This window comes from Castanea sativa, chromosome 12 (assembly GCF_040712315.1).
Source record: "Castanea sativa cultivar Marrone di Chiusa Pesio chromosome 12, ASM4071231v1".
NCBI lineage: Eukaryota > Viridiplantae > Streptophyta > Magnoliopsida > Fagales > Fagaceae > Castanea > Castanea sativa.
In genome coordinates this window covers 48,773,021-48,845,109 of record NC_134024.1, presented here as the reverse complement: position 1 = coordinate 48,845,109, position 72,089 = coordinate 48,773,021, and the positions used below count along the sequence as shown (strand labels likewise).

General features: G+C 33.9%; 1 protein-coding gene, 2 long non-coding RNA genes and 4 pseudogenes across 4 annotated transcripts; all 7 read left to right on the top strand.

Moving 5' to 3' along the window:
* Positions 1 to 2,961: 2,961 nt before the first annotated feature.
* LOC142620831 (putative pentatricopeptide repeat-containing protein At3g25060, mitochondrial) lies at positions 2,962 to 5,755 on the top strand (annotated as a pseudogene).
* An 8,621-nt stretch (positions 5,756 to 14,376) lies between these two features.
* Positions 14,377 to 18,866, top strand: LOC142619069 (TMV resistance protein N-like; annotated as a pseudogene).
* A 182-nt stretch (positions 18,867 to 19,048) lies between these two features.
* On the top strand, positions 19,049 to 21,688 carry LOC142619078 (uncharacterized). 2 transcript variants are annotated; one of them, XR_012841423.1, is made up of 3 exons: positions 19,049 to 19,426; positions 19,557 to 19,955; positions 21,575 to 21,688. It is a non-coding gene; the product is annotated as an uncharacterized LOC142619078 (long non-coding RNA). The 2 variants fall into 2 exon arrangements; XR_012841422.1 differs by having other exon boundaries at positions 19,516 to 19,955.
* A 16,068-nt stretch (positions 21,689 to 37,756) lies between these two features.
* Positions 37,757 to 38,762, top strand: LOC142620830 (pentatricopeptide repeat-containing protein At2g27610-like). Its single transcript, XM_075794131.1, has 4 exons — positions 37,757 to 37,831; positions 37,895 to 38,110; positions 38,227 to 38,298; positions 38,415 to 38,762. Exons 1-4 carry the CDS (start codon positions 37,757 to 37,759, stop codon positions 38,760 to 38,762), a joined length of 711 nt encoding a protein of 236 aa, XP_075650246.1.
* A 3,867-nt stretch (positions 38,763 to 42,629) lies between these two features.
* Positions 42,630 to 46,050, top strand: LOC142619081 (uncharacterized). Its single transcript, XR_012841436.1, has 2 exons — positions 42,630 to 43,494; positions 45,625 to 46,050. It is a non-coding gene; the product is annotated as an uncharacterized LOC142619081 (long non-coding RNA).
* Positions 46,051 to 50,337: 4,287 nt separating this feature from the next.
* LOC142620829 (putative pentatricopeptide repeat-containing protein At3g25060, mitochondrial) lies at positions 50,338 to 54,440 on the top strand (annotated as a pseudogene).
* Positions 54,441 to 60,375: 5,935 nt separating this feature from the next.
* On the top strand, positions 60,376 to 71,650 carry LOC142620828 (TMV resistance protein N-like; annotated as a pseudogene).
* The last annotated feature ends 439 nt before the right edge of the window (positions 71,651 to 72,089 follow it).

Sequence of the window (72,089 nt, the reverse complement as noted above, 5' to 3'; positions counted from 1 at the left end):
TGGTGCCGGACATTTAATGCAATCTTTTAAGTTATCCTGCCACATTCAGATATTTGCAATATGTCCCTTATGTCACCAGTGCCCATGCCACTTCATCTTCGGGTATCCTCGGGTAAATTTCCTTATTCCTTTATTTCCTCTTGCTTACTACGTGTCGGCCTTCCCTTCCTCGGGTCCTCGGGTTCCTGGGTCCTCGGCACCTCACACTATTTATGACGTCATTACAGTCCGCCCTCGGTCGAAACCCGATCAAACCTCAAAAACTTTAAACCTCCTCCTTTTATGGTTCGTTGAACAGTCTGGGTTTCAAAATCATGGCTATGGATAGGCTATAAATACTGACAGTTGTGTTCTTGAATGTGCTTCTCATTGAATAGACAACTAGTTTTAATACAACTTGCATTTGGTTCTTCACAAGGCTGCTAAAATGCTAGATGAATTTAATGTTTTAAAGTTGAAGGTGCCAATTATATTGTAACATTTTTTTAATAAAATTGAATTACAGGTCTCCATTATTCCTTTTCAAGTAATTCATAAATTAAATAGCATACACCCCTTGAACTTTCAATCACTAGCCAAAACACCCCTGAACTTTTTTATTGGCCAATTTACTCCATAAATTATACACATTTGCCAAATCAATACCTCTATTAGTTTGGTGTTAAAAAAAAACATAATAAAATCATGTGAGATGCACGTGTCCTTAAAAACTAACTAAACCACACATGATAGAAAGAAGAGAGATGAGAGACCAGAGGTCTAACAGAGAGAGAGAGAGAGAGAGAGAGAGAGAGAGAGAGAGAGAGAGAGAGAGAGAGAGAGAGAGAGAGAGAGAGAGAGAGAGAGAGAGAGAAACTAGAGCCACCGTAGAGCATCTTTCCGTCATCTCACCACCCTTATACTAGCGTTGCCTTTGTTTCATTTGTAAATTCTATTAACTTTCTATGAAAAAAAACAAGCTCATAGAAACACAACCCTAAAAAATTACCAAACCAAGAAATTCCTATAGAAATTCACACATGGTAAAAAAAAAAAAAACTGAGGATTCTATGTGGATTTATATAACAATGCCAATAAAAGAAGAGAAGAAGAAGAAAAAAACAAACATATCAAGTGGTGGCTGTCAAACGGCGATGAAAGCACAAACTATCGCCGAGACACTGGCAGCGATACGACAGGATTACCAGTCATGGTGGCTCTGGTTCTATCGTCTCTCTCCACTCTCTGGTGCGCAGACTTAGCTTTCGCTTCTTTCCATCGCTTCAAATCACTCAAATTGAGTTTGCTAATTTTTAAATCTCACGTGCATCTCACATGCTTTTATTTTGTTAGTTTTTTAACACCAAACTAACAGAGGTATTGATTTGGCACATATATATAGTTTATGGAGTAAAATGGCTAATAAAAAAGTTCAGGGGGTGTCTTGGCCAGTAGTTGAAAGTCTAGGGGGTATATGGACATTTTTCCCACAACGACACATATAACATTGGAAAGATGACGCCATGTAGCAGACAATTATTGGTACATGTCAATTTTTTTTGCCATGTGTCAATAATAAATTCCACCATTGTAATAAATATCCACCACAAGCTCTATTAAACACTCCAAATTGTCCTTAAATACACATTATAAATTCCACCTTTATAGTAAATTCTTAAATAATATGTAGTTAAATATTCGCTATTAGCTCCTTTAAATACTCCATCAATATTTTTTTCCTTTTTTCTCTTGGAAAAAACTTCACAAAGAATTTTTATTAAAGTGGGTATTACTATTACACATCATTTAGGGGGGAATTTTAGATTTAAGTACGCTACTCTTACACTTTTGTGTTACGCACCTACTCATTGGATTCAGATTTCCTAGGGTACTCTATCAGTAGATTTTCTTAAATCCTAATCACTCTTTAATGATTTAATGGTCAAGATTCTGTCATGTCAGCATTCCACTAATAATATTCTTAAAATAATAAAATAATGTTGCAAACAAAACAATTAAGATTATTGTTAATGGAATGCTGATATGGTAGAATCTAGACTATTAAATCATTAAAGAGTGGTTAGGATTTAAGGAAATCTATTTGGTAGAGTACCTTAGGAAATCTAGAGGATCTGAATCCCATACGATTTCTATTTAAGTTTTAGGAGAAAAAATGAATACAGAATAAAAAAATACAGTGATTTACATCCTTTTGAGAAAAAAAAAAGTTAGTGGGTTATTATATCAACATTTGTAACTCATAACTCTTCGATTTCTTACATCTGTGTAACTTATAGCTACTTATATCCTATATTTTTTAAAATTTCATTAATAAATGATAATTGCACTATATATAACAAACTACATTATAAATTCCACTTGCAACAAAAGTATTCTCACAAAGGTACGACAACTTATATCTTTTGTCAACTTTTCCTCTTTTTTTCTTTCAAGTTATTTAATCTTTTCTCTGTATTCTATCAATCTTCTTTTCATTTTTGAAGTAATTTTTCTATTTTATTTGTCGAAGAAATTAAATAGAAAGTAGATAATCTCAAGGTTGTTGTTGATGATATTCTTTAGATATAGAAAGTCATAGAGAAATTAAACAAATCTTGAAGTCAGGTAATAAAGAGAGACATGAAAACTATGGGATTTCACTTCTCTTGATGCGGATGAAATTCTATTGTTTGTTGATGTTCTCGATAGATAAGCTTTCAAGTACTTTTTTTTGGGGGGGGGGGGGGGGCGGTTAAATAGCAAATTTGATGCAATTGATGTTATTAACTATCAGCATGTACACTTTTTCTTTTTCTTTTTTTGAAGTATATAGCTCAATTGGATTTCTCATTTTATTATTTACAATTTATGCTTTCAAAGGGTGGAAAATAAAGTAATCAAATTTGTCACAAATTATAAGAATACAATGTTCCAGGCTGGGAGGTTACTAAATGTGGGGCTTGTTTGGTATATGAGCAAGACATGGAAGATTTCAAGCAAACTAAGGTCAGGTGTAGCAACTGCATCATCACTCCATATGAGGATGATTTTGATGATTTAGCAAAAGATACCAAAATTAAGCGAAGAAGTCATCGTGATGACTCTGATGGAGATATGGCTAGACCTAGTGGAGAAGGTATACCTCTAGTGAAGTAGATGTACCACACCCAAAGAGGACACGAGTACTCCCTGATATAATTGAGAGATTCATTCTGCTTTTGGGAAATTGGATTGGGAATTCAAGCAAACATGAACAATGTGACTATGATTGCAAGGAAGAGGAAGTGAAATCCTGGTGAATTTGGATTTGGTAGCTTTCATGAATATGCATGGCTGATAAACTTTATTTTCTGATTTTATGCAAGTCCCCTCTTTCTCCCCCTTATGGATCTTGTTTGTTTGTAGCTGCATATTTATTTATTTTTTTCTTTTTTAAATATTCATTTGGCATATGCTTGTATTTTTTTTTTTTAATTTTAATATGTGACAAGGGCCATATATATGGGTTAACAAATTTGTGATTCCAATTTCTACTAGTTGATACCAAGAAGTTATCGGACTCTAGTTGGCGAGGACAAGAAAGTGTCACAACTGATTGTATGGAGGGTAAATTTGGCACTCTCGTTTGTTGATCTCTTTTTATAGAATTTACTACAGCTTCCCATGCAATAGTTGCGTGCCATTCCTTTTGCTTCTTTTACGTGTGAGGTGAAATTGTAGCAAAGGTGATAAAATTGCTTCTTGAATTGATTGTATGGGTCAAAATCTTATTATTGATGTACTCAGTACAGAACTTTTATTTATTTAAATATTTATTTTTTCCTGTTATCTACGCACTTCTTTATTTGAGTCTTCTAGCATACAGCTACCATCCTTGACTCTTTGGAATTTGGAAACCCATGTCATGTTGTTCCATCTAGGTTAACTGATGTGGCTCTCTTATATATTGTGTGGTTAGTGGGTCATTTCCAAATGCTCGTAGCTTGATGTACCGATAATGGAATGGAAGGATACTTGAGGTTCAAGTTGCTGCCCAAAGCCAAGTTCTGTTCCTCGCTATTTCATTACTTCTTGGATGCTTTCTCTTCTTTTTCTTTGAGTTGCGTCTTTTCTTTTCTTTCTAAAAGCCTTTCAACTTCCTCTTTTGAACTTCAGGTTTTGGAGATAATGGTGCATACGGTCAATTATCAACCCAAGAAATAGGGTAAAATCTGCAAATCAAGTTCAGGCTTTCAGAATATACGTGCCGGACCAATCTGAAAGGAAATTAAAGCAGACAATCATGACGCATTACATCACCACAAGAGAAGCATTTCTTGTTAGTTGATGAAGGAAAACAGTCAACTTACATGCTTACCGTAATTTGGTAAATAACAGCAGTGTGCTCCGAAAAGTGTAAATATAGGCAACATTGAAGCTGCCCGGAAAGTGTTTGATGTATTGCCTCAAAGAGGCATAGATGCATGGAATGCCATGATAATAGCCTATTCACGCCATGAGTACCCAGATGAAGTTCTAAATCTATATTGTCAGATGATCTTTGAAGGTGTTAGACCCGATAACGATAACTTGACTTTCACGGTGGCCCTCAAGGAATGTTCGAGGTTGTTTAATTTGAAAACAGTAGAGAAACTTTGGTGTAAAGCAATGGATTGTGGGTTTGAGTTTGATGTGTTTGTTGGGTCTTCAGTTTTGAATTTTTATGCAATTGTGGTATTTGATAGTATGCTGGGAAGGGATCTTGTTTGTTGGACAACTACGATAAGTGGGTTTGCAAAGAGTGGGCTGCCAATAAAAGCGTTTGATATGTATAAGCGCAAAAGGAGGCAATGGACGGAGATGGGATTGTGATGGTGGGGTTCACACAGGTATGTGCAAATCTTGGGGACTTAGAACAGGGCCTTTCTGTTCATGGGTATTTGATTCAGAAAGATCTTCCTATAGATTTTGTAGTTCAAACTAGCTTGTGGATATGTATGCCAAGAATGGACATTTGAAGCTTTTCTTGTCATGTTTTCAAGAAGATGCCTTATAAGAATGCCATATCTTTGGGTGCATTTATTTCTGGCTTTGCTCAAAATGGTTTTGCAAATGGAATAGTGTCTCTTGTGAGTGCACTTCTAGCATGTTCCCAGGTTGGGTTTTGGAAATTGAGTAAATCTATACACAAATATATTGTGAGAAGGCTCAACTTTGATCGAATATTAGGTACTGCAGTGTTTGGCATGTATTCAAAATGTGGCGCCCTTTCTTGGGCATACACTTTCTTTGATCAGACAAATTTCCAAGACTCAATCTCTTCAAATACAATGATTACCAGCTATAAAATTCATGGGTATGGAAAAGAAGCACTGTCTGAAACTGCTATACAAAGGTGAGGGGAAGTGGGAAAGTACCAGTGTAGAGTGTAGTGGAAGTGAAAGGAAAACTTCATGCTTTTCTTATGGAAGATAAGAGCCATTATCAATATGAATATATGATGCAACTTTTGGATAAGTTGGCTCACGAAATGAGAGCTATTGGATATGTCCCAAAGACTGAATTTGTGTTGCATTCCCTTGAAGAGGAAGTCAAAGAAAAAATGTTATGTAATCAGAGTGAGGCTTGCTGTTGCTTTTGGTCTCTTAAACACAGGGCCTAGAACCAGATTACTGATCATAAAGAACCTTAGGGTGTTGTGAGGGATGTGAAGTGATTTCATCACTTCAAGAATGGGATCTACTCAGGTGGTGACCACTGGTGAAGCCAATGTGCATGTATAGCCTTTCTCTTTGCTGGATTTGTCACAAATTTCGAGGTGTTGAAATATCAGGGTAGGATCTGACATAGGAAACCAAGTTGTTAATATTATAATGGGGTAATGGAAGAGACAAGCAAGCTAACATCTCAATTGCATACTACAACCTCCAAGGAGTGTAAAGACGAAGCTTGGTAACCAGTACAGTCCTTTGAGATGGTCCCATCCAACATATCCATATCTAGCTGGGTAGCTGGCAGAATTTGGTTGTTGATATACATCCACCACTTTTTCAATTTCACCTTTGTACTATATACTCCAGCCAAGTTCAAAGAGATTTTGTCAAAAATGATACACTTTCTTTATTGCTCACGGTAGATGCAGCTCGTTGAAAGGATTTATCTCTGATTGCAATGCCAAAGAAAAGGACTGGCGGGATTTTTTTTTTAATCCAAATGTCTTCCAAGGTGCTTAGCTTCTACAAGACTGATTTGCCTCTTAACAGCTCAGGTAATTAATCCCTTTGAACTCTTAATTTTTTTTTTTTTCTCTTGCTTTCTAGTGTTAAAGGGGATACATTTTTTTCATCTCATAATATCATGGCTTTTACTTCTGCCGCATGAAAATTCAAAATTTTTGAGGATATTATTTGGTTTGACTTTTAGAACATGGATTCTCTAACAAAAGCAAAATTGGGAGTATAGCCACAACTTAGGGAATTTCATATGTTTACTATTTCTGGATACAGTTCACATGTTCTAGTATTTAGTTGATAATATAGACCATTACAAAAATGGTCTGAAGTGCAGCCCCTTTCCAATTGTAATTCGTTTTAGTACATCACTTGTGGCTACATACATACAAACACATATATGTATAATATAATTGATTGTAGTGGCTAATTGAGGTTGTGAGCTCTTTAGATTAGATTCTATGTATTTCATTCCCTGTTTTGGGGGATAATGCCAGAGTTTTGAGCTTATGCGAAGGGTACAATTTCCTTTCCTTCTTGTAACCATGGACTAAAGGATGAGTGAGAATGACATATGCTCAAATGGCCTCTAAAAGTGCTCATTGAAATGTTGGGCAACATAAAGAAGTTCATGTGGAACTATTGCTTGATGGCTGATTGTGCATACCTTTTGTCATTTTGGGGATGTTAAGGGTTATTTTCACCTTTCCTCTACTTTAGAAAATGTTTTTGTACTATATCAACAGCCAATAAGGATTCAACATTTGTAAGGGGTCCATCTCCTCCCTTGGGGAGGGGGATTGACCTCCATAAAGAGCACAATTCACCACTCTGAGATACTTCATTGTTCACCCTTTTCCAATATTAGTAATACTAGTGGCTAGAGGTTGAGGATTCCATGCCTCACTTTTGATTTTTCACTCTCATTGCTCCTTCAAAAGGGTTTTCCATGTAAATATTGTGTTATTTTATTTACATTCTCATCATTTAAACCTCTACCACTCAAAAGCCCATTGTTGTTACAATAATGAAAACCAAATGTATGGATAGTAGCTTCCCTATACTTTTTGATCATCTCTGGTGGCATTGAAATTGAAGGCCATAGGTTTACTTTATGCTGGACCCGACTGGTTTTACGGCTAACACAACCAAGTTGGCACTCAGCAACAACAATGGAGAGGGAGGAGGAGGAGGAGGTGAGCTTAGAGAGAGAAGGTGATAACTTTCGGTATTAGAGAGAGAATGTGTTAAATTTTGGAAAAATATATATATATTGTCAGCAAGGAGCTCGTTTAAGGACATGAATAGTAGTTTTTCACCATTAGATTTCATGAAAATATATTTTTTTAAAAGAGTGTAATGTGAACCTATCTTATATACATGTGTGTGTGCGTGTGTGTATAGGTAAAGTAAAGAGTCAATTAATTAAGATTTAAACCTATGCAACTTGGTCTTTTATGTCTAAGGTAATTTGATTGTTATTCTAGCAATGAAATTCACCTTATATGTTGAAAGACTTGGAAAGGATTTTGCTCTCAAATATGTGTTTGGGATTGTAGCCTTTAAACGATTGGTCTTGTAGTACAACATAAAAACCTGGACTTTGAAATTTTCCAAAGTCTGAAACCTGATTAATTATTTTAACGATTATATTGTTGATGATCTCTGAGGTAGTTACAAATTTTGCTGATTTTGTTCTGTTTTCTTGATTAGAAATATGTGAAAATTTTACTTTTAGGTATTTGGAGTTTTTGCTGAGTTTGCCCTGAAATTGGGCCTGTAGTAGTTAAATTAGGCTCCTTCTGATGCAGGCCTTCTTGTTTTTCTGGGTCCCAAAATAAGAGACTGAATTAATACCATTATTTTCTGTTTTCATTGAAAATCTGATTCTAGAAATGAAATGTTGTCAACTCCTGATGTGTCTCTGTATGACAAAGTTAGCTCGTTGAGTTTATTACTTAAAGCAATAATATTGATTTCTTTCTTTGAAATTTGCAGTAGATTGATTCTCTGCTATTAATTGAATATCATTAATTGTGTTAAGGCCGCCTACCATGACCTCTTCCAAACTCTGCAAAAAGTGGAAGCATTGTGCACTAGCTACGACCTTTATCTACGCACTTCTTTTTCAGTCTATGAGCATCCAGCTACCATCCTTGAAAATTTGGAATTGAAATCGTATTAATAGTCATTTGGAAACCAATGTCATGTTGTTCCATCCTGGTGAATTGACATGGTTCTCCTATATAATATGTGGGTCATTTCCAGATTGGTTGAATCAATATAGTTGCATTGAAGCTTCAACTGCTAGTCGTTGCCCAAGCAAGCTTGACGATGTAGAAGCGTCGGCTTTGTCACTACATGGTGTTTTTATCGATAATTGGGGTCTCGTTTGTCAATTGATGTTTGATAATAGAGAAAGAAATAAGCAAGATTGTAATGGTAAAGCAAGACCCAATAGAACTAGTAGCTGTGATGGATATTTCAAACTAAAGAGAATACCATTGATCCCATTCTTAAAGAAAAGGGAAACTGAGTTGTAGAATAACCTTTCCTCTGTTTGCACTGCTACCTTCAATATTTTTGAGCTCTTCATTTCTATGTTACTGGTGTGTCATCCACCCTCTAGTCCTCTGTCAAAGATTTATTTAAAATAGCTCATTTATTTCCTCTTCTTTGTGATTTGACTTTACCATGAGTAACTTCAACTCAAATTAGCACTGCCTCATTTTCTCTCTTTCAAATTTCTGTGGACGAATACTTCAACAGCTAGCAGAAATTTATACCAAATTTACGTATTTCCTCTATTTAAGTTTCTTGTCAATCAAATTTTCCAAAGTTGCATGCCTACATGATATTGTACCCAGTTTTCCTTTTTTGGATGAATGAAAATATATTATGAAGAAAAGACACAGTACAAAGCCACGCACAACATAATTGTATCAACAACAGAATAACTAGACATGATACAGATTATTAAAAGAAGAACAAAACTCTTGTCACAAATCCTAGCTTGTCCTAATTTCATCTTGACTCTTACTAGGACATCAAATACAATCACACCAGCATCCAGCATAGACATAACAGATGTAGCAGGACATGCTAGTGAAGAAGGTAGCTCTAATAACCTACCTTACCCGAATATGATATAGCTTTTTAATAATATTGAAAGATTCATGCCAAGTTTGGGAAATTTGATTGGGAGTTTAAGCACACAAGGTGACTCTGATTATGAGAAATACCAGTGAAAGTGAAAATAGTAGCTTTGGCAAATCCAGAAGGCTAATATACTTTCTTCTTTGAATAAGTCACCATCTTGCCTCCTTTCACAAATCATGGTGCACATGACACACCCACCAATCAAATGGAACAAGACAAACCTTGGGCTAGCATGATAGATTGCCGGAATACAAGCTGATCATATATATATATATATATATATATATATATCATTCATTGGCATATACTTGAATTTCTTTTATGTGTCATTCTCTTTCGTTATTTCTGAGCCTAGTTGTTATGACAAATGAAGTCCAAAAATTGATAGTATTTGTATCTTCAAACCTTAGGACATGTTCTTCTTGATAATAATATATCCTTTTCTTGATGTGGTTTTTTACAAGTTCTGGGAAGGATTTAGGCAGTACATGAGGGAGTTTGGTGAATTGGAAAATGTAATAATGGTGATGGTACCGTGAACAATTCCTGTATTTGATTAAGGATACTGAAATTTTTGGTTTCTATGTTCAATATTCGTCCTCTCGTTCATGCAAAATAATTTTTTTTTGCTATTTAATTCTCTCATTACTTGCTAAAAGACTTAACTATTTATAAAATTTTACCTTCCTAGCCTGCAAAAACATAAATTTGCCTAGTTTTGGTAAAATTCTTCCATAGAAATGAGAATTAAAGGTTGATGATTTCCTAAATTCCTTCCTCCTTCACTAAGCTGTTAGCTGGAAACTAATATTTTACAGGCATTGGTTTGATGAGTGATTATTGTTTGACCTCACTTTTAGTGTTAGTTTCTATCATGCATTAGATGGTATACTTTCGTTGTGTTTCCAGATTTTCTGTTAATTGGATGGTGGGTTTCTGCGGCTTGGTGACTAATTGGTTTCTGCTATGGTAGCAAAATCGCAAAACAAGGTGTCCTAATTGATTTGGCTTTGTCGTATTTAGCTCTTCAAAAGATCCTTAGGTATTGAGCAGCTAGAAAATTAAATTCAATCAGGGTAGGTAGAGCAAATGGACATTCTGTCCAATTAAATTATCTGATATTCATGCTGTCAAAAAAACTGAAATAGCCAACCACCTCAAAATGATGTTAAAAGCTGTAAAGCAAATTAGGCAATCTATAGTTTTACAGCTTTATGTTCCCATTGTCTTGTGATATTAGTACAAATTGACGTTAAATTATCTTATTATCTCACTTGTATACCATATGCAACAAAGCTTACCCAATATCATCTTATCATAGCACAACCTATGACCTTAGTTTTGTATTAAATTATCTTCACATTAACCTAAATCAATGCATTTGTGTTTAAATTTGATTGGTCTGTTATTTTGCTCCCAAGTTTTCTTTTTTCATATGTAACTTATATTTATTAGCTATAGAAAGGGAAAAAAAAATTCTTTAGGCAGCTGGTAGACAAAAGCTATAACTGCTTTGAAATTGAAAATTTTATTGGTTGTACTTCAAATAATTGTAAATCATGTTGCTTGGTTTTTGTTATTGAATTTTAAGAGTTATATCTACATGTATTAAGTAATGCCTAATTGTCTTCACTTCTACTATGCTGATATATTGTGAGAAGCTCGAGTTTCTTTCAAAATATAGAAATTTTGGTAGAACAACCATAATAACCCATGTTAACATATAAAATTATCTCTCCATCCTCTTGATGCTGGCTCATAGGTATCACTCATGACCAATTTGTTACAAAGATCAACAAGTTGCCTCTTACCTGAGAACTTTCTCTATTTATATTTTAATATTGTAACATATAACTCTATGACATAGAGTTTATTCAAAAAGAGTATAAAATATACAAAATTTTAAATATTTACTTATTATCTTGAACTAGTACTAATCATATTCATTATCACATCTATTAATAAATTTTTTTTTGTATAAAATTTTTATTTTTTTTAATTTTTTTAAAAATAAAGATATTTTTGTTCAATTAAGTATCCCCATATTACAAAGTGACATTACTGTTCAATTTTAATAAATTGTGATATTGAGTGAGTGCATTTTGTATTAGATTCCATGTGCAAGTGGCCTCTACCTTCCAGGTGTTTTCCTAGCATTTTCCGTTTTCCTTTTGTTTTGTTTTTTTTTTTTGTTTTTTAGCTTCAAGGTATTTTGCTATGCATATGGAGGTATTTTCTTGTGAAAAAAGCAAAAGTTGGTTTGATAAAGAAGAAAGACTTCATGCGACAATTTATAGTGGGATGCCCACTCTTATAAAAACTAATCCGTGGGTCATATAAAATCAACTTTTGACCCATCTTCCACGCGAGGAAGGGTTCCTCATACAATTTGTCTTTTCAGGAAAAAAAAAAAAAAAAAAAAAAAGAAAAAAAAAGAAGAAGAAGAAGTTAGATTCCGTATGCACTGGGCCCTCCACTTCCCGGTCTTTTCCAATTTACTATAATCCACTTTGTTTTCTTTTCTACGAGGTATTATCTTATTAAGATCACCACACTTATTGGTATAATAGCATTACAATTGAAGAAATTATAGCTACAGAGTGGATGGCCACTTGATTAATAGAGAAGTACATATATTATTTCATCTTTATAGTTTTGTCTTGCTAACTATTTCGTTTTTATTTTAGGACAAAGTTCACCAAAGGCTATAACTCCACTAATTATTTATTTTATTAGATGTGAATTTTGAATAATGCGCTGTTGGATTACATTTTCTTCTTATATGCTTCATGTTTGCAAAATTTTCAAAAGAATAAAGATCACTAGCTATATTATCAATCAAATGTTTAAATTTCAAGTTTTAGTAATCTAAAACTATACATTAAAAATAAATTTATAAATTGAATAGTAAACAATATCTTATTGGCATAAAATTTAATATACATGTTAAGAACATGAATAACGAGGCACTCTAACAAGTTGGATTTCCAAAATATATAAACATGTTATTTTTTTCAGTCGAAGTTGTAGCCATTATATTAGCTACAAACAAACTTTGTCCTTTATTTATTTTTTTTAAAGAGTATTATTTAACTAAAATAACCTAGAGAGGGACTGACATTCACAAGTAATCCATTCAAATAAATATAAGTATAAATTCAATTTTATACTAAATTTAACAATATATTTAAGTGGTCCATAGGGTAGAACCTTGTTCACCATTTTTTACATCAACTTATCACCCTTTTTTTTCCATTTTGATAAATTGTGATATTTTGAGTGAGTGCAATTGTGAAAGTGGCCCTTGTCTTCCTCTTCCATATGTGTGTGTTTTCTTCTTCTTTTATTTTGGAAGTCTGCACAAATGGAGCCCAGGTGAAAATAGTTACAAGTGAAAAAACAGCAAATTTAGTTGGGTTTGAAAGTCCAAAAAACAGTGACAAATTTGAAATGCCACTAACTTAACTTGTCCGGCACGGTCAGAACAAGAACAAAAAAGCCAGACTTTATGGTGTGAAAATGGCCAACTTGATAGACAAAACAAAAGCAAGTGGGAAACTTATTGTTGGTCTTCAACCAAAAAAAAAAAAAGTTCATAGCTGGTCACCTTGAAGTTTACTCGTTTGGACAACTTTTTCGGGACGTGGAAAGCAGGGAAACGATTGCATATATCACCAACCATAGCCTTGCTACAGAAACTAAAGTCTCTTATTGTTGCTCCCATTCTGTTAAGGTCCGTTTGAATACAACTTATTTTTGCTGAAAACTGAAAATATTATATCAAAATAATTTTTAAATGTGTAAATAGTGCTGTGAAACTCATTTTTAATGAAAAAGTTGCTGAAAAGTAAAGTTTGTGGGTCTCGTAAATAGTGCACGGGTGCATTGTTCACGGGAGAAAAGTAAAAAACTGCGGCTTAAAAAAAAAAAGAAAAAAAGAAGAGAAAACGCGCAAGAAGAAAACACAACCGTGCTCGATCCAAACACTCACTTAGTCTGCAACACTCTCTTGTACATATCGCTTAACAAGCTAATAAGTTACCAATTAGCTTTCCTTTACTTTCTTTCTTCTTTTTTTCTTTTTTTTTTTGTTGGGATTCCAAGTATTTTCCTATGCATATGGTGGTCTGCATCGATAGAACCAACGTGGGGAAAAAGCAGCTAAAGTTGGGTTTGAAAGTCAAAGAAAATGGAAGAAGAAGAAGAAGAAAGTGACAAAAAAAAGAAAAAACACAGTGAAGCACAATTTTTTTTTTATAGTAATTTTGTAAGATTATATAATCTAACTAATTGTTATTAAAAAAATTTCAAATACTTATTTATTATGCAACAATCATATTCATTATTATATCAATTAATAAATTTTTTGTAATAAAATTTGTATTACTCTTAATACTTCGAAAAAAATTAAAGATGTTATTATTCAATTAAGTATCCCCAAATTCCAAAGTAACAACATTGTTCCATTTTAATAAGTTGTAATATTGAGTGCATTTTGTATTAGATTTCGTGTGCAAGTGGCCCTTCCATTATAGTTGTTTTCCTGCATTTTCCTTTTTCCTTTTATTTTATTTTAATTTATTTTGGATAGCTTCCAACTATTTTCCTGGGCATATGAAGGTTTGCACGGATGGAGCCCACGTCCACATGAAAAAGAAACAAAAGTTGGTTTGACAGTAAATATTAAATAATGAAGAAAGACTTTATGCAATGACTTATAGTGGGATGCCCTGCCCACTTGCCCACCGACTCTTTTAAAATAATCAAAAGTTGGTTTGATTATAAAATAAGGAAGAAAAACTTTATGCAACAATTTACTGTAGGATGTCCACTTGTCCACCGACTAAAATAAATAAATTAATGGATGGGTCCTAGAAAATGAACTTTTGACTCATCTTCTCACTCTTATTACAACTCACAAACACATACTTCCATATGCGTTCACCAAGACGCTTCTTTTAGGGAATATTTTTTGTTAAACTTGCAATTTCATCTGTAACCTCATTGTTATAGTTCATCCATTTCCTTCATGGCTCTTCTTCCATCCGCATCTTCCTCTTCTTCTTCCAAGAGATGGAAATACGATGTATTTCTCGGTTTCGTAGGTGAAGACACCCGTAAAATATTTACGGATCATCTATATGCCGGTCTAAAACAAAAGGCATATTCACTTTTAGGGACGATGAAAAACTCAAGCAAGGAACATCTATTGCCTCGCAGCTCTTGAAAGCAATAGAAGAATCGAGGTTTGCTATTGTTATTCTATCAAGAGACTACGCTTCTTCAAAGTGGTGCTTGATTGAACTAACAAAGATCGTTGAGTGCATGGAAAAGACGAGATTGGTAGTTCTACCGTTTTTCACTATGTAGATCCTAGTGATGTGCGAAATCATAAGGGGACTTTTGGAGAAGCCTTTGCTAAACATGAAGAGAGTTTCAAAGATAACATAGAAAATGTACAAACATGGAAAGCCGCTCGACAAAAGTTGCTAATCTTGCTGGATGGGATTTAACGGATAAGTATGAATTTCTTTGGAATAATGTTAAATATTGTCAACTTTTTTTATTTTTCAGAATTTATTTATTACTCCTATTAATTACTATTTTTTACTTGGCCACCTGATAAGAGTGTATTTTTAACTATTGGTAGAATAACCTAGGCTAACCCTATTCTAATTCTAGTAGGACTAAATTCTAGTCATGCAAGTTTAAACTTTACATAGACCTTGCAAAATATTTGGCCCCTAATATCTCTAAAATTGCCCCCATAAAACATCTAGTAATGAATTTTGAAATATAATTAGGCACTATTAATGTGGCTAAACGAAGCTAAGATTAAGTTTAAGATGAATGTTTTGCCTTTAAATGTGGTTAGCTTTGTGTCATCAAAATTATAGTTTTGCTATTTTCTTTGCAGGCATGAAACGATAGTTATCCAAAAAATCATTAGAAGGATATTTAGTGAGTTGTATCACAAACTCCCAGGTGTGTTTCGAAGACCTTGTTGGAATGGACTCCGGTGTGGAGGAAATGTTAGATTCATACTTAGGTGAAGGATTGGACGGTGTACGCTTTATTGGGATTTGTGGGATGGGCGGAATAGGCAAAACAACTCTTGCACTTGGAAATTTATAGAAGAATTTCTGATAACTTTGAAGCTAGTAGCTTTATTGCTAATGTTAGAGATGCAACTAAAAATCAAGGTCTAGTTTCTTTACAAAAACAACTTCTTGCTAAAATCCTCATGGAAAGTGAAATAAATATATGGAATGTTTATGAGGGAATTGATGTTATAAGGAATACATTATGTAATAAAAATGTCTTTATTGTTCTTGATGATGTGGATGGAGATGAACAACTAAAAGCATTAGCAGGGAGACATGATTGGTTTGGTCCAAGGAGTAGAATTATTCTAACAAGTAGAGATAGTCATTTCTTGCAAAGAAATGGAGTGGATGATGTCTATAAAATTAAAGGGTTGAATGATGATGAAGCTTTGAAGCTTTTTAGTTGGAACGCTTTTAGGAAACCCCATCCTAAAGAAAATTATGTGGATTCGTCTAAGTACTTTGTGAACTATGCTAAAGGCCTTCCTTTAGCTCTTAAAGTTGTAGGTTCTTCGTTGTATGCTAAAGGAAGGAATGAATGGAAAAGTGCCCTAGATAAATTAAAAGAAGAACCTAATAGAACCATTTTGGATATACTTCAAATAAGTTTTGATGGGCTTACAAATTCTGAAAAAGGGTTGTTTCTAGATATTGCATGTTTTTTCAAAGGAGATAAAAAGGATTGCATAAGTGATATACTGGAAAGTTTTGGTTATTATCCAGACTACAATATTGGTGTTCTTAAGGACAAATCTCTCATAACCATTGATGACCAAGGAATTCTATGGATGCATGATTTACTGCAAGATATGGGTCAAGAAATCATTCGTCGCGAATCCCCTAAAGAGCCAGGTGGACGTAGTAGATTGTGGATTTATAAGGATGTCATTCATGTATTGAAGAATAATACTGTAAGTTGACTAGTAAAAACCTAAACTTAAAGATATATATATATATATATGTGTGTGTGTGTGTGTGTGTGTGTGTGTGTTACTATAAAATTTTCTAAGAATTTTTACCAATAATTCCAAATTCATTATTTTTGCTTATTAGGGAACAGAGGTAGTTGAAGGTATAATGCTAAACCTACCTATTCAAAAAGTGGAACACTTGAGTGCTGAAGCCTTCTCAAAGATGAAAAATTTGAGATTGCTTAAAATTGGTAATGAGAAACCTCCAGAAGACTTCATAAATGGTACTATGCAACTTCCAAAAGACTTTAATAAGGGGAAGGTGCAACTTCCGTAAGGGCTCGATTATCTTTCTAATGAGTTACGTGTTATTGAATGGCACGGATATCATTTAAATTGCATACCAACCAATTTCCAACCAAACAAACTTGTTGAGTTGAGAATGCATTGTAGTGGCATCAAACAACTATGGAAAGGAAATATGGTAAGATTATTACTTTTGCAAATGTGTATTATATTCGTTTTCATTAAGGCTTGACTTTATCTAATTATGTATTGATTTATAACAGATTTTTGATGAGTTAAAGCTTATAGATCTCAGTGACTCTCAAAAATTGATCAAGACCTTGGACTTCAGTAGAGTCCCAAATTTGAAGCAGTTGATTCTTCAACGTTGTATAAGACTATCTAAGATTCATGCATCTCTTGGAAATCTCAAATGGCTTACTCGATTGGATCTAAATGGTTGCAAGTGCCTTGAGAACCTTCCACCCAAGATCAACTTGGAATCTCTTGAAATTTTTATTCTTTCTGGTTGTTCAAGACTAAAGAAGTTTCCGAAGTTGTGGGAAATATGTCAAATTTGTCAGAACTTTATTTGAACAAGACTGCCATTAAAGAACTACCATTGTCAATGGAGCATTTAACTGGCCTTATCAAACTAGATCTAAGAGACTGCAAAAACCTTTCTAGTCTTCCAAATGTTTGTTGTTGTTTGATGTCTCTAAAAATTCTCACTTTGTCTGGTTGCTCAAAAATTAATGAACTGCCAGAGAATTTGGGGAATATCAAAGGTCTTGAGGAGTTAGATGTGAGTAAAACTGCTATATCAGAATTACCTTCTTCATTTGTTCTCTTGAAAAATCTCAAAGTACTATCTCTTCATCGATGTGAAGGCTTATCATCTGCATCATCAAATAAACTCATCAGTTTTCCTTTAATGCGAAAAAGAACAGTAGACCCCACGGGCATGTTAGTGCGTTCTCTTTCTAATTTATGGTCTTTGACCGAATTGAATCTAAGTTATTGCAATCTTCAGGCAATCCCTGAGGGTCTTGGTTGCTTGTCCTCTTTAACAGAATTAGATCTTAGTGGAAATAATTTTGTTTGTCTCCCTGAGAGTACCATTCAACTATCTAATATGGAGATTCTTCATCTGTGTGGTTGCACACATCTTCGATCTTTGCCAGAGCTTCCATTAAATATTGGGTTTATTAATGTCGATGGTTGTACCTCATTGGAAATATTACCATTAAGACTTGAAGATGGTCGTTATCCGAAACTCTGTCTTCTCAATTGTGTTAAATTGATTAACAAAGAAGACTACGGTGACATGTTATTAACAACGCTAAGACGCCACATTCAATTTAAGGTCTCTCTCTCTCTTTCTCTCTCTCTCTCTCTCACTCTCTCTTGCTTGTGAGGTTCTAAATATAATGATTTTGTAATTTTGTATGTTTCAGGGAGATGAACCCATATATGATACTATAATTCCTAGAAGAGAAATTCCGAAATGGTTTAAGCATCGAAGTGTGGGGACTTCAGTGAATTTGCAAGTGCCTTCAGATAAATTGAAGGGAGTTACCGTGTGTGCGCTTTTGTACTCCGCCAACATCATCCACTTCACCAACTTCCTTCAGTTGATGATGGTGGTGGTTCAGGTTATATATATATGCATAGGATTCAGTGGTACTTGAAAGCCAACGGAGATGAAAGCAAATTGACACTCGGTGGCTTTCCTTTTTCGGAACAATTTGGTAAGATTGAATCGTATAATCTTTACCCGGGTTACTATTCCTATAAATCATTCGATCAGAAATTGAGAGAAAATTTGAGTCAAGGAGATGCTAATGGATTGGGTCAAATTGAGATTGGATTTGAAACCGACGGTCCAGGATTAGAGGTTACAAAATGCGGGGCCCGCTGGATATACGAGCAAGACAATGAAGATCTGAACCAAACTAAGCGTGGGTGCAGCAGCAGCAACAGCTGTAGCATCACTCCTTATGAGGATGATTTGGAAGATTCAGCAAAAAAATACCAAAACTGAGTGAAAGCCATGATGGGTATTATAGGGATGAGAATGGAACCAGCGGAGAAGGTATCTCTAATCTAATTGAAAGATTTATTCCACGTTTGGGAAATTGGAATGGGAATTTAAGCACACAAGGACAATGTAACTCTAATTGAGAGGAAGAGAAATCCCAGTGAAAGTTGTGGCTTTGATGAATGCAGCACGATAATCTTTTTCCTCTTAATTTTTTGTAAGTCACTGATATCTTTCTCCCTTTTACGGATCTTTTTTTTGTAGCTATATATTTCTTTTTTAAATTCATTGGCATATGCTTTCATTTGAGTTCAACCATCTACATTTTTTTATTTCAACCATCTGCATTTTTTTATTTTTTGTTCACTTATGTTGTGGGAAAAAGTAATCACATGGCTGGCCTGAGAAAAGACTGAACTCTTTGGTGAAAAATGGCCCAAATTTACTTCTTTCCATTTGATTTTACAACAATACTGGAATTGGAAAAATGTAGTAAATGCCATAAAGAGAAAACTCACCCCATTTATTTCATTTTGATTTTTGATTTTTTAATGAATAAGAATAATGTTACGATGCAAATGCTCTTAACTCTTAAGCCATATTAGTGGAAAGATTTTGTGGACGAGGGTGTTCTTGTATGAGGAAGAGGAAGTGGAGGAACACATGGCTACGGTGAATTGTTGTCAAGGCTACGGTGAATTATTGTCAACAATTCTAAGACATTATATCAGTCAGGTCTCTCTCTCTCTCTGTGTCTCTGTCTCTGTCTCTCTCTCTCTCTCGCATTTGAAGTTCTAAACATTATGATTTATTTGTTTATTTAGATATATGATAAGTACGCATAAGGTTTGTTGTTTCGTTAAAGCTAAAGGGCATCAATCTACCGAAGTGATCCTTCCTTTATCGGAGGAATTTGGTAAGATTGAATCGTATCAGCTTTGGCTGGAATACATTCCCTCTAGACACTTGGGAAGCGACTAGGAAGAAAATTTGAATCGAGCGGATGCTAATGGATTCACCCAAATTGAGGTTACATTTGAATCGAAAGGTCCAGGCTTGGTGGTCACAAAATGCGTAGCCCATGTGGTATACGAGCAAGACATAGAAGATCTCAAACAGACTATGGCTGGGGCTGGGTCTAGCAGTTGCATCATCACTCCTTATTCTGAGGATGAGTCTGATGATGAACCAGAACCACCACATCCAAAGTGGATAGAGCACCCTAATCTAATTGAAAATTGGATTGGGAATTTATGCACATAAGGTAACTCTGATTGTGTGGAAACTTTCGAAATTTGAAAATGTAGTCAATGATTTTTTCAGTTGTATTCTTGATGATTTCTAAGGCTATGAAGAATTTTGTTGATTTTGTTCAGTTTGGCTGATTAGAAAGCTATGGAAATTTCCCTTTTGTGTTGAGTTTGCCCTAAAATTGGGCAAACTCAACACAAAAGGGAAATTTAAATTTAAAACATTTAAATTTTGGAACATTTAAATTTAAATTCTGGGTTTCCTTTGAAACATAAAAAAAAAAAAAAAAAAATTTCTTATCCTATTTTTCATAGAAACTGGATGAGTGAAGAAATACTGTGTTTTATGCTTTCTCATGGCTCAAGCATGCCAGTTATGTTTGGCTATGCTAGAATATCTTTCCTTACCATAAAAGCAGGAGAACTAATAGTAGGTTATATTGTTTTGTATATATGCTTTTTGAACGCACCAGTTGGAGCTATGCCCCCGAAGAACTTGTGTCTTTCTTGCCCCTATGGTGGCTCGATTCAACGGGTAAAAGCTACCGGTTATCATGTTGTTTTGTAATTTGATGTTCAATTTTGGTTATATTTAAGTTTGAGATAATTTTGTAGTTTATATGGCTGGTACATTGCACAATTATGAAGTGGTATGCTCCTTGGCTTGGCTAAGGTGGAAGGTGTGCAGGCTGTGAGAGAGGGGTTGGACTTTTGGTTTTTAGTGCTTATGTATTCAATTTCTCATTGTGATTCTAAATTTTAAGAAGGGGCTTTCTAATTCTACCTGCTTCAAGTTCACTTTGGAAGGGAGTATGGCTCTTAATAAATAGAATCATAATCATAATACAAACTCATTACTGCTTGAAATATATTAATAATATCAAAATAAGGCTAGACTACTAGAAGATACATCAGCCTCAATTTCTAGCAAAGAAGATTCAATTGCTAGAAATTGGCCAACCTTGATAGTGCAGAATCGTGGGCTACTCTTCTAACAGCATGGTGATATGTAGTTTTAGCAAACAATAAGCCATTGTGTGGCCTCTTTATCTGATAAGTGGTGTCTCATTTGTCTGTCGATGATTAGCAATAGCAAAAGAAAGATATAAAACTATAATTATGAGCAATACCTAGTAGAACTAGAAGCTCTAATGAGGAATTTCACCTTGAGAGTCCAAGAAAACCCCTTGATCCATTTTTAAAGACGAGGGAAAACAAGCTCTAGAATAGCCTTTTCAATACTTGCACAGTTTCCTTCATTACTTCGTGCTCTTCCTTCTGTCATAGATTTGTATAAAAGATATCATTTATTTCTTCTTTTCTTTGTGATTTGGTGAGATCTGAATTTTCCATGGATACATTTAACTCACATTAGCATTCCCTCATTTTTCGTAAAAAAATAATTTTATGCAATTTGTGTTTGCTCTGTTCAATTTTCCCGTCAATTAAATTTTCTTATGGAGTCCTGTCATACATGATATCTTTCTTATTTTATTATTTTATTTTAGATCCATGAACTTCTTTTAAGGACATCACAATTTGATTTTATATCATGTGGATATTGCTTTGTGCATTATTTTTGTATTCTGCTTGCATTATCCACTTGACCAACTTCCTTGTACCGACGATTTAGGATATATGAGATATACGCATGAGCTTCAATGTTTCATTAAAGCCAGCAGATATGAATCTGGTGAAGTGGATCTTCTTTATCCAAGGAACTTGGTAAAGATTGAATCGTATCATATTTGGCCGGAATGTTATCCCTTAACATTCTTCGGAGAGGACTGGTTTGAATAATTGAATTGAGTCAAAGATAATGAATTCGGTCAGATTGAGGCTACATTACAAACCTTCGGTCCAGGTTTGGAGGTTACAAAATGTGGTGCCCATTTGGTATTTGAGCAAGTCATTGAAGATCTCAAACAAACTAAGGCTGGGTGTAGCTGCCGTGTAAACATTCCTAATGAGGATGATTTTGATGATTCAGAAAAGACACCAACATTAAGCAAAGGCATGATGACTAAGATGGGGGTGGGGCCGGATCTAGTGCAGAAGGTACCTTTAATGATGTTCAACCACACCCAAAGTGGATAGAGTACCATAGATAATTGAAAATTGGTTTGGGAATTTATGCACACAACAACAAGGTGACTCTTATTGTGAAGAAGAGGAATCCTAGTGAAAGTGGAAACTTTGATGAATCTGCACAGTGGTAAACCTTTTTTCTCTGGTTTTTTTAAGGCACCTCTTTCTCCCTCTTACCGATCTTACGGCACCGGCTGGGGGCTTTGGGGGTTTGCAAGTGAATTAGATTTCGGTAAAGGTGATAAAATTATTTGCAAAGTTTTCTTGTTGACTAAAATACAACTAATGCAACTTGGTCGCTTATGTTTAGAGATCTCGATTTACCTTTTTTAAAATCATTTAAAATTAGGACAACTACTTAAAACTTAAAGGACCCTTCTTTTTCTCTTTTTTAATTTTGACCCCATACCACACCACCCATTGTTTGGTTGATTAGAAACCTGTGGAAATTATGCTCTTAGGTAATCGTGTGGGTTAGTCTTGTAAGTTCTAACATGCTGATATGTAGAGTTTACACAAACAATAAGGCATTGCTTGGCCTATTTACCTGATAATTGGGATCTCATTCATCAATTGATGATTGATAATAGCCAAAGAAAAATGCAAAACTGAAATTATGAAGCAAGACCTAGTAGAACTAGAAGCTCGACTAGGAAGTTCACCTTGAGGACGAAACAACCCCTTGATGCCATTCTTAAAGACAATGGAAAACTAGTTTTAGAATTAACCTCCACTACTTGCACGGCTGCTTTCTTTAGTCTTCTTTTATAGAATAATATGAAAGATCTCATTTATTTCTTCTTTTCTTTGTGATCCGGTAAGATATAAATTTTCCATGGATAACTTTGACTCGCATTTCTTTTAATATTTATGTTATTTATATATTTCCTCTGTTTTTTTTTCCTGTCAATCAATTTTTCCAAAGTTGAATATTGTCCTTCATGACCTGTCAACTTAATGTTTGACATCCTATGGCTATGAGTTTATTTAACGGTTCTGTCTGAATCAATATGTATTTAAATGCTAGATCAATCTATAAACATGATGTTTATCATTAGATGAAATCCCTTCCTAGGAACACCTTTTTGTTTGTTAATTCTGTTATTTGTTTCTGCCAGTGTCTTCACTCTCCAAAGAGGGCTGATGGTGCAGAAGTTACTGCTGTCACTGCAGGGAGAGTCATTGGATCCATAAGAGGTCTCAATTGTAAGCGACTGGTCAGGATAGATGGTGCAGAAGCACAGGCTCCGTCTTGTATACAAAGAAGATGCACAACAGATTTGGCAAATTCAGTAAGGCTTCACTTTATGATAATTGGGACATCATTCGTGAAGATGTACTGGAATAATATTTTAGACCATTAAAATCATTCTCAAATCAACCATTCTCCATATATAAGTGTTCTCCCTGAAGGTGAATTCTCAGCCATCAAAGTACCGCCCCTTCTCTGTCTATCCAGCTACTTACATATTTCAGTAAATGGAAAGGACTAGCTCTATGTGCTTTATTTTCATTTCATGAGCATCTGATCATAAGTGAATCTTGATTAAGACTTCCCACCACATTAGTGGTCATTTGGATAGTAAGAAAGGTAGCCTAGAATCTTCCCTAGTCTATTGCATCAGTATAGGGAACTTCATGTAGTTAGGCCCTCCATATCTAAGTTAGATATGGAGGGATATATTTGGCTTTTACAACATAACTTGTGGATCATTCTCAGATTTTTTATGTTTCAGTGCAGTCACATTGAGGTTTCAGCTGTAAGTGACTTCCCAGGTTTGATGGCGCAGAAGTGTGGGTAAGGTTTATTATACCCTCAAAAGGAGGAAGAGTTTGGGTAAACAATCATTAAATGCTCTAAAGAGACTTATCACAATGTGGATCTCATCCATCAATCAGTAGCAAGTGATATTCCAAATGATAATCAAGAGTGAATCTTGTTGCTTCTATGAGGACCTATATTTTGGAAGGTTGAGAAGACCCATTTATCCAGACCAGATCAGTAGACATAGCATTTATTTTGATTTTTGAGGACCAACACCCTGATATTCAACTCCACCAAAATGATTTACTGGTAATAAATAAGTGTATTTCCTTTGAAAGTACCATCTATCTCTCTCTCTCTCTCTCTCTCTCTCTCTCTCTCTCTCTCTCTCATTGGACATCATGCTTCTGTTCAACCAATGTAGTGATGAGCTACCACAAGCTTTTGCCTCAAGACACTTGCAGCATCATGTACTACTCTGTCCATACCTGGTGTAAACAATATCATCAGCATGCCATTAATCCAGCTACAAAATATTTTTTCCATCTCCCACAGATCTTATAAGCTGTCTTGTTCACTCTCTAAGCTTGAGGAGTTTCCTCCAGCCCCAATTGAACTTTTGATAAATTCTAATTATCCAAAAGGATCTATCTCTTAGCAGATTTTCTTTTATTTAAGCCAACAAAATTGAGCCAGCTTGAGGAAAAGATTTCATGCATTCCTCATGATTGTTGACTTGTTACGGTCCTCAACTCTTTTGAGTCCCACACATACTGAATTCCAAGCTACCTAGTACATGAGTTATCACTTCCAGTGCAAAAGGATTTTCTAAATTGCGGCTCAATCAGCTTAATGACTTTCTTAGGTAGTATGAAGATTTAGATCAGTATACCTGTATGCTATAAAGCACTAAGGATAGCAAATGCAGCCTCCCAGCAAAAGGACAGTTTCTTAGTTCCCCAGGGATTGATTAATGCATCTCGTACCTTGTTTCATTATTTTGATATCATATATATGTCATTTTATGTAACAAAATGTAGTAGTTCTGGGTTAGTCAATATGCATTTGAGTTTGGATGTAAGTCCATTTTCAGACCCATTTTTGTCCATTAACTTATGTTATTTCTTTTTGATGGTTTTCCAAGAGGGAGGGACTGAAGATGGTGTTACTAGCAAGGACTGTCATTGAATTTTGAATGGACGAAGTATACTTCTAATCTATATATATATATATATAAAACACTAGCATCTATGCACACGCGTTGCACATGCTTAGAAGCTTTTCTTCTTTTTTTTTCATAAAAAAAATCATACATACTAATTTGGGGTTGCATTATCCAATCACCAAAATTCCTAAGGGACTGATGAGATGAAGTATGAAAAATTTATTTTATTCACAAATGTATAAATCTCATCACACTCTTAGGAATTAGTCTATATGAATTTTTTTTAGAGTAGAGGCTAGTATTTATTAAACAAACTAATAATATGCCAGTAAAAAAGACTATTCTTTTCTACCATGCCAAACCTCATCTCACATAAAATAGGGAACTTAAGGATATTCTATTTTAAGTGTATGAATTGAAGTAAACAAGTGATATATTTCTAAATTTATGCAAAATACAAAACCATGAATCACAAAAGAAAAAGAAAAATAGTAAAAAGGAAAACCAAACAAACAAAAAACGTAAAGATGAGGGAGAAAGAAAAAATGAAGCCGAAGAGCACTCTTTCCCCATAAATTTTGCACATATTTCAAAAATTAACCGGAGCATGTATATATATATATATATATATATATATATATATAGTTTTATTACACAATAAAAATTAAGAGATGGTATAAGATAATTGTATAGTATTGATTAGGATACTTGCAACTTCATTTTCAAAAAATGAAAAATAAAAAAGCAATCCAAAAAATCAGTTATCATATTCTTTTTTCGATAATATATATTTGAAATTTACTGTTACATACCTTCCTCTCTGTCATGAAATGGCTCTAACAAAAAATCTGCATGACTTTTGTGTTTTTTTTTTTTTTCTTTCCAAAACAAAAAAGCAAATTTAGTGCAATCAAAATTTTGGAGTTCTATTAGTTTTTTTTTTTTTTTCAATTGGAGGTGTTTTATTCATATGAAAAAAGAATAAAAAATGGCTAAAGTTGAGGGAATAAAAAAAATGAACGTGAAAAGAAAAAAGTCTAAATTTTAAGAGTTCTCTTTTTGAATTCAAAATGATAGTAGTTGTATGTGTTGTAGAAAGTATAGATAAATTTGTTATTTGTTTGACATTTATGACCTTATTTCTAAGAGAAGTTACCCTTCTACATCACATAAAAGTCCAATTCAAAAATAGGAGTCCTCTTATATAAAATATATAATATAGATAAAAGTTGGATCCCAAAATTGGTGGATTCATACAATGATGACACATGTACTTTTACTGATGCACATAACTTTGACATGTAACAAAATAGTCATTAAATGTAGGGTGATATGGACTAAGCTATGTGGTAAGTTTCAATTTGTTCAAGTGATACATGTCAGCCAATTATGTCAGATGACATGTTATTCAATTGCAAAATAATTGTAGAGTTTTTTTTTTTTAGGAAAAATTGTAGAGACTTAATGACTAATAATTGAGAAGGAAAAAAATATACTCTCAGTATAATTTTTTTTTTTGGGAGAAGGAACTCTTAATATAACCACGTTATTTATAGGTATGATAAAAGTCTAATACCATAATAATTATGGACCAGTTATCTAATACCATAATTATATGAGTATTAATGCTAGGGAGAAAATGGGATAACTAAAAATTCAATAACAGTGAGGTAGACTAACTAAAAATTCAATAACAGTGGGCCAAAAAAACAAACCTATTACATATCCACTTTTCCAAATAGCAGGACCAAATAAATAAAATTCATCAACTTCTCTTCTTGCACCCACTTTATCTTGGAAGCTTTCTCTTCTTTTTCTTTGAGTTGCATCTTTTCTTTCTCAAAGCCTTTCAACTTCCTCTTTTGAGGTTTCTCAACCAAAAAAAAAAAAAGAAAGACTTCCTCTTTTGAGGTTTCTCAACCAAAATTCTCAATCCAATATGCTTTTGGAGATAGTAGTTAATTATGAATCCAAGAAATAGGGTAAAACCTGCAAATCAAGTTCAGGCTTTCAGAGAAAATACATGCCAGACCAATCTAAAGGGAAATTAAAGCAGACAATCTTCATGCTCCACATCACCACAAGAGAAGCATTTCTTGTTAGTTGATGATGGAAAATTTACAATCAACTTATATGCTCACTGTATTTTGGTAAATAACAGCTGTGTGCTCCAAAATATACGTCATGTGGCGACATTGAAGTTGCCCGAAAAGAATTTGATGTATTGCCTCAAAGAGGCATAGATGCATGGAATGCCATGATAATAGCCTATTTATGTCAAAAGTACTCGAATGAAGTTCTAAATCTATATCATCAAATGATCTTGAAAGGTGTTAGAACTAATAACGATAACTTGACTTTCATGGCGGCCCTCAAGGCATGTACGAGGTTCTTGGATTTGAAAACGGGGGAGGAAATTTTGTGTAGAGCAATGGATTGTGGGTTTGAGCTTCATTCGTTAGTTGGGTCTTCAGTTTTGAATTTGTATGCAAAGGCGAGTAAGTTGGATGATGTGGCTAGTGTTAGAAAAATCATGAAAAAAGACTGGGATGAAGAAAGTGCCAGGGTATAGTGTAGTGGGAGTGAAAGGGAAATTCCATGCTTTTCTTATGGAAGACAAGAGTCATTATCAATATGAAAATATGATGCAACTTTTGGATAAGTTGGATCATGAAATGAGAGCTATTGGATATGTCCCAAATTAAGACTGAATTTTTGTTGCATTCCTTTGATGAGGAAGTCAAAGAAAAAATGTTATGTAATCATAGTTAGTGGCTTGCTATTGCTTTTGGTCTCTTAAACATAGGGCCTGGAACCAGATTATTGATCATAAAGAACCTTAGGGTGTGTGGGAATTGCCATGAAGCAACTAAGTTCATTACGAAAATTGTTAACAGAGAGATTACTGTGAAGGATGTGAAGCAATTTCATCACTTCAAGAAAGGTATCTGCTCATGTGGTGACTACTAGTGAAGCTGATGTGCATAGATTTCCTTTCTCTTTACTGGATTTTTCACAGCTCAGGTGTTGAATATTAGGGTAGGATCTAACGTCTCTGTAGGAAAGCAAGTTGCTAATATTATAATGGGGTAATGGAAGAGACAAGCAAGCTAGCATCTCAATTGCATACTACAACCTCTAAGGAGTGTATAGATGAAGCTTGGTAACCAGTAAAATCCTTGGAGATGGTCCCATCCAACATATCCATATCCAGCTGGGTTGCTGATAGAATTTGGTTGTTGATATACATCCACCATTTTATCAATTTCACCTTTATACTATATTCTTCAACCAAGTTCAAAGAGATTTTGTCGAAAATGATACACTTTCTTTATTGCTCACAGTAGATGCAGATTGTTGAAAGGATTTATCTCTGATTGGAATACCAAAGAAAAAGACTTGTGGGATTTTTTTAATCCAAATGTCTTCTTGCTTGCTTAGCATCAACAAGACTGATTTTCCTCTAACAGCTTCGATAATTAATCATTTTGAACTCTTAACTATTTTTTTTTTCTCTTGCTTTCTAGTGTCAAAGGCGATACATTTTTTTCATCTCACAATGCTGTGGCTTTTTTACTTCTGTAATATTAAAATTCAAAATTTTTGAGGTTATTATTTGGTTTGACATAATTGGGAGTATAGACACATGTTCACATGTTCTAGTATTTAGTTGAGAATATAGACCATTACAGAAATGGTCTAAAGAGCAACCCTTTTTCCAATTGTATCTGGTAATTCATTTTAGTACATCACTTGTGGCTACACACACACACACACATATATAATTGTAGTGGCTAATAGAGGTTGCGACTTCTTTAGATTAGATTTAGTGTATTTTCTTCCTTGTTTTGGGGAATTATGACAGAGTTCTGAGCTTATGCAAAAGGTACAATTCCCTTTTCTTCTTGTAGTCATGCACTAAAGGATAAGTGGGGAGTGGCATATGCTCAAGTGACTTCTAGATGTGCTCATTGAAATGCTGGGTGACATCAAGAAGTTCTTGTGGAACTATTGCTTGATGGCTGATTGTGCATTCCTTTTGTCATTTTGGGGATGTTAAGGGTGTTTTTCACCTTTCCTCTACTTTAGAAAATGTTTTTGTACTGTATTTACAACCAATAAGGATTCCCCATTTGTATGGGGTCCACCTCCTCCCTTGGCTTATAAAGGGGAGAGGGATTGATTTCCATAAAGAGCAAAATTTACCACGTGAGATACTGTTCATCGTTCACCCTTTTTCAATATCTGTTATACTAGTGGCTAGAGGTAGAGGATTCCTTGCCTCATTTGTGGTTTTTCAGGGTTTTCCATGTAGTGTTATTCTCTTTACACTCTCATCATATAAACCTCTAACACTAAAATGGCTGTTGTTGTTACAATTATGACAACCAATGTATGGATAGTAAACCAATCTAAACCCACTTTCCTTGAAAACCCATTTCTAAACCTTAACTATCCCATACATTTATAGATGCTTAGCTTCCCTATACCTTTTGATCTTCCCTGGTGCCATTGGAATTGAAGGCCATAGGTTTACTTTATGCGGGACCCGACTAGTTTATGGTCAACACAACCAAGTTGTCGACGCTCAACAAAAGCAGTGGAGATGAAGGAGGAGGAGGACTGCTAAGTTGCACAGACTCGAGTACAACAACAATTCTTGAAAAATTAGGGTCTGACACGTTTGGGGTACTACTATTAATTAATTAATTAATATTTATATAATTTAAATATTTCTAGACATAATTTATGCTTATTCTAGTTTTAAAAATTATGTAACAATAAAAAATTGCTTGAAAACATATCTAAAATTAAATATTTATGTGATTTCAAGGAGTTTTGGAGTAATTTTCAAATTATTTATGTGCTCATGGGGTTTTTATTATTATTATTATTATTTATACTATTATTTAAAAGGTTTCACTTATTTGGATTCCTCATTTTTTTTAATTCAAAAATAGTTCAAAAATGCGCCTATACCCTTATATTTAAGTAGAAATAAAACTACAGGATAATCTGGTAAAAATGCAACTCTAACTCCCACTAAAACATTGCCTAAAAAATAGGACTACTTTTCTGTTAATTTTCAAATTATTTTATCCACTTATAAATTAGATTTTCAAAATAAAAAATTATATATATAGGCTTCGTCACACGCAGTTTGCGCGTGCAATAAGGCTTTTTTTTTAGTGATTCTATTTTGTAAAAAAAAAAACTGTATTTTATTATTTATATATATATAATTTTTATTTTCAAAATCTAATTTATAAGTGAATAAATCAATTTGAAAATTAATAGAAGAGTAGTCTTATTTTTTAGACAATATTTTAGTGGGAGTTAGAGTTGTATTTTTACCGGATTGTGCTTTAGTTTTGTCTCTACTTAAACATAGGGCTGTAGGGGTATTTTTGAAATAAAAAATAAGGAATCCAAACAGGGGAAATCCCTTAAATAATAGTATAGATAAATTTTTTTTTTTTTAAAAACACAAATTTTTTTTCTACAAAATAGAACCACTAAAAAAAAAACTTCATCTTCTGTTAATTTTCAAATTATTTTATCCACTTATAAATTAGATTTTCAAAATAAAAATTATATATATAAAATTATAAAAAAAACATAGATTTTTTTCTACATAATAGGACCACTAAAAAAAAAAACCTCATCGCACGCGCTTTGCGCATGTGATGAGGCTAGTTATTATTATTTTTAGTTAGGAAATTCTTATTTTGGGTTTGGGAATTTTATATAGTAGAATTATTTTTGTATTAGGCTGTTGGTATATTTTTGTTGTGGGCTTGGCTTGAATTGGGTTAAATTTCAATCTGGGCTCTATTGTGATAGGTTGGGTTGCTGGCTCATGTGTATTCGGGCTTGCTTGTTTGGGTTTGAAGCTAGATGGAATTGGACCGATCTGTTTTTGATCTAGAACATTCTCTCCACTCTCTCTCTCTCTCTCTCTCTCTCTCTCTGCCACTTGCTCTGTCCAATGGCAGAAAGCTCAATCGCTTTCCCTCTCTCTCTTGATTGATCTTCTCTGTCTCACTTTCTCTATCTATCACGACTCAAACCCCAAAATCGATTCAAATTTCAAAGCTTACAGGCAGAACTTTGGCTTCGTTGGTCAGATTGAGGCAAAGCTAATGAATTCAGTCAGATTGAAGCTACATTACAAACCTTCGGTCCAGGCTTGGAGGTTACAAAATGTGGTGCCCATTTGTTATTCGAGCAAGTCATTGAAGATCTCAAACAAACTAAGGCTGGGTGTAGCTGCTGTGTAATCATTCCTAATGAGGATGATTTTGATGACTCAGGAAAAGACACCAACATTAAGCAAAGACATGATGACTAAGTGCAGAAGGTACCTTTAATGATGTACAACCACACCCAAAGTGATAGAGTACCATATATAATTGGAAATTGGTTTGAGAATTTATGCACACAACAGCAAGGTGACTCTTATTGTGAAGAAGAGGAATCCTAGTGAAAGTGGAAACTTTGATGAATCTGCACAGCTGGTAAACCTTTTTTCTCTGGTTTTTTTAAGGCACCTCTTTCTCCCTCTTATGGATCTTACAGCACTGGCTGGGGGCTTTGGGGGTTTGCAAGTGAATTAGATTTCAGTAAAGGTGATAAAATTATTTGCAAAGTTTTCTTGTTGACTAAAATACAACTAATGCAACTTGGTCGCTTATGTTTAGAGATCTGATTTACCTTTTTTAAAATCATTTAAAATTAGGACAACTACTTAAAACTTGAAGGACCCTTCTTTTTCTCTTTTTTAATTTTGACCCCATACCACACCACCCATTGTTTGGTTGATTAGAAACCTGTGGAAATTATGCTATTAGGTAGTTGGATTTGGTGTTGAGTTTGCCATGGAATTAGACCTGAAACATTTGAGTTAGGTTCCTTCTGAGTTCTGACTTATTTTTCTGGGCCCAATATAAGAAACTTACAAAATGTCTTTATTTTTTTATTTTGATAGATAATCAAAGTAATATTATTAATGAAAAGTAAAAGGAAAAATACAAGTTGTTCATCATGATGAACACAGGAAAACATAAACAAACAACAAAGAAAAAGAAATCAAGAGGCTATTCTAAGAGAAAACATAAACTCAGAAAAAGAAGAACACTCTGTAAAACCTCATCATTGAGACCAATCAAAAAGACTACGCTAGCCTAGAACTTTTAACTCTTCCAACATCTTCTTAGTGTCATCAAAGGAGCGATGATTTCGTTCTAACCGTACAATCCACATCAAACAACCTGGAATCAAATTTCAAATATCTGAATATGATTCCCAAGCCAATGATGCCAACAAAATAACAACCCCGCCACAAAGCCTGGCATGACCTATTGAATACCAAAAACCTAAAGCATATAAACCTATAAAGAGGGCACAACAAGACAATGAAGAAGAAATGGTCCACAGATTCCCCATTACAACGGCAAATACAACATCAATTTTCCAAAGAGCGACCCTTAAGCATGAGATTATCCAAAGTAAGAATCCGACCATAAGCAGCTGGCCACAAAATGTCATTATCTTCTGTTTTCATTTAAACAAATTTATGTAAGGATGATATTTTGTCTAGAACTCCTGATGTGTGTGTGTATATGTCTAATAAGTTAGCTCTGTTGATTCATAGAGTAAAGCTATAATATTGATTCCTTTCTTTAGAACTATAATATTGATTTTTTGCAAGTCACCATCTTTCTCCTTCTAAAGGATCTTGTTTGTTTGTAGCTGTATATTTATTTTTTCTTTTTATATTCATTGGCATACGCTTGCATTTCTTTCTCCTTTTAAGCTGTGACAAGGGCCATTTAAGATCAGTAATTTGTGTTTCTTATTTCTGCTAGTTGCCCCACCTGATTGTGTGCTCGTCAATTTTGTTGGAGAGTAAAATCTGCACTTTGTTGCTCTCTTTTTATGGAATTTATTTTAATTTTCCATAGGAGAATGCAATAGATGCATGCAATCCCGGTGTTGTTGTACCACTCAACTGGAAAGAAGAAGCGTGCAAAAATCTCCAATCTTATTGCTCTCGTTGAGTATTATTAATTTCTTTTTGTAAAGTAATTGTAGTTTTTGAATTATTGGCTATCAGTCGAATATCTGTAATCGTGTTATCTCTGATCAGAATCATCTTTATTGAGGATTCAATTGCTAAATTGGCCAAGTTTGACAGTGCAGAAGTGTGGGTTAGTCTTGTAAGTTCTAACATGCTGATATGTAGAGTTTACACAAACAATAAGGCATTGCTTGGCCTCTTTATCTGATAATTGGGATCTCATTCATCAATTGATGATTGATAATAGCCAAAGAAAAATGTAAAACTGAAATTATGAGGCAAGACCTAGTAGAACTAGAAGCTCTGACTAGGAAGTTCACCTTGACGACAGAAACAACCCCTTGATGCCATTCTTAAAGACAATGGAAAACTAGTTTTAGAATTAACCTCCACTACTTGCACAGCTGCTTTCTTTAGTCTTCTTTTATAGAATAATATGAAAGATCTCATTTATTGCTTCTTTTCTTTGTGATCTGGTAAGATATAAATTTTCCATGGATAACTTTGACTCGCATTTCTTTTAATATTTATGTTATTTATTTATTTCCTCTGTTATTTTTTTTTTTCCTGTCAATCAATTTTTCCAAAGTTGAATATTGTCCTTCATGACCTGTCAACTTAATGTTTGACATCCTATGGCTATGAGTTTATTAAACGGTTCTGTCTGAATCAATATGTATTTAAATGCTAGATCAATCTATAAACATGATGTTTATCATTAGATGAAATCCATTCCTAGGAACACCTTTTTGTTTGTTAATTCTGTTATTTGTTTCTGCTAGTGTCTCCACTCTCCAAAGAGGGCTGATGGTGTAGAAGTTACTGCTGTCACTGCAGGGAGAGTCATTGGATGCATAAGAGGTCTCAATTGTAAGCGACTGGTCAGGATAGATGGTGCAGAAGCACAGACTCCGTCTTGTATACAAAGAAGATGCACAACAGATTTGGCAAATTCAGTAAGGCTTCACTTTATGATAATTGGGACATCATTCGTGAAGATGTACGGGAATAATATTTTAGACCATTAAAATCATTCTCAAATCAACCATTCTCCATATATAAGTGTTCTCCCTGAAGGTGAATTCTCAGCCATCAAAGTACCGCCCCTTCTCTGTCTATCCAGCTACTTACATATTTCAGTAAATGGAAAGGACTAGCTCTATGTGCTTTATTTTCATTTCATGAGCATCTGATCATAAGTGAATCTTGATTAAGACTTCCCACCACATTAGTGGTCATTTGGATAGTAAGAAAGGTAGCCTAGAATCTTCCCTAGTCTATTGCATCAGTATAGGGAACTTCACGTAGTTAGGCCCTCCATATCTAAGTTAGATATGGAGGGATATATTTGGCTTTTACAACATAACTTGTGGATCATTCTCATATTTTTTATGTTTCAGTGCAGTCACATTGAGGTTTCAGCTGTAAGTGACTTCCCAGGTTTGATGGCGCAGAAGTGTGGGTAAGGTTTATTATACCCTCAAGAGGAGGAAGAGTTTGGGTAAACAATCATTAAATGCTCTAAAGAGACTTATCACAATGTGGATCTCATCCATCAATCAGTAGCAAGTGATATTCCAAATGATAATCAAGAGTGAATCTTGTTGCTCCTATGAGGACCTATATTCTGGAAGGTTGAGAACACCCATTTATCCAGAGCAGATCAGTAGACATAGCATTTATTTTGATTTTTGAGGACCAACACCCTGATATTCAACTCCACCAAAATGATTTACTGCTAATAAATAAGTGTATTTCCTTTGAAAGTATTATCTATCTCTCTCTCTGTCTCTGTCTCTCTCTCATTGGACATCATGCTTCTGTTCAACAGGACTATGATTGAAGATTTGTATATAATTCTTGTCAAATTCTAGAGTGGTTCAACCAATGTAGTGATGAGCTACCACAAGCTTTTGCCTCAAGACACTTGCAGCATCATGTACTACTCTGTCCATACCTGGTGTAAACAATATCATCAGCATGCCATTAATCCAGCTACAAAATATTTTTTCCATCTCCCACAGATCTTATAAACTGTCTTGTTCACTCTCTAAGCTTGAGGAGTTTCCTCCAGCCCCAATTGAATTTTTGATAAATTCTAATTATCCAAAAGGATCTATCTCTTAGCAGATTTTCTTTTATTTAAGCCAACAAAATTGAGCCAGCTTGAGGAAAAGATTTCTAGCATTCCTCATGATTGTTGACTTGTTACGGTCCTCAACTCTTGAGTCCCACACATACTGAATTCCAAGCTACCTAGTACGTGAGTTATCACTTCCAGTGCAAAAGGATTTTCTAAATTGCGGCTCAATCAGCTTAATGACTTTCTTAGGTAGTATGAAGATTTAGATCAGTATACCTGTATGCTATAAAGCACTAAGGATAGCAAATGCAGCCTCCAAGCAAAAGGACAGTTTCTTAGTTCCCCAGGGATTGATTAATGCATCTCGTACCTTGTTTCATTATTTTGATATCATATATATGTCATTTTATTTAACAAAATGTAGTGGTTCTGGGTTAGTCAATATGCATTTGAGTTTGGATGTAAGTCCATTTTCAGACCCATTTTTGTCCATTAACTTATGTTATTTCTTTTTGACGGTTTTCCAAGAGGGAGGGACTGAAGATGGTGTTACTAGCAAGGACTCTCATTGAATTTTGAATGGACGAAGTATACTTCTAATCAATATATATATATATATATATATATATATATATATATATATATATATATATATATATAAAACACTAGCATCTATGCACACGCGTTGCACATGCTTAGAAGCTCTTCTATTTTTTTTTTCATAAAAAAAAATCATACATACTAATTTGGGGTTGCATTATCCAATCACCAAAATTCCTAAGGGACTGATGAGATGAAGTATGAACATTTTATTTTATTCACAAATGTATAAATCTCATCACACTCTTAGGAATTAGTATATATGAATTTTTTTTTAGAGTAGAGGCTAGTATTTATTAAACAAACTAATAATATGCCAGTAAAAAAGACTATTCTTTTCTACCATGCCAAACCTCATCTCACATAAAATAGGGAACTTAAGGATATTCTATTTTAAGTGCATGAATTGAAGTAAACAAGTGATATATTTCTAAATTGATGCAAAATACAAAACCATGAATCACAAAAGAAAAAGAAAAATAGTAAAAAGGAAAACCAAACAAACAAAAAACGTAATGATGAGGGAGAAAGAAAAAATGAAGCCGAAGAGCAGACTCTTTCCCAATAAGTTTTGCACATATTTCAAAAATTAACCGGAGCATGTGTATATATATATATATATATATAGTTTTATTACACAATAAAAATTAAGAGATGGTATAAGATAATTGTATAGTATTGATGAGGATACTTGCAACTTCACTTTTAAAAAAAGATAAATAAAAAAGCAATCCAAAAAATCAGTTATCATATTCTTTTTTCGATAATATATATTTGAAATTTACTATTACACACCTTCCTTTCTAGTTAGTGTTGATTATGTAACTCTGTCATGAAATGGCTCTAACAAAAAATCTGCATGACTTTTGTGTTTTTTTTTTTCTTTCCAAAACAAAAAAGCAAATTTAGTGCAATCAAAATTTTGGAGTTCTATTAGTTTTTTTTTTTTTTTTTTTTTTTTTCAATTGGAGGTGTTTTATTCATATGAAAAAAGAATAAAAAATGGCTAAAGTTGAGGGAATAAAAAAAAATGAAAGTGAATAGAAAAAAGTCTAAATTTTAAGAGTTCTCTTTTTAAATTCAAAATGATAGTAGTTGTATGTGTTGTAGAAAGTATAGATAAATTTGTTATTTGTTTGACATTTATGACCTTATTTCTAAGAGAAGTTACCCTTCTACATCACATAAAAGTCCAGTTCAAAAATGGGAGTCCTCTTATATAAAATATATAATATAGATAAAAGTTGGATCCCAAAATTGGTGGATTCATACAATGATGACACATGTACTTTTACTGATGCACATAACCTTGACATGTAACAAAATAGTCATTAAATGTAGGGTGATATGGACTAAGCTATGTGACAAGTTTCAATTTGTTCAAGTGATACATGTCAGCCAATTATGTCAGATGACATGTTATTCAATTGCAAAATAATTGTAGAGTTTTTTTTTTTAGGAAAAATTGTAGAGACTTAATGACTAATAATTGAGAAGGAAAAAAATATACTCAGTATAATTTTTCTTTTTGGGAGAAGGAACTCTTAATATAACCTACGTTATTTATAGGTATGATGAAAGTCTAATACCATAATAATTATGGACCAGTTATCTAATACCATAATTATATGAGTATTAATGCTAGGGAGAAAATGGGATAACTAAAAATTCAATAACAGTGAGGTAGACTAACTAAAAATTCAATAACAGTGGGCCAAAAAAACAAACCTATTACATATCCACTTTTCCAAATAGCAGGGCCAAATAAATAAAATTCATCAACTTCTCTTCTTGCACCCACTTTATCTTGGAAGCTTTCTCTTCTTTTTCTTTGAGTTGCATCTTTTCTTTCTCAAAGCCTTTCAACTTCCTCTTTTGAGGTTTCTCAACCAAAAAAAGAAGAAGAAAGACTTCCTCTTTTGAAGTTCCCATGCTACTTCTCAATCCAATATGCTTTTGGAGATAGTAGTTAATTATGAATCCAAGAAATAGGGTGAAACCTGCAAATCAAGTTCAGGCTTTCAGAGAAAACACATGCCAGACCAATCTGAAGGGAAATTAAAGCAGACAATCTTCACGCTCCACATCACCACAAGAGAAGCATTTCTTGTTAGTTGATGATGGAAAATTTACAATCAACTTATATGCTCATTGTATTTTGGTAAATAACAGCAGTGTGCTCCAAAATATACGTCATGTGGTGACATTGAAGCTGCCCGAAAAGAATTTGATGTATTGCCTCAAGGAGGCATAGATGCATGGAATGCCATGATAATAGCCTATTCACGTCAAAAGTACCCAGATGAAGTTCTAAATCTATATCATCAAATGATCTTGAAAGGTGTTAGAACTGATAACGATAACTTGACTTTCATGGCGGCCCTCAAGGCATGTACAAGGTTCTTGGATTTGAAAACGGGGGAGGAAATTTGGTGTAGAGCAATGGATTGTGGGTTTGAGCTTTATTCGTTAGTTGGGTCTTTAGTTTTGATTTGTATGCAAAGGTGAGTAAGTGGGATGATGTGGCTAGTGTTAGAAGAATCATGAAAAAAGAAAGGGATGAAGAAAGTGTCAAGGTATAGTGTAGTGGAAGCAAATGGGAAATTCCATGCTTTTCTTATGGAAGATAAGAGTCATTATCAATATGAAAACATGATGCAACTTTTGGATAAGTTGGATCATGAAATGAGAGCTATTGGATATGTCCCAAATTAAGACTGAATTTTTGTTGCATTCCTTTGATGAGGAAGTCAAAGAAAAAATGTTATGTAATCACATTGAGTGGCTTGCTATTGCTTTTGGTCTCTTAAACACAAGGCCTGGAACCAGATTACTGATCATAAAGAACCCTAAGGTGTGTGGGAATTTCCATGAAGCAACGAAGTTCATTACGAAAATTGTTAACAGAGAGATTGTTGTGAGGGATGTGAAGCAATTTCATCACTTCAAGAAAGGGATCTGCTCATCTGGTGACTACTGTGAAGCTGATGTGCGTAGATTTCCTTTCTCTTTGTTGGATTTTTCACAACTGAGGTGTTGAAATATTAGGGTTGGATCTGACATATCTATAGGAAAGCAAGTTGCTAATATTATAATAGGGTAATGGAAGAGACAAGCAAGCTAACATCTCAATTGCATACTACAACCTATAAGGAGTGTATAGATGAAGCTTGGTAACCAGTAAAGTCCTTTGAGATGGTCCCCTCCAACATATCCATATCCAGCTGGGTTGCTTGCAGAATATGGTTGTTGATATACATCCACCACTTTATCAATTTCGCCTTTATACCATACTATATTCTTTAGCCAAGTTCAAAGAGATTTTGTAGAAAATGATACACTTTCTTTATTGCTCACAGTGGGTGCAGATTGTTGAAAGGATTTATCTCTGATTGGAATGCCAAAGAAAAAGACTTGTGGGATTTTTCATTAATCCAAATGTCTTCTTGCGTGCTTAGCATCAACAAGACTGATTTTCCTCTAACAGCTCTGGTAATTAATCCTTTGAACTCTTAATTATTTTTTTTCTCTTCTTTCTAGTGTCAAAGGCAATATTTTTTTTTTTCATCTCATAATACTGTTGCTTTTACTTCTGCTATATGAAAATTCTAAGTTTTTTAGGATATTATTTGGTTTGACATTTAGAACATGGATTCCCTAACAAAAGCAAAATTGGGAGTATAGAAACAACTTAGAGAATTTCATATGTTTATTATTTCTGGATACAATTCACATTTTTTGGTATTTAGTTGAGTATATAGACCATTACAGAAATGATCTGAAGAGCAGCCCTTTTCCAAATGTATTTGATAATTCATTTTAGTACATCACTTATGGCTACACACACACACACACACACACACACATATAATTGTAGTGGCTAGTAGAGGTTGTTATTTAGATTAGATTCTGTGTATTTTCCTCCTTGTTTTAGGGACTTATGCCAAAGTTCTAAGATTATGCAAAGGGTACAATTCCCTTTTCTTCTTGTAGTCATGAACTAAAGGATAAGTGGGGAATGACATATGCTCAAGTGGCTTCTAGACGTGCTCATTGAAATGACGGGTAACATCAAGAAGTTCTTGTGCAACTATTGCTTGATGGCTGATTGTGCATACCTATTTTAGAAAATGTTTTTGTACTCAATTCACTGCAAATAAGGATTCAGCATTTGTAAGGGGTCCACCTCCTCCTTGGCTTACAGAGGGGAGAGGAATTGACCTCCATAAAGAGCACAATTTACCACTATGAGATATTGTTCATTTTTCGCCCTTTTCCAATATCAGTAATACTAGTGGCTAGAGGTAGAGGATTCCCTGCCTCACCTGTGGTTTTTCACTTTTATTGCTTATGCAAAAGGGTTTTCCATGTAATTATTGTGTTATTTTCTTTACACTCTCATCATTTAAACCTCTAACACTAAAATACCCATTGTTGTTACAATAATGACAAATAAGGTATGGATAGTAAACCAATCTAAACCCACTTTCCTTGAAAGTTCATTTATAAACCTTAACTATCCCACACATTTATAGATACTTAGGTTATGTTTGGTAACATTCATTTTTTTTCTTTCAAAAACTAGTTTTTGGAAATAGGAAGAAAAAACAATTTAATTGTATTTTTGAAATCAAAAACATGTTTGGTTAGTTGAAATTAAAATAAAATAAAAAGTTTTTTGAAAAAAAAAAAAACTAAAATATGTTGTTATTAGGATGTGTACTCTAATACTAGCTTATTAAATGAGACAAATTTATTAAATTAAATGCATGTTTTCATTAACTTTGAAAATTAGAAACTGAAAACAACCTTTTGCATGTTTTCAGTTTCTTTCACGAATTGAGTTTTGAAAACAGTTTTTGTTTTTTGTCCATTTTAGGTTGCCAAACAAATTTTTTAATCTCAAAAATAGAAAATTGTTTTTGAAAACATAAAATAAAGAGAAAAAACTGTTACCATACATAGCTTCCCTATACATTTTGATCATCCCTAGTGGCATTGAAATTGAAGGCCGTAGGTTTACTTTATGCGGGACCCAACTGACATGGTTGTCAAAATTCCAATTTGGATCATACGATCTTACGATTTTACGATCTCACATACCCAAAACGATCCAAATCTTTTAAGGATCTTTGCGATCGTTTAGGATTGATAGAATTGTACGATTCTGACGATCTCTAACAACCTTGATTTCTTGTAAGCTTCTTTAATTTGACAGAAGGCTCAGTTGGACCTAAATGAAAAATAAAATCTCAATAAACCAAGTTTTTCCACTCTAATGTTGAGATAGTGTCAGTTGGACCTAAATAAAAAAATATCTCAATAAAGTGTCACATTTTGAGGTTTTTGGTCTCTTTAAGTGATGTTTATAAATGGATGTAGTCATGTATGGTAATTATATCAATGAATGTATAATTTATGTGATTATTTAACATAACAATGTGTATAATTTTTTTTTCTCAAATAATGTAGGATCCTACGATCCACGATCCGATCCTACGATCCACGATCCGATCCTACGATCTACGATCCCACCTACCTCTAATGATCCTACGTAGAATCCCGATTTTGACAATCTTGTCAACTAGTTTTATGGTCAACACAACCAAGTTGTCGGCACTCAGCAAAAGCAGTGGAGAAAGAGGAGGAGGAGGACTTCTAAGTTGCACAAACTCAGGTACAGGTACAGATATGGTGATACAACAATTCTTGAAAAATTAGGGTACGACACGTTTGGGGTACGAATATTAATTAATTACTTAATATTTATTTTTATGTATAATTTAAATATTTTTAGACATAATTTACGTTTATTTTAGGTTTACAAATTATGTAACAACAAAAAAAAAAACTTGAAAATATATCTAAAATTAAATATTTATGAGATGTCAGGTATTTTTGGAGTAAGTTTGAAATTATTTATGTGCTCATGGGGTTATTATTATTATTATTATTATTATTATTATTATTATTATTAAGGCTGAAATTTTCTGCCCATGACGCCCATTAATTTGTGATTATCATGCTCTAGGGATTCTAGTGACACTAGTTTCTCCTTTATTTGGCTTTGTGTAGCCCCAAAAGTAATGTAAAAGCTATGCTTGAAATTATGTAACAAAAAAAAAAAAGCTTGAAAACATATCTAAAATTAAATATTTAGGTGATGTCAAGGAGTTTTGGAGTAGTTTTGCCCATATGTTATTGGCTACTTACACTACAAACAACTTGAGTTTTTTCAACATATTTTTATCCACGGTCACTAAAAAATGTTAATAAAAGATTTAATTTCTACTTTAATATGCGGTGGTTTCAGCTCCTTTGACTAGGTACGAATCAGTTCTCTCTCTCCGCAATTACTTTGCTTTTCTTATTTGATTGCTAAGAAAAACTTTCTAATTTTTCTCGGCAACCAAACAGATTTATGGCTATCCTTGCCATCAAATTGATTTTGCTTTTCTTCAGATTCAATAAATTTACTCTTTTTTTTTTAATCTAGTTCTCAAAACTTAGGGTTTCCTTCTGTATTTCACTCTCCCTTCAAATTCGTTAACTATTGAAGTGTTTAACAAATGTTCATACTATGTTTGTTTATGTGTTTATATTTTGTGTATTGTTTACAATTGAGATTGCAGAGGCATAGAATTGAATAGGTTAAAGGCATACTTGAAGTCGTTGCATTGATTGGCAAATTTAGGTATAATGCTTTGGTATCAAATTTTCAATTCCTTGTTGAAGCATCTTTCTGACTTTTTTTTTTCTTAAATTTTAAAGCAAATTAAGATTTACAATTAATTATGTCTTTTTCTCTTGAAAACTTCATTGCAACAAATAAAAACACTTTTTTGTTGTTTTGGCACTGGTGCTTGCCATTTTTTTTTGTGAATTAGCTAATATAGCTTCATGTTCCTTTGTGCATAAGGATTTTATGAATTATAAGAATTTTTGTGTTAGTGTCATGAGGGCTATGGGATTGAATTTCATGATGGTGCTGGTATTGGTGTTGGTGGGTCCGTGTTCTGCCCCAGCCCTGATGTGAACATCTGGGCTGATAGCTTCATAGCTAGGCTCCATGATGGTTGGAGGCTTGAGAAGGTGAATTCCATGAGAGAGAAGCAAAAGATGGGCTAGCAGGGCCCATTAAGTGGTACAGTAAATAACTAAAGATTTGAAGGGATGGGGTTATGATTGTGTTTTTTGATCACCTTGTGGAAACCATGGAAGAAGATTGAAGTTTGAATTGCGGTTTGCATCGTTTGATGGTTTTTTTTATTGCATTAAACGGGGTATGTATAGGTTAAGGTTATGCCTGTGGTTGAGGTTCTTGTGATGGTGGCTGAGACACAACGACTGGCTTTGGTTCTTGCTCAGATACAGATGATGGGGTTTGAGTAGAAGTGGGAGTAGGCTGAGAGGTTTCTTGAACTGTAGGTTGTGAATTCATTGGACCTGTTGGTTGTACCTGAGTGGTTATGAGAGATGGAGATTGAGTAGAAGTGAGAGTAGGCTGAGAGCTTTCTTGAATTTTAGTTTGTGAATTTGTAGTATGAGTTGGTTGTACCTGACTGATTGTGAGAGATGGAGATTGAGTAGAAGTGGGAGTAGGCTGAGAGCTTTCTTGAATTTTAGGTTGTAAATATGTTGTACCTGAGTGGTTTTGAGAGATGGAGAAGAAGGTTGTGATGTTGTTCGGTCAGCAGGTTGAGAGGACAAACAAGGTGGAGCCTCAAGCTGGGGGTCTGTCTGCAATGCAAAGCTTTGCTATATTAATGAATGTGAGTTTTTTCTTTTTTCAGGCTTTCACCTATTTCATGGTATTATAGTGGTAAACCTATGCAAAACTTTGCTATATTAATGACTTTCTGCTTCTGATTGTGGTTTTTTTTGCTCCGTCACCTCTTTGAGCTACTTCTTTAGTAGTTGAAGAATATGTTTTTGGGTTTAAAGTTTGTCTTGTTTGAGGTTGAGATGTAGTTGTTGGAAATTCAGTGTTTGTATTGTGTACATAATTATGCATTTTTAAGTTAAAACTGTTAAATCCAAGGTTACATAATCACAATGGCTCTTCAATGTTGGAAATTAAAGGGGAATTGAATTCTAAATAGAGAAACCTGTAATTCATATCTTGATAGCAATGGGAAAAAAGTTTTATCTTTACACAGTCATCTATGAAGGTATATGCTGTACAAAAGACTATTAACTTATTGTTCCATTAAATATTCTTCTTTTGCCTTTTAAGAATTATAAGAATTCTTGTGTTATTGTTGTTACTGGTTGGAAAATACTTGTGGCAAGATATGGCATATAGAATGGCTTGATTAGTTGTTCATTTGCAATTTGTTTAGAAGTGTCATGAGTGATAGAGGAAAAATGGTGACAAGGAAAGATGTTTTAGAAAGCTAAGTTGCTTAGAGAAAAGAAAGAATGAACTAGCTCTTCAAGAGACACATTCTTGGAATAATATCTCATATATAGATTTTTTGGATTCAAATTCAACTAGTATCAATGAGGGCAGCTTGCTTATTTATAGTTACATAAGCAAACTGGTGAGTTAGTTACAATAACCCACCATGTGGCTGCCATGTGATTGGCCAAAGCCTAACTAACTTCTCTAACTAACTAATAGGCTATTGCACTTATCACTAACAACCTATCAGCTAACTAATTTTCTGTTACAAGTGATAAAAGCTATTAAAAGTAAAAGGAAACTACTTATTATACAACATAAGCTAGTAACAGTTAGCTTTTAAAATGAACTGCATCAATGAGGCTCTCATCTCTCTCTGTCTCTCTCTGAACTGTGATAATTGACAAGTCTGATCTGTAATGTGTTAAAAATTGACTGCTCTCTCTCTCTCTCTCTCTCTCTCTCTCTCTCTCTCTGCCTTTAATAAATACGAATGAAATAATGGGAATTGTGAAGTGCCCAACTGGGTACTCTTTATATTTGTTCCTTTTAAGTTTTTTTTTTTTTGGCTTTTTTAATTTAAAATTGACTAAATAAATAATGGAATGAAAATTTTAAAAGAAGTCTCAAGGAAGACAGTAAGGTCCGGTAGATCTGTGGAAAAAACCCTCATATCTTCTTTTCTAATAGTTCACAGATTCCATATTTATTTATATGTGACTTAATAACATTTGCAAGATAGTTTATATATCATGTAAGAAAAATAATATCCACTCTAATTGAATGTGGACGTCTTCTATGTTTTCTTTATGGAAATCCAAAATTTATATGTCAGGAGCTATTTAGTGTTTATCATTTGATTTTCTTTTTCTGAGCTTTGGATATAATTTGATATGGGTTTCTTAACTTTCTTTCTATTAACCTCTTATAATTCTATAGTAGATGTTTGTGAACTTCCTTTTGGAAGTTGGGAGAAAGCTTGCCTTGTTTCCCTCTCTCTCTCTCTCTCTCGGTAAAATATAATATGATTTTTTAGAGTAAAGCCGCAACTACTCCCTTTCTTTGACTATTAAGCTGTCCCTTCAAATGATGAACGTACCGATACTTCAGGCTCTTTACAGTTTCTGCTGATTCTCCACCCATATGCGTAGCACCTGTAATCTAGAAAAGAGTAGCCTTTTTTTTTTTTTTTGGCCCTTTGCTCTGCATAATTGTGTCTCCACTTTTTAGTATTACTTTGAATATGTGATCTGTGATAATGGTGGAGACTTGCTCTGTTGCCTATAAATGCCATCGTATTTTAGATTCCTGTTGTTGAACTAGGATAAGCAAGAAAATATTTTTTATTTCTTTGATAAGCATGTATTAGAAAGACCATATTAATTAATAAACAAGCCATATTGCCCTCCCTCTCTCTCTCATGTATACATTTTGAATTAAAGTGCTGTGTGTCTTCCCTATACATGGCAACAAAGTAACTGTGCTATGTATTTTCCAGTTTGTAATTGACAACCAACTGCTCTCTTGTTTTCTACTCACTTCTTACTCAAAATCACAAAAAAAGACATCAAGTAAAAAGCTTGTTGGACGATCTCAAATATCACTGCTGGGAATAAAGGTCAAATACAGGTCTGTGATTCACTTTCTATATGAATTAACATCAAGATTCTTCCACGTGTTAAAACATGGTAATTCTGGATTTCCACAAAGATAGTGGAAGAACCACACACAACATAATATTTTGTATGTAAACCCACCTTTGGTTTGCATTTTTTTAGATTAATACTGGTTTGCATTTGAACCTTCTTGTTCATTTGGATTGATTTCCCTAAGACATTTGTCGTTGGGAAATTAATCCTTCTTTTTTTTAAGGCCTTTGAATGTATATAAATATAATACGTTGTATTGTAACTTATAGTTTCAACTGTGTGTGGTACGAATGAATGAAATAAAAATAACATCTTTAAATACTGTTTTTGTTAAGATTGTTAACATTTTCATAATTAATTTTGTTTAAATTCATATTAATTAATTATTAAACTATTTATGACATCATTACAGTTCGCCCTCGGTCGAAACCCGATCAAACCTCAAAAACTTTAAACCTCTTCCTGTTATGGTTCGTTGAACAGTCTAGGTTTCAAAATCATGGCTATGGATAGGCTATAAATACTGACAGTTGTGTTCTTGAATGTACTTCTCATTGAATAGACAACTAGTTTTAATACAACTTGCATTTGGTTCTTCACAAGGCTGCTAAAATGCTAGATGAATTTAATGTTTTAAAGTTGAAGGTGCCAATTATATTGTAACATTTTTTTTAATAAAATTGAATTACAGGTCTCCATTATTCCTTTTCAAGTAATTCATAAATTAAATAGCATACACCCATTGAACTTTCAACCACTAGCCAAAACACCCTTGAACTTTTTTATTGGCCAATTTACTCCATAAACTATACACATTTGCCAAATCAATACCTCTATTAGTTTGGTGTAAAAAAAACATAATAAAATCATGTGAGATGCACGTGTCCTTAAAAACTAACTAAACCACACATGATAGAAAGAAGAGAGATGAGAGACCAGAAGTCTAACCGACAGAGAAAAGAGAGAGAGAGAGAGAGAGAGAGAGAGAGAGAGAGGCAATGAAACCAGAGCCACCGCAGAGCATCTTTCCATCATCTCACCACCCTTATACTAGCATTGCCTTTGTTTCATTTGTAAATTCTATTAACTTCTATGAAAAAAAAAGCTCACAGAAACCTAACCCTAAAAAATTACCAAACCAAGAAATTCCTATAGAAATTCACACATGGTAAAAAAAGTTTCATTTGTAAATTCTATTAACTTCTATGAAAAAAACAAGCTCACAGAAACCCAACCCTAAAAAATTACCAAGCCAAGAAATTCCTATAGAAATTCACACATGGTAAAAAAAAAAAAAAAATTGAGCGTTCTATGTGAATTTATATAACAATTCCAGTAAAATAAGAGAAGAAGAAGAAAAAAACAAATATATCAAGTGGTGGCTGTCAAACGGCGATGAAAGCATAAACTATCGCCGAGACACTGGCAGCGATACGACAAGGTTACCTGTCATGGTGGCTCTGGTTCTATCATCTCTCTCCACTCTCTGGTGCTCAGACTTAGCTTTCGCTTCTTTCCATCGCTTCAAATCACTCAAATTGAGTTTGCTAATTTTTAAATCTCACGTGCATCTCACATGCTTTTATTTTGTTAGTTTTTTAACACCAAACTAACAGAGGTATTGATTTGGCATATATATATAGTTTATGGAGTAAAATGGCTAATAAAAAAGTTCAGGGGGTGTCTTGGCCAGTAGTTAAAAGTTTAGGGGGTATATGGGCATTTTTCCCACAATGACACATATAACATTGGAAAGATGACGCCATGTAGCAGGCAATTATTGGTACATGTAAATTTTTTTGCCATGTGTCAATAATAAATTCCACCATTGTAATAAAATCCACCACAAGCTCTATTAAACACTCCAAATTGTCCTTAAATACACATTATAAATTCCACCTTTATAATAAATTCTTAAATAATATGTAGTTAAATATTCACTATTAGCTCCTTTAAATACTCCATCAATATTTTTTTCCTTTTTTCTCTTGGAAAAAACTTCACAGAGAATTTTTATTAAAGTGGGTATTACTATTACACATCATTTAGGGGGGAATTTTAGATTTAAGTACGCTACTCTTACACTTTTGTGTTACGCACCTACTCATTGGATTTAGATTCTCTAGATTTCCTAGGGTACTCTACCAGTAGATTTCTTTAAATCCTAACCACTCTTTAATGATTTAATGGTCAAGATTCTGCCATGTCAGCATTCCACTAATAATATTCTTAAAATAATAAAATAATGTTGCAAACAAAACAATTAAGATTATTGTTAATGGAATGTTGATATGGTAGAATCTAGACCATTAAATCATTAAAGAGTGGTTAGGATTTAAGGAAATCTATTTGGTAGAGTACCCTAGGAAATCTAGAGGATCTGAATCCCATACCATTTCTATATAAGTTTCAGGAGAAAAAATGAATACAGAATAAAAAATACAGTGATTTACATCCTTTTGAGAAAAAAAAAAAGTTAGTGGGTTATTATATCAACATTTGTAACTCATAACTCTTCGATTTCTTACATCTGTGTAACTTATAGCTACTTATATCCTATATTTTTTAAAATTTCATTAATAAATGATAATTGCACTATATATAACAAACTACATTATAAATTCCACTTGCAACAAAAGTATTCTCACAAAGGTACGACAACTTATATCTTTTGTCAACTTTCCCTCTTTTTTTCTTTCAAGTTATTTAATCTTTTCTCTGTATTCTATCAATCTTCTTTTCATTTTTGAAGTAATTTTTCTATTTTATTTGTCGAAGAAATTAAATAGAAAGTAGATAATCTCAAGGTTGTTGTTGATGATATTCTTTAGATATAGAAAGTCACAGAGAAATTAAACAAATCTTGAAGTCAGGTAATAAAGAGAGACATGAAAACTGTGGGATTTCACTTCTCTTGATGCGGATGAAATTCTATTGTTTGTTGATGTTCTCGATAGATAAGCTTTCAAGTACTTTTTTTTGGGGGGGGGGGTTAAATAGCAAATTTGATGCAATTGATGTTATTAACTATCGGCATGTACACTTTTTTTTTTTTTTTTGAAGTATATAGCTCAATTGGATTTCTCATTTTCTTATTTACAATTTATGCTTTCAAAGGGCAGAAAATAAACTAATCAAATTTGTCACAAATTATAAGAATACAATGTTCCTGGCTGGGAGGTTACTAAATGTGGGGCTCATTTGGTATATGAGCAAGATATGGAAGATTTCAAGCAAACTAAGGTTGGGTGTAGCAACTGCGTCATCACTCCATATGAGGATGATTTTGAAGGTTCAGTAAAAGATACCAAAACTAAGTGAAGAAGTCATCGTGATGACTCTGATGGAGATATGGCTAGACCTAGCGGAGAAGGTATACCTCTAGTGAAGTAGATGTACCACACCCAAAGAGGACACGAGTACTCCCTGATATAATTGAGAGATTCATTCCTCTTTTGAGAAATTGGATTGGGAATTCAAGCAAACATGAACAATGTGACTATGATTGCAAGGAAGAGGAAGTGAAATCCTGGTGAATTTGGATTTGGTAGCTTTCATGAATATGCATGGCTGATAAACTTTATTTTCTGATTTTATGTAAGTCCCCTCTTTCTCCCCCTTACGGATCTTGTTTGTTTGTAACTGCATATTTATTTTTTTTTCTTTTTTTAATATTCATTTGGCATATGCTTGTATTTTTTTTTTTTAATTTTAATATGTGACAAGGGCCATATATATGGGTTAACAAATTTGTGATTCCAATTTCTACTAGTTGATACCAAGAAGTTATCGGACTCTAGTTGGCGAGGACAAGAAAGTGTCACAACTGATTGTATGGAGGGTAAATTTGGCACTCATGTTTGTTGCTCTCTTTTTATAGAATTTACTACAGCTTCCCATGCAATAGTTGCGTGCCATTCCTTTTGCTTCTTTTACGTGTGAGGTGAAATTGTAGCAAAGGTAATAAAATTGCTTCTTGAAACTGATTGTGTGGGTCAAAATCTTATTATTGATGTACTCAGTACAGAACTTTTATTTATTTAAATATTTATTTTTTCCTGTTATCTACGCACTTCTTTATTTGAGTCTTCTAGCATACAGCTACCATCCTTGACTCTTTGGAATTTGGAAACCCATGTCATGTTGTTCCATCTAGGTTAACTGATGTGGCTCTCTTATATATTGTGTGGTTAGTGGGTCACTTCCAAATGCTCGTAGCTTGATGTACCGATAATGGAATGGAAGGATACTTGAGGTTCAAGTTGCTGCCCAAAGCCAAGTTCTGTTCCTCGCTATCTCATTTCTTCTTGGATGCTTTCTTTTCTTTTTCTTTGAGTTGCGTCTTTTCTTTTCTTTTTAAAAGCCTTTCAACTTCCTCTTTTGAACTTCAGGTTTTGGAGATAATGGTGCATACGGTCAATTATCAACCCAAGAAATAGGGTAAAATCTGCAAATCAAGTTCAGGCTTTCAGAATATACATGCCGGACCAATCTGAAAGGAAATTAAAGCAGACAATCATGACGCATTACATCACCACAAGAGAAGCATTTCTTGTTAGTTGATGAAGGAAAACAGTCAACTTACATGCTTACCGTAATTTGGTAAATAACAGCAGTGTGCTCCGATAAGTGTAAATATAGGCAACATTGAAGCTGCCCGGAAATTGTTTGATGTATTGCCTCAAAGAGGCATAGATGCATGGAATGCCATGATAATAGCCTATTGACGCCATGAGTACCCAGATGAAGTTCTAAATCTATATAGTCAGATGATCTTTGAAGGTGTTAGACCCGATAACGATAACTTGACTTTCACGGTGGCCCTCAAGGAATATTCGAGGTTGTTTGATTTGAAAACAGTAGAGAAACTTTGGTGTAAAGCAATGGATTGTGGGTTTGAGTTTGATGTGTTTGTTGGGTCTTCAGTTTTGAATTTTTATGCAAAGTATCAGAAGATGGATGAAGCAATTGTGGTATTTGATAGTATGCTGGGAAGGGATCTTGTTTGTTGGACAACTACGATAAGTGGGTTTGCAAAGAGTGGGCTGCCAATAAAAGCGTTTGATATGTATAAGTGCAAAAGGAAGCCATGGACGGAGATGGGATTGTGATGGTGGGGTTCACACAGGTATGTGCAAATCTTGGGGACTTAGAACAGGGCCTTTCTGTTCATGGGTATTTGATTCAGAAAGATCTTCCTATAGATTTTGTAGTTCAAACTAGCTTGTGGATATGTATGCCAAGAATGGACATTTGAAGCTTTTCTTGTCATGTTTTCAAGAAGATGCCTTATAAGAATGCCATATCTTTGGGTGCATTTATTTCTGGCTTAGCTCAAAATGGTTTTGCAGAATGGAATAGTGTCTCTTGTGAGTGCACTTCTAGCATGTTCCCAGGTTGGGTTTTGGAAATTGAGTAAATCTATACACAAATATATTGTGAGAACGCTCAACTTTGATCGAATATTAGGTACTGCAGTGTTTGACATGTATTCAAAATGTGGCGCCCTCTCTTGGGCATACACTTTCTTTGATCAGACAAATTTCCAAGACTCAATCTCTTCAAATACAATGATTACCAGCTATAAAATTCATGGGTATGGAAAAGAAGCACTGTCTCAAACTACTATACAAAGGTGGGGGGAAGTGGGAAAGTACCAGTGTAGAGTGTAGTGGAAGTGAAAGGAAAACTTCATGCTTTTCTTATGGAAGATAAGAGCCATTATCAATATGAATATATGATGCAACTTTTGGATAAGTTGGCTCACGAAATGAGAGCTATTGGATATGTCCCAAAGACTGAATTTGTGTTGCATCCCCTTGAAGAGGAAGTCAAAGAAAAAATGTTATGTAATCAGAGTGAGAGGCTTGCTGTTGCTTTTGGTCTCTTAAACACAGGGCCTAGAACCAGAATACTGATCATAAAGAACCTTAGGGTGTTGTGAGGGATGTGAAGTGATTTCATCACTTCAAGAATGGGATCTGCTCAGGTGGTGACCACTGGTGAAGACAATGTGCATGTATATCCTTTCTCTTTGCTGGATTTGTCACAGCTGAGGTGTTGAAATATCAGGGTAGGATCTGACATAGGAAACCAAGTTGTTAATATTATAATGGGGTAATGGAAGAGACAAGCAAGCTAACATCTCAATTGCATACTACAACCTCCAAGGAGTGTAAAGACGAAGCTTGGTAACCAGTACAGTCCTTTGAGATGGCCCCATCCAACATATCCATATCTAGTTGGGTAGCTGGCAGAATTTGGTTGTTGATATACATCCACCACTTTTTCAATTTCACCTTTATACTATATACTCCAGCCAAGTTCAAAGAGATTTTGTCAAAAATGATACACTTTCTTTATTGCTCACGGTAGATGCAGCTCGTTGAAAGGATTTATCTCTGATTGCAATGCCAAAGAAAAGGACTGGCGGGATTTTTTTTTTAATCCAAATGTCTTCCAAGGTGCTTAGCTTCTACAAGACTGATTTGCCTCTAACAGCTCAGGTATTTAATCCCTTTGAACTCTTAATTTTTTTTTTCTCTTGCTTTCTAGTGTTAAAGGGGATACATTTTTTTCATCTCATAATATCATGGCTTTTACTTCTGCCGCATGAAAATTCAAAATTTTTGAGGATATTATTTGGTTTGACTTTTAGAACATGGATTCTCTAACAAAAGCAAAATTGGGAGTATAGCCACAACTTAGGGAATTTCATATGTTTACTATTTCTGGATACAGTTCACATGTTCTAGTATTTAGTTGATAATATAGACCATTACAATAATGGTCTGAAGTGCAACCCCTTTCCAATTGTAATTTGTTTTAGTACATCACTTGTGGCTACATACATACAAACACATATATGTATAATATAATTGATTGTAGTGGCTAATTGAGGTTGTGAGCTCTTTAGATTAGATTCTATGTATTTCATTCCCTGTTTTGGGGGAAGAATGCCAGAGTTTTGAGCTTATGCAAAGGGTACAATTCCCTTTCCTTCTTGTAACCATGGACTAAAGGATAAGTGAGAATGACATATGCTCAAATGGCCTCTAAAAGTGCTCATTGAAATGCTGGGCAACATAAAGAAGTTCATGTGGAACTATTGCTTGATGGCTGATTGTGCATACCTTTTGTCATTTTGGGGATGTTAAGGGTTATTTTCACCTTTCCTCTACTTTAGAAAATGTTTTTGTACTGTATTCACAGCCAATGAGGATTCCGCATTTGTGAGGGGTCCATCTCCTCCCTTGGGGAGGGGGATTGACCTCCATAAAGAGCACAATTCACCACTCTGAGATACTTCGTTGTTCACCCTTTTCCAATATTAGTAATACTGGTGGCTAAAGGTTGAGGATTCCATGCCTCACCTATGATTTTTCACTCTCCTTGCTCCTTCAAAAGGGTTTTCCATGTAAATATTGTGTTATTTTATTTACATTCTCATCATTTAAACCTCTACCACTCAAAAGCCCATTGTTGTTACAATAATGAAAACCAAATGTATGGATAGTAGCTTCCCTATACTTTTTGATCTTCTCTGGTGGCATTGAAATTGAAGGCCATAGGTTTACTTTATGCTGGACCCGACCGGTTTTACAGCTAACACAACCAAGTTGTTGGCACTCAGCAAAAGCAGTGGAGAGGGAGGAGGAGGAGGAGGTGAGCTTAGAGAGAGAAGGTGATAACTTTCGGTATTAGAGAGAGAATGTGTTAAATTTTGGAAAAATATATATATATTGTCAGCAAGGAGCTCGTTTAAGGACATGAATAGTAGTTTTTCACCATTAGATTTCATGAAAATATATTTTTTTAAAAGAGTGTAATGTGAACCTATCTTATATACATGCGTGTGTGCGTGTGTGTATAGGTAAAGTAAAGAGTCAATTAATTAATATTTAAACCTATGCATCTTGGTCTTTTATGTCTAAGGTAATTTGATTGTTATTCTAGCAATGAAATTTACCTTATATGTTGAAAGACTTGGGAAGGATTTTGCTCTCAAATATGTGTTTGGGATTGTAGCCTTTAAATGATTGGTCTTGTAGTACAACATAAAAATCTGGACTTTGAAATTTTCCTAAGTCTGAGACCTGATCAATTATTTTAACGATTATATTGATGATGAAATCTGAGGTAGTTACAAATTTTGCTGATTTTGTTCTGTTTTCTTGATTAGAAATATGTGGAAATTTTACTTTTAGGTATTTGGAGTTTTTGCTGAGTTTGCCCTGAAATTGGGCCTGTAATAGTTAAATTAGGCTCCTTCTGATGCAGGCCTTCTTGTTTTTCTAGGTCCCAAAATAAGAGACTGAATTAATACCATTATTTTCTATTTTCATTGAAAATCTGATTCTAGAAATGAAATGTTGTCAACTCCTGATGTGTCTCTATATGACAGGTTAGCTCTGTTGAGTTTATTACTTAAAGCAATAATATTGATTTCTTTCTTTGAAATTTGCAGTAGATTGATTCTCTGCTATTAATTGAATATCATTAATTGTGTTAAGGCCGCCTACCATGACCTCTTCCAAACTCTGCAAAAAGTGGAAGCTTTGTGCACTAGCTACGACCTTTATCTACGCACTTCTTTTTCAGTCTATGAGCATCCAGCTACCATCCTTGAAAATTTGGAATTGAAATCGTATTATTAGTCATTTGGAAACCAATGTCATGTTGTTCCATCCTGGTGAATTGACATGGTTCTCCTATATAATATGTAGGTCATTTCCAAATTGGTTGAATCAATATAGTTGCATTGAAGCTTCAACTGCTAGCTGTTGCCCAAGCAAGCTTGATAGTGTAGAAGCGTCAGCTTTGTCACTACATGGTGTTTTTATCAGATAATTGGGGTCTCGTTTGTCACTTGATGTTTGATAATAGAGAAAGAAATAAGCAAAATTGTAATGGTAAAGCAAGACCCAATAGAACTAGTAGCTGTGATGGATATTTCAAACTAAAGAGAATACCATTGATCCCATTCTTAAAGAAAAGGGAAACTGAGTTGTAGAATAACCTCTCCTCTGCTTGCACTGCAACCTTCAATATTTTTGAGCTCTTCATTTCTATGTTACTGGTGTGTCATCCACCCTCTAGTCCTCTGTCAAAGATTTATTTAAAGTAGTTCATTTATTTCCTCTTCTTTGTGATTTGACTTTACCATGAGTAACTTCAACTCAAATTAGCACTGCCTCATTTTCTCTCTCTTTTAAATTTCTGTGGACGAATACTTCAACAGCTAGCAGAAATTTATACCAAATTTACGTATTTCCTCTATTTAAGTTTCTTGTCAATCAAATTTTCCAAAGTTGCATGCCTACATGATATTGTACCCAGTTTTCCTTTTTTGGATGAATGAAAATATATTATGAAGAAAAGACGCAGTACAAAGCCACACACAACATAATTGTATCAACAACAGAATAACTAGACATGATACAGATTATTAAAAGAAGAACAAAACTCTTGTCACAAATCCTAGCTTGTCCTAATTTCATCTTGACTCTTACTAGGACATCAAATACAATCACACCAGCATCCAGCATAGACATAACAGATGTAGCAGGACATGCTAGTGAAGAAGGTAGCTCTAATAACCTTCCTTACCCGAATATGATATAGCTTTTTAATAATATTGAAAGATTCATGCCAAGTTTGGGAAATTTGATTGGGAGTTTAAGCACACAAGGTGACTCTGATTATGAGAAATACCAGTGAAAGTGAAAATGGTAGCTTTGGCAAATCCAGAAGGCTAATAAACTTTCTTCTTTGAATAAGTCACCATCTTGCCTCCTTTCACAAATCATGGTGCACATGACACACCCGCCACTCAAATGGAACAAGACAAACCTTGGGCTGGCATGATAGATTGCCGGAATACAAGCTGATCAAATATATATATATATATATATATATATATATATATATATATATATATATATATCATTCATTGGCATATACTTGAATTTCTTTTATGTGTCATTCTCTTTCGTTATTTCTGAGCCTAGCTGTTATGACAAGTGAAGTCCAAAAATTGATAGTATTTGTATCTTCAAACCTTAGGACATGTTCTTCTTGATAATAATATATCCTTTTCTTGATGTGGTTTTTTACAAGTTCTGGGAAGGATTTAGGCAGTACATGAGGGAGTTTGGTGAATTGGAAAATGTAATAATGGTGATGGTACTGTGAACAATACCTGTATTTGATTAAGGATACTGAAATTTTTGGTTTCTATGTTCAATATTCGTCCTCTGTTCATGCAAAATAATTTGTTTGCTATTTAATTCTCTCATTTCTTGCTAAAAGACTTAACTATTTATAAAATTTTACCTTCCTAGCCTGCAAAAACATAAATTTGCCTAGTTTTGGTAAAATTCTTCCATAGAAATGAGAATTAAAGGTTGATGATTTCCTAAATTCCTTCCTCCTTCACTAAGCTGTTAGCTGGAAACTAATCTTTTACAGGCATTGGTTTGATGAGCGATTATTGTTTGACCTCACTTTTAGTGTTAGTTTCTATCATGCATTAGATGCTATACTTTCGTTGTGTTTCCAGATTTTCTGTTAATTGGATGGTGGGTTTCTGCAGCTTGGTGACTAATTGGTTTCTGCTATGGTAGCAAAATCGCAAAACAAGGTGTCCTAATTGATTTGGCTTTGTCGTATTTAGCTCTTCAAAAGATCCTTAGGTATTGAGCAGCTAGAAAATTAAATTCAATCAGGGTAGGTAGAGCAAATGGACATTCTGTCCAATTAAATTATCTGATATTCATGCTGTCAAAAAAACTGAAATAGCCAACCACCTCAAAATGATGTTAAAAGCTGTAAAGCAAATTAGGCAATCTATAGTTTTACAGCTTTATGTTCCCATTGTCTTGTGATATTAGTACAAATTGACGTTAAATTATCTTGTCATCTCACTTGTATACCATATGCAACAAAGCTTACCCAATATCATCTTATCATAGCACAACCTATGACCTTAGTTTTGTATTAAATTATCTTCACATTAACCTAAATCAATGCATTTGTGTTTAAATTTGATTGGTCTGTTATATTTATCAGCTATAGAAAGGGAAAAAAAATTCTTTAGGCAGCTGGTAGACAAAAGCTATAACTGCTTTGAAATTGAAAATTTCATTGGTTGTACTTCAAATAATTGTAAATCATGTTGCTTGGTTTTTGTTATTGAATTTTAAGAGTTATATCTACATGTATTAAGTAATGCCTAATTGTCTTCACTTCCACTATGCTGATATATTGTGAGAAGCTCGAGTTTCATTCAAAATATAGAAATTTTGGTAGAACAACCATAATAACCCATGTTAACATATAGAATTATCTCTCCATCCTCTTGATGCTGGCTCATAGGTATCACTCATGACCAATTTGTTACAAAGATCAACAAGCTACCTCTTACCAGAGAACTTTCTCTATTTATATTTTAATATTGTAACATATAACTCTATGACATAGAGTTTATTCAAAAAGAGTATAAAATATACAAAATTTTAAATATTTACTTATTATCTTGAACTAGTACCAATCATATTCATTATCACATCTATTAATAAATTTTTTTTGTATAAAATTTTTATTATTTTTAATATTTTTTAAAAAAATAAAGATATTTTTGTTCAATTAAGTATCCCCATATTACAAAGTGACATTACTGTTCAATTTTAATAAATTGTGATATTGAGTGAGTGCAATTTGTATTAGATTCCATGTGCAAGTGGCCTCTACCTTCCAGGTGTTTTCCTAGCATTTTCCGTTTTTCTTCTGTTTTTTTTTTTTTATTTTTTTATTTTTTTATTTTTTTATAGCTTCAAGGTATTTTGCTATGCATATGGAGGTATTTTCCTGTGAAAAAAGCAAAAGTTGGTTTGATAAAGAAGAAAGACTTTATGCGACAATTTATAGTGGGACGCCCACTCTTATAAAAATTAATCGATGGGTCATATAAAATCAACTTTTGACCCATCTTCCACGTGAGGAAGGGTTCCTCATACAATTTTTTCTTTAGAAAAAAAAAAAAAAAAAAAAAAAAAAGTTAGATTCCGTATGCACTGGGCCCTCCACTTCCCGGTCTTTTCCAATTTACTATAATCCACTTTGTTTTCTTTTCTACGAGGTATTATCTTATTAAGATCACCACACTTATTGGTATAATAGCATTACTGCCTTATTGTATTGAAGAAATTATAGTTACAGTGTGGATGGCCACTTGATTAATAGAGAAATACATATATCATTTCATCTTTATAGTTTTGTCTTGCTAACCATTTCCTTTTTATTTTAGGACAAAGTTCACCAAAGGCTATAACTCCACTAATTATTTATTTTATTAGATGTGAATTTTGAATAATGCGCGGTTGGATTACATTTTCTACTTATATGCTTCATGTTTGCAAAATTTTCGAAAGAATAAAGATCACTAGCTATATTATCAATCAAATGTTTAAATTTCAAGTTTCAGTAATCTAAAATTATACATTAAAAATAAATTTATAAATCGAATAGTAAACAACATCTAATTGGCATAAAATTTAATATACATGTTAAGAACATGAATAACAGGCACTCTAACAGTTGGATTTTCAAAATATATAAACATGTTATTTTTTTCAATCGGAGTTGTAGCCATTATATTAGCTACAAACAAACTTTGTCCTTTATTTTTTTTTTTTAAAGAGTATTATTTAACTAAAATAACCTAGAGAGGGACTGGCATTCACAAGTAATCCATTCAAATAAATATAAGTATAAATTCAATTTTATACTCAATTTTACAATATATTTAAGTTGTCCATAGGGTAGAAACTTGTTCACCATTTTTTACATCAACTTATCACCCTTTTTTTATATTTTGATAAATTGTGATATTTTGAGTGAGTGCAATTGTGAAAGTGGCCCTTGTCTTCCTCTTCCATATGTGTGAGTGTTTTCTTCTTCTTTTATTTTGGAAGTCTGCACAAATGGAGCCCACGTGAAAATAGTTACAAGTGAAAAAACAGCAAATTTAGTTGGGTTTGAAAGTCCAAAAAACAATGACAAATTTGAAATGTCACTAACTTAACTTGTCTGGCACGGTCAGAACAAGAACAAAAAAGCCAGACTTTATGGTGTGAAAATGGCCAACTTGATAGACAAAACAAAGCAAGTGGGAAACTTATTGCTGGTCTTCAACCAAAAAAAAAAAAGTTCATAGCTGGTCACCTTGAAGTTTACTCGTTTTGACAACTTTTTCGGGATGTGGAAAGCAGGGAAACGATTGCATATATCACCAACCATAGCCTTGCTACAGAAACTAAAGTCTCTTATTGTTGCTCCCATTCACATAAGGTCCGTTTGAATACAACTTATTTTTGCTGAAAACTGAAAACACTGTATCAAAATAATTTTTAAATGTGTGAATAGTGTCGTGAAACCCATTTCTAATAAAAAAAGTTGCTGAAAAGTAAAGTTTGTGGGTCTCGTTCACGGGAGAAAAGTAAAAAACTGCAGCTTAAAAAAAAAAAAAAAAAAAAGAAAAAGAAAAAGAGAAAACACGCAAGAAGGAAACGCAACCGTGCTCGATCCAAACACTCACTTAGTCTGCAACACTCTCTTGTACATATCGCTTAACAAGCTAATAAGTTACCAATTAGGTTTCCTTTACTTTCTTTCTTTCTTTTTTTTGTTTTTTTTGTTGGGATTCCAAGTATTTTCCTATTCATATGGTGGTTTGCATCGATAGAACTAACTTGGGGAAAAAGTAGCTAAAGTTGGGTTTGAAAGTCAAAGAAAACGGAAGAAGAAGAAGAAGAAAGTGACAAAAAAAGAAAAAACAGAGTGAAGCACAATTTTTTTTTTTATAGTAATTTTGTAAGATTATATAATCTAACTAATTGTTATTAAAAAAAATTTCAAATACTTATTTATTATGCAACAACTATATTCATTATTATATCAATTAATAAATTTTTTGTAATAAAATTTGTATTACTTTTAATACTTTGAAAAAAATTAAAGATGTTATTATTCAATTAAGTATCCCCAAATTACAAAGTAACAACATTGTTCAATTTTAATAAATTGTAATATTGAGTGCATTTTGTATTAGATTTCGTGTGCAGGTGGCCCTTCCATTATAGTCGTTTTCCTGCATTTTCCTTTTTCCTTTTATTTTATTTTAATTTATTTTGGATAGCTTCCAAGTATTTTCCTAGGCATATGAAGGTTTGCGCAGATGGAGCCCACGTCCACATGAAAAAGAAACAAAAGTTGGTTTGACAGTAAATATTAAATAATGAAGAAAGACTTTATGCATCGACTTATAGTAGGATGCCCTGCCCACTTGTCCACCGACTCTAATCAAAAAAAAAAAAGTTGGTTTGATTATAAAATAAAGAAGAAAGACTTTATGCAACAATTTACGGTGGGATGCCCACCTGCCCACTGACTAAAATAAATTAATTAATGGATGGGTCCTAGAAAATGAACTTTTGACTCATCTTCTCACACTTATTACAACTCACAAACACATACTTCCATATGTGTTCACCAAGACGCTTCATTTGTAACCTCACTGTTATAGTTCATCCATTTCCTTCATGGCTCTTCTTCCATCCGCATCTTCCTCTTCTTCTTCCAAGAGATGGAAATACGATGTATTTCTCAGCTTCAGAGGTGAAGACACCCGTAAAAAATTTATAGATCATCTATATGCTGGTCTAAAACAGAAAGGCATATTCACTTTTAGGGATGATGAAAAACTCAAGCAAGGAACATCTATTGCCTCAGAGCTCTTGAAAGCAATAGAAGAATCGAGGTTTGCTATTGTTATTCTATCAAGAGACTACGCTTCTTCAAAGTGGTGCTTGATTGAACTAACAAAGATCGTTGAGTGCATGGAAAAGACTGGATTGGTAGTTCTACCTATTTTTCACTATGTAGATCCTAGTGATGTGCGACATCATAAGGGGACTTTTGGAGAAGCCTTTGCTAAACATGAAGAGAGTTTCAAAGATAACATAGAAAATGTACAAACATGGAAAGTTGCTCTGACAAAAGTTGCTAATCTTGCTGGATGGGATTTAACGGATAAGTATGAATTTCTTTGGAATAATTTTAAATATTGTCAACTTTTTTTATTTTTGAGAATTTATTTATTACTCCTATTAATTACTATTTTTTACTTGGCCACCTGATAAGAGTGTATTTTTAACAATTGGTAGAATAACCTAGGCTAACCCTATTCTAATTCTAGTCGGACTAAATTCTAGTCATGCAAGTTTAAACTTTACATAGACCTTGCAAAATATTTGGCCCCTAATATCTCTAAAATTGCCCCCATAATACATCTAGTAATGAATTTTGAAATATAATTAGGCACTATTAATGTGGCTAAACGAAGCTAAGATTAAGTTTAAGATGAATGTTTTGCCTTTAAACGTAGTTAGCTCTGTGTCATCAAAATTATAGTTTTGCTATTTTCTTTGCAGGCATGAAACAATAGTTATTCAAAAAATCATTAGAAGGATATTTAGTGAGTTGTATCACAAACTCCCAGGTGTTTCTGAGGACCTTGTTGGAATGGACTCCAGTGTGGAGGAAATGTTAGATTCATACTTAGGTGAAGGATTGGACGGTGTTCGCTTTATTGGGATTTGTGGGATGGGCGGAATAGGCAAAACAACTCTTACACTGGAAATTTATAGAAGAATTTCTGGTAACTTTGAAGCTAGTAGCTTTATTGCTAATGTTAGAGATGCAACTAAAAATCAAGGTCTAGTTTCTTTACAAAAACAACTTCTTTCTAAAATCCTCATGGAAAGTGAAATAAATATATGGAATGTTTATGAGGGAATTGATGTTATAAGGAATACATTATGTAATAAAAATGTCTTTATTGTTCTTGATGATGTAGATGGAGATGAACAACTAAAAGCATTAGCAGGGAGACATGATTGGTTTGGTCCAGGGAGTAGAATTATTCTAACAAGTAGAGATAGTCATTTCTTGCAAAGAAATGGAGTGGATGATGTCTATAAAATTAAAGGGTTGAATGATGATGAAGCTTTGAAGCTTTTTAGTTGGAACGCTTTTAAGAAACCCCATCCTAAAGAAAATTATGTGGATTTGTCTAAGTACTTTGTGAACTATGCTAAAGGCCTTCCTTTAGCTCTCAAAGTTGTAGGTTCTTCGTTGTATGCTAAAGGAAGGAATGAATGGAAAAGTGCCCTAGATAAATTAAAAGAAGAACCTAATAGAACCATTTTGGATATACTTCAAATAAGTTTTGATGGGCTTACAAATTCTGAAAAAGGGTTGTTTCTAGATATTGCATGTTTTTTCAAAGGAGATAAAAAAGATTGCATAAGTGATATACTGGAAAGTTTTGGTTATTATCCAGACTACAATATTGGTGTTCTTAAAGACAAATCTCTCATAACCATTGATGACCAAGGAATTCTATGGATGCATGATTTACTGCAAGATATGGGTCAAGAAATCATTCGTCGCGAATCCCCTAAAGAGCCAGGTAGACGTAGTAGATTGTGGATTTATAAGGATGTCATTCATGTATTGAAGAATAATACTGTAAGTTGACTAGTAAAAACCTGAACTTAAAGATATATATATATGTGTGTGTGTGTGTTACTATAAATTTTCTAAGAATTTTTACCAATAATTCCAAATTCATTATTTTTGCTTATTAGGGAACAGAGGTAGTTGAAGGTATAATGCTAAACCTACCTATTCAAAAAGTGGAACACTTGAGTGCTGAAGCCTTCTCCAAGATGAAAAATTTGAGATTGCTTAAAATTGGTAATGAGAAACCTCCAGAAGACTTCATAAATGGTACTATGCAACTTCCAAAAGACTTTAATAAGGGGAAGGTGCAACTTCCAGAAGGGCTTAGTTATCTTTCTAATGAGTTACGTGTTATTGAATGGCACGGATATCATTTAAAATGCATACCAACCAATTTCCAACCAAACAAACTTGTTGAGTTGAGAATGCATTGTAGTGGCATCAAACAACTATGGAAAGGAAATATGGTAAAATTATTACTTATGCAAATGTGTATTATATTCCTTTTCATTAAGGCTTGACTTTATCTAATTATTTATTGATTTATAACAGATTTTTGATGAGTTAAAGCTTATAGATCTCAGTGACTCTCAAAACTTGATCAATACCTTGGACTTCAGTAGAGTCCCAAATTTGAAGCAGTTGATTCTTCAACGTTGTATAAGACTATCTAAGATTCATGCATCTCTTGGAAATCTCAAATGGCTTATACGATTAGATCTGAATGGTTGCAAGTGCCTTAAAAGCCTTCCAGAGAATTTGGGGAATATCAAAGGTCTTAAGGAGCTAAATGTGAGTGAAACTGCTATAACAGAATTACCTTCTTCGTTGATTTTCTTAAAAAATCTCAAAGTACTATCTCTTCGTGGGTGTGGAGGCTTATCATCTATATCATCAAATAAACTCATCAGTATTCCTTTAATGCGAAAAAGAAGAGAAGACCCCACGGCTATATTAGGGCGTTCTCTTTCTAATTTATGGTCTTTGACCAAATTGAATCTAAGTTATTGCAATCTTCGGGAAATCCCTAATGGTCTTGGTTGTTTGTCCTCTTTAACAGATTTAGATCTTAGGGGAAATAATTTTGTTTGTCTTCCTGAGAGTACCACTCGACTATCTGATATGGAGACTCTTCGTCTGTGTGGTTGCACACATCTTCGATCTTTGCCAGAGCTTCCATTAAATATTGGGGTTATTGATGCAGATGGTTGTACCTCACTAGAAATATTACCATTAAGACCTGAAGATGGTCCTTATCCGAAACTCTGTCTTCTCAATTGTGTTAAATTGATTAACAATGAAGACTACGGTGACATGTTATTAACAACGCTAACACGCCGCATTCAATTTAAGGTCTCTCTCTCTTTTTCTCTCTCTCTCTCTTGCTTGTGAGGTTCTAAATATAATGATTTTGTAATTTTGTATGTTTCAGGGAGATGTACCTATTCGCAATTTTGTAATTCCTGGAAGAGAAATTCCAAAATGGTTTAGGCATCAAAGTGTGGGGACTTCAGTGAATTTGCAAGTGCCTTCAGATAAATTGAAGGGAGTTGTTGTGTGTGCAGTTTTTGTACTCCGCCAACATCATCCACTTCACCAACTTCCTTTAGATGATGAGAATGGTTATATATTAACGCATAGGCTTCAGTGGTGCTTGAAAGCCAACGGAGATGAAAGCAAATCGATATTCGGTGGATTTCTTTTTTCGGAACAATTTGGTAAGATTGAATCGTATAATCTTTACCTGGATTACTATCCCTATAAATCATTCAATCAGAAATTGAAAGAAAATCGGAGGCAAGTAGCTGCTAATGGATTGGGTCAAATTGAGATTGGATTTGAAACCGACGGTCCAGGATTAGAGGTTACAAAATGCGGGGCCCGCTGGGTATACGAGCAAGACAATGAAGATCTGAACCAAACTATGCGTGGGTGCAGCAGCAGCAACAGCTGTAGCATCACTCCTTATGAGGATGATTTGGAAGATTCAGCAAAAAAATACCAAAACTGAGTGAAAGCCATGATGGGTATGATAGGGATGAGAATGGAACCAGCGGAGAAGGTATCTCTAATCTAATTGAAAGATTCATTCCACGTTTGGGAAATTGGATTGGGAATTTAAGCACACAAGGACAATGTAACTCTGATTGAGAGGAAGAGAAATCCCAGTGAAAGTTGTGGCTTTAATGAATCTGTACAGCTGATAATCTTTTTCCTCTTAATTTTTTGTAAGTCACTGATATCTTTCTCCCTTTTACGGATCTTTTTTTTGTAGCTATATATTTCTTTTTTAAATTCATTGGCATATGCTTTCATTTGAGTTCAACCATCTGCATTTTTTTATTTTTTGTTCACTTATGTTGTGGGAAAAAGAAATCACATGGCTGGCCTGAGAAAAGACTGAACTCTTTGGTGAAAAATGGCCCAAATTTACTTCTTTCCATTTGATTTTACAACAATACTGGAATTGGAAAAATGTAGTAAATGCCATAAAGAGAAAACTCACCCCATTTGTTTCATTTTGATTTTTGATTTTTTAATGAATAAGAATAATGTTACGATGCGAATGCTCTTAACTCTTAAGCCATACTAGTGGAAAAAATTTTGTGGACGAGGGTGTTCTTGTATGAGGAAGAGGAAGTGGAGGAACACATGGCTACGGTGAATTGTTGTCAAGCCTACGGTGAATTATTGTCAACAATTCTAAGACATTATATCAGTCAAGTCTCTCTCTCTCTCTCTCTCTCTCTCTCTCTCTCTCTCTCTCTCATTTGAAGTTCTAAACATTATGATTTATTTGTTTATTTAGATATATGATAAGTACGCATAAGGTTTGTTGTTTCGTTAAAGCTAAAGGGCATCAATCTACCGAAGTGATCCTTCCTTTATCGGAGGAATTTGGTAAGATTGAATCGTATCAGCTTTGGCTGGAATACATTCCCTCTAGACACTAGGGAAGTGACTGGGAAGAAAATTTGAATGGAGTGGATGCTAATGGATTCACCCAAATTGAGGTTACATTTGAATCGAAAGGTCCAGGCTTGGTGGTCACGAAATGCGGAGCCCATGTGGTATACGAGCAAGGCATAGAAGATCTCAAACAGACTATGGCTGGGGCTGGGTCTAGCAGTTGCATCATCACTCCTTATTCTGAGGATGAGTCCGATGATGAACCAGAACCACCACATCCAAAGTGGATAGAGCACCCTAATCTAATTGAAAATTGGATTGGGAATTTATGCACATAAGTTAACTCTGATTGTGTGGAAACTTTCGAAATTTGAAAATGGAGTCAATGACTTTTTCAGTTGTATTCTTGATGATTTCTGAGGCTATGCAGAATTTTGTTGATTTTGTTCAGTTTGGCTGATTAGAAAGCTATGGAAATTTCCCTTTTGTGTTGAGTTTGCCCTAAAATTGGGCAAACTCAACACAAAAGGGAAATTTAAATTTAAAACATTTAAATTTGGAACATTTAAATTTAAATTCTGGGTTTCCTTTGAAACATAAAAAAAAAAAATTTCTTATCCTATATTTTTCATAGAAACTGGATGAGTGAAGAAATACTGTGTTTTATGCTTTCTCATGGCTCAAGCATGCCAGTTATGTTTGGCTATGCTAGAATATCTTTCCTTACCATAAAAGCAGGAGAACTAATAGTAGGTTATGTTGTTTTGTATATATGTTTTCTGAACGCACCAGTTGGAGCTATGCCCCAGAAGAACTTGTGTCTTTCTTGCCCCTATGGTGGCTCTGATTCAACAGGTAAAAGCTACCATTTATCATGTTGTTTTGTAATTTGATGTTCAATTTTGGTTATATTTAAGTTTGAGATAATTTTATAGTTTATATGGCTGGTACATTGCACAATTATGAAGTGGTATGCTCCTTGGCTTGGCTAAGGTGGAAGGTGTGCAGGCTGTGAGAGAGGGGTTGGACTTTTGGTTTTTAGTGCTTATGTATTCAATTTCTCATTGTGATTCTAAATTTTAAGAAGGGGCTTTCTGATTCTACGTGCTTCAAGTTCACTTTGGAAGGGAGTTTGGCACTTAATAAATAGAATCATAATCATAATACAAACTCATTACTGCTTGAAATATATTAATAGAATCAAAATAAGGCCAGACTACTAGATGATACATAAGCCCCAATTTCTAGCAAAGAAGATTCAATTGCTAGAAATTGGCCAACCTTGATAGTGCAGAAGCGTGGGCTACTCTTCTAACAACATGGTGATATGTAGTTTTAGCAAACAATAAGCCATTGTGTGGCCTCTTTATCTGATAAATGGTGTCTCATTTGTTTGTTAATGATTGGCATTAGCAAAAGAAAGATATAAAACTATAATTTTGAGCAAGACCTAGTAGAACTAGAAGCTCTAATGAGGAATTTCACCTTGAGAGTCTAAGAAAACCCCTTGATCCATTTTAAAAGATGAGGGAAAACAAGCTCTAGAATAACCTTTCCAGTACTTGCACAGTTTCCTTCATTACTTCTGTGCTCTTCCTTCTGTCATAGATTTGTATAAAAGATATCATTTATTTCTTCTTTTCTTTGTGATTTGGTGAGATCTGAATTTTCCATGGATACATTTAACTCACATTAGCATTCCCTCATTTTTCGTAAAAAAATAATTTTTATGCAATTTGCGTTTGCTCTATTCAATTTTCCTGTCAATTAAATTTTCTGATTGAGTCCTGTCCTACATGATATCTTTCTTATTTTATTATTTTATTTTAGATCCATGAACTTCTTTTAAGGACATCACAATTTGATTTTATATCATGTGGATATTGCTTTGTGCATTATTTTTGTATTCTGCTTGCATTATCCACTTGACCAACTTCCTTGTACTGACGGTTTAGGATATATGAGATATACGCATGAGCTTCAATGTTTCATTAAAGCCAGCAGATATGAATCTGGTGAAGTGGATCTTCTTTATCCAAGGAACTTGGTAAAGATTGAATCATATCATATTTGGCTGGAATGTTATCCCTTAACATTCTTCGGAGAGGACTGGTTTGAATAATTGAATTGAGTCAAAGCTAATGAATTTAGTCAGATTGAGGCTACATTACAAACCTTCGGTCCAGATTTGGAGGTTACAAAATGTGGTGCCCATTTGGTATTTGAGCAAGTCATTGAAGATCTCAAACAAACTAAGGCTGGGTGTAGCTGCTGTGTAATCATTCCAAATGAGGATGATTTTGATGATTCAGGAAAAGGCACCAACATTAAGCAAAGGCATGATGACTAAGATGGGGATGGGGCTGGATCTAGTGCAGAAGGTACCTTTAATGATGTACAACCACACCCAAAGTGGATAGAGTACCATATATAATTGAAAATTGGTTTGGGAATTTATGCACACAACAACAAGGTGACTCTTATTGTGAAGAAGAGGAATCCTAGTGAAAGTGGAAACTTTGATGAATCTGCACAGCTGGTAAACCTTTTTTCTCTGGTTTTTTTAAGGCACCTCTTTCTCCCTCTTACGGATCTTACAGCACTGGCTGGGGGCTTTGGGGGTTTGCAAGTGAATTAGATTTCAGTAAAGGTGATAAAATTATTTGCAAAGTTTTCTTGTTGACTAAAATACAACTAATGCAACTTGGTCGCTTATGTTTAGAGATCTAATTTACCTTTTTTAAAATCATTTAAAATTAGGACAACTACTTAAAACTTAAAGGACCCTTCTTTTTCTCTTTTTTAATTTTGACCCCATACCACACCACCCATTGTTTGGTTGATTAGAAACCTGTGGAAATTATGCTATTAGGTTGTTGGATTTGGTGTTGAGTTTGCCATGGAATTAGACCTGAAACATTTGAGTTAGGTTCCTTCTGAGTTCTGACTTATTCTTCTGGGCCCAATATAAGAAACTTACAAAATGTCTTTATTTTTTTATTTTGATAGATAATCAAAGTAATATTATTAATGAAAAGTTACTTATCAAAAAAAAATATTATTAATGAAAAGTAAAAGGAAAAATACAAGTTGTTCATGATGATGAACACAAGAAAACATAAACAAACAACAAAGAAAAGAAATCAAGAGGTTATTCTAAGAGAAAACATAAACTCAGAAAAAGAAGAACACTCTGTAAAACCCCATCATTGAGACTAATCAAAAAGACTACGCTAGCATAGAACTTTTAACTCTTCCAACATCTTTTTAGTGTCATCAAAGGAGCGACGATTTCGTTCCAACCGTACAATCCACATCAAACAACCTGGAATCAAATTCCAAATATCTAAATATAATTCTCAAGCGAACGATGCCAACAAAATAACAACCTCGCCACAAAGCCTAGCATGACCAATTGAATACCAAAAACCTAAAGCATATAAACCTATAAAGAGGGCACAACAGGACAATGAAGAAGAAATGGTCCACAGATTCCCCATTACAATGGCAAATACAACATCAATTTTTCAAAGAGCGACCCTTAAGCATGAGATTATCCAAAATAAGAATCCGACCATAAGCAGCTGGCCACAAAATGTCATTATTTTCTGTTTTCATTTAAAAAAATTTATGTAAGGATGATATTTTGTCTAGAACTCCTGATGTGTGTGTGTATATGTCTAATAAGTTAGCTCTGTTGATTCATAGAGTAAAGCTATAATATTGATTCCTTTCTTTAGAACTATAATATTGATTTTTTGCAAGTCACCATCTTTCTCCTTCTAAAGGATCTTGATTGTTTGTAGCTGTATATTTATTTTTTCTTTTTATATTCATTGGCATACGCTTGCATTTATTTCTCCTTTTAAGCTGTGACAAGGGCCATTTAAGATCTGTAATTTGTGTTTCTTATTTCTGCTAGTTGCCCCAACTGATTGTGTGCTCGTCAATTTTGTTGGAGAGTAAAATCCGCACTTTGTTGCTCTCTTTTTATGGAATTTGTTTTAATTTTCCATAGGAGAATGCAATAGATGCATGCAATCCCGGTGTTGTTGTACCACTCAACTGGAAAGAAGAAACTTGCAAAAATCTCCAATCATATTGCTCTCGTTGAGTATTATTAATTTCTTTTTGTAAAGTAATTGTAGTTTTTGAATTATCGGCTATCAGTCGAATATCTGTAATCGTGTTATCTCTGATCAGAATCATCTTTATTGAGGATTCAATTGCTAAATTGGCCAAGCTTGACAGTGCAGAAGTGTGGGTTAGTCTTGTAAGTTCTAACATGTTGATATGTAGAGTTTACACAAACAATAAGGCATTGCTTGGCCCCTTTATCTGATAATTGGGATCTCATTCATCAATTGATGATTGATAATAGCCAAAGAAAAATGCAAAACTGAAATTATGAGGCAAGACCTAGTAGAACTAGAAGCTCTGACTAGGAAGTTCACCTTGAGGACAGAAACAACCCCTTGATGCCATTCTTAAAGACAATGGAAAACTAGTTTTAGAATTAACCTCCACTACTTGCACAGCTGCTTTCTTTAGTCTTCTTTTATAGAATAATATAAAAGATCTCATTTATTTCTTCTTTTCTTTGTGATCTGGTAAGATATAAATTTTCCATGGATAACTTTGACTTGCATTTCTTTTAATATTTATGTTATTTATTTATTTCCTCTGTTTTTTTTCCTGTCAATCAATTTTTCCAAAGTTGAATATTGTCCTACATGACCTGTCAACTTATTGTTTGATATCCTATGGCTATCAGTTTATTTAGCAGTTCTGTCTGAATCAATATGTATTTAAATGCTAGATCAATCTATAAACATGATGTTTATCATTAGATGAAATCCATTCCTAGGAACACCTTTTTGTTTGTTAATTTTGTTATTTGTTTCTGCTAGTATCTCCACTCTCCAAAGAGGGCTGATGGTGTAGAAGTGATTGCTGTCACTGCAGGGAAAGTCATTGGATCTATAAGGGGTCTCAATTGTAAGCGACTGGTCAGGATAGGTGGTGCAGAAGCACGGACTCCGTCTTGTATACAAAGAAGATACACAACAGATTTGGTAAATTCAATCTGCTGTAAGGCTTCACTTTATGATAATTGGGACATCATTCGTGAAGATGTACTGGAATAATATTTTAGACCATTAAAATCATTCTCAAATCAACCATTCTCCATATGTAAATGTTCTCCCTCAAGGTGAATTCTCAGCCATCAAAGTACCGCCCCTTCTCTGTCTATCCAGCTACTTACATATTTCAGTGAATGGAAAGGACTAGCTCTATGTGCTATATATTCATTTCATGAGCATCTGATCATAAGTGAATCTTGATTAAGACTTACCCACCACATTAGTGGTCATTTGGATAGTAAGAAAGGTAGCCTAGAAGCTTCTCTAGTCTATTGCATCACTAAAGGGAACTTTACGTGGTTAGATATGGAGGGATATATTTGGCTTTTACAACATACCTTGTGGATCATTCTCAGATTTTTTATGTTTCAGTGCAGTCACATTGAGGTTCAGCTGTAAGCGACTTCCCAGGTTTGATGGCGCAGAAGTGTGGGTAAGGTTTATTATACCCTCAAGAGGAGGAAGAGTTTGGGTAAACAATCATTAAATGCTCTAAAGAGACTTATCGCAATGTGGATCTCATCCATCAATCAGTAGCAAGTGATATTCCAAATGATAATCAAGAGTGAATCTTGTTGCTCTTATGAGGACCTATATTCTGGAAGGTTGAGAAGACCCATTTATCTAGAGCAGATCAGTAGAAATGGCATTTCTTTTGATTTTTGAGGTCCAACACCCTGATATTCAACTCCACCAAAATGATTTACTGGTAATAAATGTGTGTATTTCCTTTGAAAGTACCATGTATCTCTCTCTCTCTCTCTCTCTCATTGGACATCATGCTTCTGTTCAACAGGACTATGATTGAAGCTTTGTATATAAATCTTGTCAAATTCTAGAGTGGTTCAACCAATGTAGTGATGAGCTACCACAAGCTTTTGCCTCACTTGCAGCATCATTTACTACTCTGTCCATACATGGTGTAAACAATATCATCAGCATGCCATTAATCCAGCTACAAAATATTTTTTCCACCCCCCACAGATCTGATAAACTGTCTTGTTCACTCTCTAAGCTTGAGGATTTTCCTCCAGCCCCAATTGAATTTTTGATAAATTCTAATTATCCAAAAGGATCTATCTCTTAGCAGCTTTTCTTTTATTTAAGCCAACAAAATTGAGCCAGCTTGAGGAAAAAGATTTCATGTATACCTCATAATTGTTGACTTGTTACGGTCCTCAACTCTTTTGAGTCCCACACATACTGAATTCCAAGCTACTTAGTACATGAGTTATCACTTCCAATGCAAAGGGATTTTCTAAATTGCGGCTCAATTGGCTTAATGACTTTCTTAGGTAGTATGAAGATTTAGATCAGTACACCTGTATGCTATAAAGTACTAAGGATAGCAAATGTAGCCTCCCAGCAAAAGGACAGTTTCTTAGTTCCCCAGGGATTGATTAATGCATCTCGTACCTTGTTTCATTATTTTGATTATATATATATATGTTATTTTATTTAACAAAATGTAGTGGTTCTGGGTTCGTCAATATGCATTTGAGTTTGGATGTAAGTCCATTTTCAGACTCATTTTTGTCCATTAACTTGTGTTGTTTCTTTTTGATGGTTTTCCAAGAGGGAGGGACTGAAGATGTAACCTTCGTATACTTCTAATCAATATATATATATATATATATATATATATATATATATATATATATATATATATATATATA

Excerpts from the sequence above, each read along its gene's own strand:
- LOC142620830 (XM_075794131.1), top strand. The coding sequence starts at position 37,757 with ATGCCAGACCAATCTGAAGGGAAATTAAAGCAGACAATCTTCACGCTC. Across the intron at positions 38,111-38,226 it reads CTTTCATGGCGGCCCTCAAG|GTGAGTAAGTGGGATGATGT; the intron begins GCATGTACAAGG and ends TTGTATGCAAAG. Across the intron at positions 38,299-38,414 it reads GGGATGAAGAAAGTGTCAAG|CTATTGGATATGTCCCAAAT; the intron begins GTATAGTGTAGT and ends ATGAAATGAGAG.